At 46.0% G+C, this 60,948-nt stretch overlaps 3 protein-coding genes, 2 long non-coding RNA genes and 1 pseudogene across 7 annotated transcripts in view; 3 read left to right on the forward strand and 3 right to left on the reverse strand.

Annotated features, from left to right (window-relative positions):
- Positions 1-17,132, forward strand: part of LOC118373948 (complement C1r subcomponent) — a 20,105-nt gene extending 2,973 nt beyond the window's left edge. Inside the window, exons 4-13 of the mRNA XM_052494857.1 lie at positions 2,119-2,259; positions 2,344-2,549; positions 13,161-13,308; positions 13,553-13,671; positions 13,862-13,940; positions 14,087-14,221; positions 14,448-14,522; positions 14,620-14,825; positions 15,074-15,291; positions 16,656-17,132. Coding sequence (XP_052350817.1) covers positions 2,119-2,259; positions 2,344-2,549; positions 13,161-13,308; positions 13,553-13,671; positions 13,862-13,940; positions 14,087-14,221; positions 14,448-14,522; positions 14,620-14,825; positions 15,074-15,291; positions 16,656-17,028 — 1,700 coding nt within the window. The 3' untranslated portion in view covers positions 17,029-17,132. The remainder of the gene's footprint in view (positions 1-2,118; positions 2,260-2,343; positions 2,550-13,160; positions 13,309-13,552; positions 13,672-13,861; positions 13,941-14,086; positions 14,222-14,447; positions 14,523-14,619; positions 14,826-15,073; positions 15,292-16,655) is intronic.
- Positions 256-1,835, reverse strand: LOC127915239 (uncharacterized). The gene is made up of 3 exons (XR_008090661.1): positions 1,670-1,835; positions 1,499-1,573; positions 256-321 (listed from the first exon to the last, which is right to left on the reverse strand). It is a non-coding gene; the product is annotated as an uncharacterized LOC127915239 (long non-coding RNA).
- LOC127915237 (uncharacterized) lies at positions 2,750-5,262 on the forward strand. The gene is made up of 4 exons (XR_008090659.1): positions 2,750-2,829; positions 3,180-3,564; positions 3,600-3,879; positions 5,140-5,262. It is a non-coding gene; the product is annotated as an uncharacterized LOC127915237 (long non-coding RNA).
- A 14,462-nt stretch (positions 17,133-31,594) lies between the features above and the next one.
- LOC118373958 (tapasin-related protein-like) lies at positions 31,595-34,473 on the forward strand (annotated as a pseudogene).
- Positions 34,474-36,105: 1,632 nt separating this feature from the next.
- On the reverse strand, positions 36,106-53,165 carry LOC118373954 (vesicle-associated membrane protein 1-like). Its single transcript, XM_052494860.1, has 5 exons — positions 52,405-53,165; positions 49,649-49,799; positions 41,677-41,835; positions 40,551-40,602; positions 36,106-37,333 (listed from the first exon to the last, which is right to left on the reverse strand). Coding segments are annotated over exons 1-5 (381 nt in total). The 5' UTR covers positions 52,407-53,165; the 3' UTR covers positions 36,106-37,316.
- A 610-nt stretch (positions 53,166-53,775) lies between these two features.
- On the reverse strand, positions 53,776-60,127 carry mrpl51 (mitochondrial ribosomal protein L51). Of its 3 annotated transcripts, none has more exons than XM_052494863.1 (4): positions 59,918-60,113; positions 55,334-55,422; positions 54,936-55,043; positions 53,776-54,360 (listed from the first exon to the last, which is right to left on the reverse strand). In XM_052494863.1, the coding sequence occupies exons 2-4, from the start codon at positions 55,413-55,415 to the stop codon at positions 54,164-54,166; spliced, it is 387 nt and encodes a 128-aa protein (XP_052350823.1). In that variant the 5' UTR covers positions 55,416-55,422; positions 59,918-60,113; the 3' UTR covers positions 53,776-54,163. The 3 variants fall into 3 exon arrangements, with proteins under 3 accessions (XP_052350823.1, XP_035616170.1, XP_052350822.1); XM_035760277.2 differs by lacking the exon at positions 59,918-60,113 and adding an exon at positions 55,613-55,672; XM_052494862.1 differs by lacking the exon at positions 55,334-55,422 and having other exon boundaries at positions 59,918-60,127.
- Between the last annotated feature and the right edge of the window lie 821 nt (positions 60,128-60,948).

Here is a 60,948-nt window from a genome sequence, read left to right on the forward strand (position 1 = left end):
TCCCTCCACCTGTCTTTTCCATCCCTCTCTCCTTCCCTCCACCTCTCTTCTCCATCTCTCTCTCATCCCATCCACCTCTCTTCTCCATCCCTCCACCTGTCTTTTCCATCCCTCTCTCCTTCCCTCCACCTCTCTTCTCCATCTCTCTCTCCATCCCTCCACCTCTCTCCATCCCTCCACCTCTCTTCTCCATCCCTCCACCTGTCTTTTCCATCCCTCTCTCCTTCCCTCCACCTCTCTTCTCCACCCCTCCATCTCTCTTCTCCATCCCTCTCTCCTTCCCTCCACCTCTCTTCTCCATCTCTCTCTCCATCCCTCCATCTCTCTCTCCATCCCTCCACCTCTCTTCTCCATCCCTCCACCTGTCTTCTCCATCCCTCTCTCCTTCCCTCCACCTCTCTTCTCCACCCCTCCATCTCTCTTCTCCATCCCTCTCTCCTTCCCTCCACCTCTCTTCTCCACCCCTCCATCTCTTCTCCATCCCCTCTCCATCCCTCCACCTGTCTTCTCCATCCCTCTCTCCTTCCCTCCACCTCTCTTCTCCACCCCTCCATCTCTCTTCTCCATCCCTCTCTCCTTCCCTCCATCTCTCTTCTCCATCTCTCTCTCCATCCCTCCACCCTCTTCTCCACCCCTCCATCTCTCTTCTCCATCCCTCTCTCCTTCCCTCCACCCTCTTCTCCATCCTCCATCCCTCCCTCTCTCTCCATCCCTCCACCTCTCTTCTCCATCCCTCCACCTGTCTTCTCCATCCCCTCTCCTTCCCTCCACCTCTCTTCTCCACCCCTCCATCTCTCTTCTCCATCCCTCTCTCCTTCCCTCCACCTCTCTTCTCCACCCCTCCATCTCTCTTCTCCATCCCTCTCTCCATCCCTCCACCTGTCTTCTCCATCCCTCTCTCCTTCCCTCCACCCTCTTCTCCACCCCTCCATCTCTCTTCTCCATCCCTCTCTCCTTCCCTCCATCTCTCTTCTCCATCTCTCTCTCCATCCCTCCACCTCTCTTCTCCATCCCTCCACCTCTCTTCTCCATCTCTCTCCATCCCTCCACCTCTCTTCTCCATCTCTCTCTCCATCCCTCCACCTCTCTCTCCATCCCTCCACCTCTCTTCTCCATCTCTCTCTCCATCCCTCCATCTCTCTCTCCATCCCTCCATCTCTCTTCTCCATCCTCTCTCCATCCCTCCATCTCTCTCTCCATCCCTCCATCTCTCTTCTCCATCCCTCTCCTTCCCTCCATCTCTCTTCTCCATCTCTCCATCCCTCCACCTCTCTTCTCCATCCCTCCACCTCTCTTCTCCATCTCTCTCTCCATCCCTCCACCTCTCTTCTCCATCTCTCTCCATCCCTCCACCTCTCTCTCCATCCCTCCACCTCTCTTCTCCATCTCTCTCTCCATCCCTCCACCTCTCTTCTCCATCCTCCATCCCTCCATCTCTCTTCTCCATCCCCCTCTCCTTCCCTCCATCTCTCTTCTCCATCTCTCTCCATCCCTCCACCTCTCTTCTCCATCCCTCCACCTCTCTTCTCCATCCCTCCACCTCTCTTCTCCATCTCTCTCTCCATCCCTCCACCTCTCTTCTCCATCTCTCCATCCCTCCACCTCTCTTCTCCATCTCTCTCTCCATCCCTCCACCCTCTCTCCATCCCTCTCCTCTCCATCCCTCCACCTCTCTCTCCATCCCTCCACCTCTCTTCTCCATCCCTCCACCTCTCTTCTCCTTCCCTCCACCTCTCTTCTCCATCTCTCTCTCCATCCCTCCACCTCTCTCTCCATCCCTCCACCTCTCTTCTCCATCCCTCCACCTCTCTTCTCCACCCCTCCACCTCTCTTCTCCATCCTCTCTCCTTCCCTCCTCCTCTCTTCTCCATCTCTCTCTCCATCCCTCCACCTCTCTTCTCCATCCCTCCACCTCTCTTCTCCATCCCTCTCTCCTTCCCTCCACCTCTCTTCTCCATCTCTCTCTCCTTCCCTCCACCTCTCTTCTCCATCTCTCTCCTTCCCTCCACCTCTCTTCTCCATCTCTCTCTCCATCCCTCCACCTCTCTCTCCATCCCTCTCTCCTTCCCTCCACCTCTCTTCTCCATCTCTCTCTCCTTCCCTCCATCCCTCTCTCAGACATAGATGAGTGTTCAGCTCCAGACCCTGAGGATGATTCTGGTCCACTCTGCTCCCAGATCTGCCACAACACCCTGGGCTCTTACATGTGCTCCTGTCGCCATGGCTACGAGCTCCGCCCTGACCAGCGCACCTGTGTCTGTGAGTACATCTACTCTCTATCTGTGTGCGTGTGTGTGTGTATTGTAGTCCTAAACATATTGTGGACATCTCTCTCTCCCCCAGTGTCCTGTGGTGGGGGTATATTTGATGAACCAGAGGGGACTCTGTCCAGCCCAGGCTACCCTGACCCATCACCCCACGGCCTGGCCTGTCAGTATGTCATCTCTGTGGAGCCTGGGTTCATCGTCACCCTCAACTTCACTGACAGCTTCCACATAGAGCATATAGGCACCCAGAATGGACCCAGCTGCCTCTACCACTGGCTACAGGTAACACTGTACAATGCCCTGACCACTGGTTACAGGTAATAATATACAATGCCCTGACCACTGGTTACAGGTAACACTGTACAATGCCCTGACCACTGGTTACAGGTAACACTGTACAATGCCCTGACCACTGGTTACAGGTAACACTATACAATGCCCTGACCACTGGTTACAGGTAAAACTATACAATGGCCTGCCCACTGGTTACAGGTAACACTATACAATGCCCTGAACACTGGTTACAGGTAACACTGTACACTGCCCTGACCACTGGTTACAGGTAACACTATACAATGCCCTGACCACTGGTTACAGGTAACACTATACAATGCCCTGACCACTGGTTACAGGTAACACTATACACTGCCCTGACCACTGGTTACAGGTAACACTATACACTGCCCTGACCACTAGTTACAAGTAACACTATACAATGCCCTGACCACTGGTTACAGGTAACACTATACAATGCCCTGACCACTGGTTACAGGTAACACTATACAATGCCCTTATCACTGGTTACAGGTAACACTATACAATGCCCTGACCACTGGTTACAGGTAACACCATACAATGCCCTGACTACTGGTTACAGGTAACACTGTACACTGCCCTGACCACTGGTTAAAGGTAACACTATACAATGCCCTTATCACTGGTTACAGGTAACACTATACAATGCCCTGCCCACTGGTTACAGGTAACACTATACAATGCCCTGCCCACTGGTTACAGGTAACACCATACAATGCCCTGACTACTGGTTACAGGTAACACTGTACACTGCCCTGACCACTGGTTACAGGTAACACTATACAATGCCCTGATCACTGGTTACAGGTAACACTATACAATGCCCTGCCCACTGGTTACAGGTAACACTATACAATGCCCTGCCCACTGGTTACAGGTAACACTATACAATGCCCTGCCCACTGGTTACAGGTAACACTATACAATGCCCTGACCACTGGTTACAGGTAACACTATACAATGCCCTGCCCACTGGTTACAGGTAACACTATACACTGCCCTGACCACTGGTTACAGGTAACACTATACAATGCCCTGATCACTGGTTACAGGTAACACTATACAATGCCCTGCCCACTGGTTACAGGTAACACTATACAATGCCCTGCCCACTGGTTACAGGTAACACTGTACACTGCCCTGACCACTGGTTACAGGTAACACTATACAATGCCCTGATCACTGGTTACAGGTAACACTATACAATGCCCTGCCCACTGGTTACAGGTAACACTATACAATGCCCTGCCCACTGGTTACAGGTAACACTATACAATGCCCTGACCACTGGTTACAGGTAACACTGTACACTGCCCTGACCACTGGTTACAGGTAACACTATACAATGCCCTGATCACTGGTTACAGGTAACACTATACAATGCCCTGACCACTGGTTACAGGTAACACTATACAATGCCCTGCCCACTGGTTACAGGTAACACTATACAATGCCCTGCCCACTGGTTACAGGTAACACTATACAATGCCCTGCCCACTGGTTACAGGTAACACTATACAATGCCCTGCCCACTGGTTACAGGTAACACTATACAATGCCCTGATCACTGGTTACAGGTAACACTATACAATGCCCTGCCCACTGGTTACAGGTAACACTATACAATGCCCTGCCCACTGGTTACAGGTAACACTATACAATGCCCTGACCACTGGTTACAGGTAACACTATGCAATGCCCTGACCACTGGTTACAGGCAACAGTGTGCACTGCCCTGACCACTGGTTACAGGTAACACTATACAATGCCCTGCCCACTGGTTACAGGTAACACTATACAATGCCCTGCCCACTGGTTACAGGTAACACTATACAATGCCCTGCCCACTGGTTACAGGTAACACTATACAATGCCCTGCCCACTGGTTACAGGTAACACTGTACAATGCCCTGCCCACTGGTTACAGGTAACACTGTACAATGCCCTGACCACTGGTTACAGGTAACACTGTACAATGCCCTAACCACTGGTTACAGGTAACACTGTACAATGGCCTGCCCACTGGTTACAGGTAACACTATACAATGCCCTGACCACTGGTTACAGGTAACACTGTACAATGCCCTGACCACTGGTTACAGGTAACACTATACAATGCCCTGATCACTGGTTACAGGTAACACTATACAATGCCCTGCCCACTGGTTACAGGTAACACTATACAATGCCCTGCCCACTGGTTACAGGTAACACTATACAATGCCCTGACCACTGGTTACAGGTAACACTATACAATGCCCTGCCCACTGGTTACAGGTAACACTATACAATGCCCTGACCACTGGTTACAGGTAACACTATACAATGCCCTGCCCACTGGTTACAGGTAACACTATACAATGCCCTGCCCACTGGTTACAGGTAACACTATACAATGCCCTGCCCACTGGTTACAGGTAACACTATACAATGCCCTGCCCACTGGTTACAGGTAACACTATACAATGCCCTGCCCACTGGTTACAGGTAACACTATACAATGCCCTGACCACTGGTTACAGGTAACACTATGCAATGCCCTGACCACTGGTTACAGGCAACAGTGTGCACTGCCCTGACCACTGGTTACAGGTAACACTATACAATGCCCTGCCCACTGGTTACAGGTAACACTATACAATGCCCTGCCCACTGGTTACAGGTAACACTATACAATGCCCTGCCCACTGGTTACAGGTAACACTATACAATGCCCTGCCCACTGGTTACAGGTAACACTATACAATGCCCTGACCACTGGTTACAGGTAACACTATACAATGCCCTGCCCACTGGTTACAGGTAACACTATACAATGCCCTGCCCACTGGTTACAGGTAACACTATACAATGCCCTGCCCACTGGTTACAGGTAACATTGTACAATGCCCAGACCACTGGTTACAGGTAACACTGTACAATGCCCTGACCACTGGTTACAGGTAACACTGTACAATGCCCTGACCACTGGTTACAGGTAACACTTTACAATGCCCTGACCACTGGTTACAGGTAACACTATACAATGCCCTGCCCACTGGTTACAGGTAACATTGTACAATGCCCAGACCACTGGTTACAGGTAACACTGTGCAATGCCCTGACCACTGGTTACAGTTAACACTGTACAATGCCCTGACCACTGGTTACAGGAAACACTGTACAATGCCCTGACCACTGGTTACAGGTAACACTGTACAATGCCCTAACCACTGGTTACAGGTAACACTGTACAATGGCCTGCCCACTGGTTACAGGTAACACTGTACAATGCCCTGAGCACTGGTTACAGGTAACACTGTACAATGCCCTAACCACTGGTTACAGGTAACACTGTACAATGGCCTGCCCACTGGTTACAGGTAACACTATACAATGCCCAGACCACTGGTTACAGGTAACACTGTACACTGCCCTGACCACTGGTTACAGGCAACAGTGTACAATGCCCTTACCACTGGTTACAGGTGACACTGCACACTGCCCTGACCAGTGGTTACAGGTAACACTGTACACTGCCCTGACCACTGGTTACAGGCAACAGTGTGCACTGCCCTGACCACTGGTTACAGGTAACACTGTACACTGCCCTGACCACTGGTTACAGGTAACACTGTACAATGCCCTAACCACTGGTTACAGGTAACACTGTACAATGCCCTTACCACTGGTTACAGGTAACACTGTACAATGCCCTGACCACTGGTTACAGGCAACAGTGTGCACTGCCCTGACCACTGGTTACAGGTAACACTGTACACTGCCCTGACCACTGGTTACAGGTAACACTATACAATGCCCTAACCACTGGTTACAGGTAACACTGTACAATGCCCTGTGCACTGGTTACAGGCAACAGTGTACAATGCCCTTACCACTGGTTACAGGTAACACTGTACAATGCCCTGCCCACTGGTTACAGGTAACACTGTACACTGCCCTGACCACTGGTTACAGGTAACACTGTACACTGCCCTGACCACTGGTTACAGGCAACAGTGTGCACTGCCCTGACCACTGGTTACAGGTAACACTATACAATGCCCTGAGCACTGGTTACAGGTAACACTATACAATGCCCTGACCACTGGTTACAGGTAACACTGTACAATGCCCTGACCACTGGTTACAGGCAACAGTGTACAATGCCCTTACCACTGGTTACAGGTAACACTGTACACTGCCCTGACCACTGGTTACAGGTAACACTGTACACTGCTCTGACCACTGGTTACAGGCAACAGTGTGCACTGCCCTGACCACTGGTTACAGGTAACACTATACAATGCCCTGACCACTGGTTACAGGTAACACTATACAATGCCCTGCCCACTGGTTACAGGTAACACTATACAATGCCCTGCCCACTGGTTACAGGTAACACTATACAATGCCCTGACCACTGGTTACAGGTAACACTGTACACTGCCCTGACCACTGGTTACAGGTAACACTGTACAATGCCCTGATCACTGGTTACAGGTAACACTATACAATGCCCTGACCACTGGTTACAGGTAACACTATACAATGCCCTGCCCACTGGTTACAGGTAACACTATACAATGCCCTGCCCACTGGTTACAGGTAACACTGTACAATGCCCTGACCACTGGTTACAGGTAACACTGTACAATGCCCTGACCACTGGTTACAGGTAACACTATACAATGCCCTGCCCACTGGTTACAGGTAACACTATACAATGCCCTGCCCACTGGTTACAGGTAACACTATACAATGCCCTGCCCACTGGTTACAGGTAACACTATACAATGCCCTGCCCACTGGTTACAGGTAACACTATACAATGCCCTGCCCACTGGTTACAGGTAACACTATACAATGCCCTGCCCACTGGTTACAGGTAACACTATACAATGCCCTGCCCACTGGTTACAGGTAACACTATACAATGCCTTGCCCACTGGTTACAGGTAACACTATGCAATGCCCTGACCACTGGTTACAGGTAACAGTGTGCACTGCCCTGCCCACTGGTTACAGGTACCACTATACAATGCCCTGCCCACTGGTTACAGGTAACATTGTACAATGCCCAGACCACTGGTTACAGGTAACACTGTGCAATGCCCTGACCACTGGTTACAGGTAACACTGTACAATGCCCTGACCACTGGTTACAGGTAACACTGTACAATGCCCTGACCACTGGTTACAGGTAACACTGTACAAAGGCCTGCCCACTGGTTACAGGTAACACTGTACAATGCCCTGACCACTGGTTACAGGTAACACTGTACAATGCCCTGACCACTGGTTACAGGTAACACTATACAATGCCCTGCCCACTGGTTACAGGTAACATTGTACAATGCCCAGACCACTGGTTACAGGTAACACTGTGCAATGCCCTGACCACTGGTTACAGGTAACACTGTACAATGCCCTGACCACTGGTTACAGGTAACACTGTACACTGCCCTGACCACTGGTTACAGGCAACAGTGTGCACTGCCCTGACCACTGGTTACAGGTAACACTGTACACTGCCCTGACCACTGGTTACAGGTAACACTGTACAATGCCCTAACCACTGGTTACAGGTAACACTGTACAATGCCCTGACCACTGGTTACAGGTAACACTGTACAATGCCCTGACCACTGGTTACAGGTAACACTATACAATGCCCTGATCACTGGTTACAGGTAACACTATACAATGCCCTGATCACTGGTTACAGGTAACACTATACAATGCCCTGACCACTGGTTACAGGTAACACTGTACACTGCCCTGACCACTGGTTACAGGCAACAGTGTACACTGCCCTGACCACTGGTTACAGGTAACACTGTACACTGCTCTGACCACTGGTTACAGGTAACACTGTACAATGCCCTTACCACTGGTTACAGGTAACACTGTACACTGCCCTGACCACTGGTTACAGGCAACAGTGTGCACTGCCCTGACCACTGGTTACAGGTAACACTGTACACTGCCCTGACCACTGGTTACAGGTAACACTGTACAATGCCCTAACCACTGGTTACAGGTAACACTGTACAATGCCCTGACCACTGGTTACAGGTAACACTGTACACTGCCCTGACCACTGGTTACAGGTAACACTGTACAATGCCCTGACCACTGGTTACAGGCAACAGTGTACAATGCCCTTACCACTGGTTACAGGTAACACTGTACACTGCCCTGACCACTGGTTACAGGCAACAGTGTGCACTGCCCTGACCACTGGTTACAGGTAACACTATACAATGCCCTGACCACTGGTTACAGGTAACACTATACAATGCCCTGACCACTGGTTACAGTAACACTATACAATGCCCTGACCACTGGTTACAGGTAACACTATACAATGCCCTGACCACTGGTTACAGTAACACTATACAATGCCCTGACCACTGGTTACAGGTAACACTGTGCAATGCCCTGACCACTGGTTACAGGCAACAGTGTACAATGCCCTACCACTGGTTACAGGTAACACTGTACACTGCCCTGACCACTGGTTACAGGTACACTGTACACTGCCCTGACCACTGGTTACAGGCAACAGTGTGCACTGCCCTGACCACTGGTTACAGGTAACACTATACAATGCCCTGACCACTGGTTACAGGTAACACTATACAATGCCCTGCCCACTGGTTACAGGTAACACTATACAATGCCCTGCCCACTGGTTACAGGTAACACTATACAATGCCCTGACCACTGGTTACAGGTAACACTGTACACTGCCCTGACCACTGGTTACAGGTAACACTGTACAATGCCCTGACCACTGGTTACAGGTAACACTATACAATGCCCTGACCACTGGTTACAGGTAACACTATACAATGCCCTGCCCACTGGTTACAGGTAACACTATACAATGCCCTGCCCACTGGTTACAGGTAACACTGTACAATGCCCTGACCACTGGTTACAGGTAACACTGTACAATGCCCTGACCACTGGTTACAGGTAACACTATACAATGCCCTGACCACTGGTTACAGGTAACACTATACAATGCCCTGCCCACTGGTTACAGGTAACACTATACAATGCCCTGCCCACTGGTTACAGGTAACACTATACAATGCCCTGCCCACTGGTTACAGGTAACACTATACAATGCCCTGCCCACTGGTTACAGGTAACACTATACAATGCCCTGCCCACTGGTTACAGGTAACACTATACAATGCCCTGCCCACTGGTTACAGGTAACACTATACAATGCCCTGCCCACTGGTTACAGGTAACACTATACAATGCCCTGACCACTGGTTACAGGCAACAGTGTGCACTGCCCTGACCACTGGTTACAGGTAACACTATACAATGCCCTGCCCACTGGTTACAGGTAACACTATACAATGCCCTGCCCACTGGTTACAGGTAACACTATACAATGCCCTGCCCACTGGTTACAGGTAACACTATACAATGCCCTGCCCACTGGTTACAGGTAACATTGTACAATGCCCAGACCACTGGTTACAGGTAACACTGTGCAATGCCCTGACCACTGGTTACAGGTAACACTGTACAATGCCCTGACCACTGGTTACAGGTAACACTGTACAATGCCCTGACCACTGGTTACAGGTAACACTGTACAATGCCCAGACCACTGGTTACAGGTAACACTGTGCAATGCTCTGACCACTGGTTACAGGTAACACTGTACAATGCCCTGACCACTGGTTACAGGTAACACTGTACAATGCCCTGACCACTGGTTACAGGTAACACTGTACAATGCCCTAACCACTGGTTACAGGTAACACTGTACAAAGGCCTGCCCACTGGTTACAGGTAACACTGTACAATGCCCTGAGCACTGGTTACAGGTAACACTGTACAATGCCCTAACCACTGGTTACAGGTAACACTATACAATGCCCTGCCCACTGGTTACAGGTAACATTGTACAATGCCCAGACCACTGGTTACAGGTAACACTGTGCAATGCCCTGACCACTGGTTACAGGTAACACTGTACAATGCCCTGACCACTGGTTACAGGTAACACTATACAATGCCCTGCCCACTGGTTACAGGTAACATTGTACAATGCCCAGACCACTGGTTACAGGTAACACTGTGCAATGCCCTGACCACTGGTTACAGGTAACACTGTACAATGCCCTGACCACTGGTTACAGGTAACACTGTACAATGCCCTAACCACTGGTTACAGGTAACACTGTACAATGGCCTGCCCACTGGTTACAGGTAACACTGTACAATGCCCTGCCCACTGGTTACAGGTAACACTGTACAATGCCCTGACCACTGGTTACAGGTAACACTATACAATGCCCTGCCCACTGGTTACAGGTAACATTGTACAATGCCCTGACCACTGGTTACAGGTAACACTGTGCAATGCCCTGACCACTGGTTACAGGTAACACTGTACAATGCCCTGACCACTGGTTACAGGTAACACTGTACAATGCCCTGACCACTGGTTACAGGTAACACTGTACAATGCCCTGACCACTGGTTACAGGTAACACTGTACAATGCCCTGACCACTGGTTACAGGTAACACTGTACAATGCCCTGACCACTGGTTACAGGTAACACTGTACAATGGCCTGCCCACTGGTTACAGGTAACACTGTACAATGCCCTGAGCACTGGTTACAGGTAACACTGTACAATGCCCTAACCACTGGTTACAGGTAACAATATACAATGCCCTGACCACTGGTTACAGGTAACACTATACAATGCCCTGAGCACTGGTTACAGGTAACACTATACAATGCCCTGACCACTGGTTACAGGTAACACTGTACACTGCCCTGACCACTGGTTACAGGCAACAGTGTGCACTGCCCTGACCACTGGTTACAGGTAACACTGTACACTGCCCTGACCACTGGTTACAGGTAACACTGTACAATGCCCTACCACTGGTTACAGGTAACACTGTACACTGCCCTGACCACTGGTTACAGGTAACAGTGTGCACTGCCCTGACCACTGGTTACAGGTAACACTGTACACTGCCCTGACCACTGGTTACAGGTAACACTGTACAATGCCCTTACCACTGGTTACAGGTAACACTGTACACTGCCCTGACCACTGGTTACAGGCAACAGTGTGCACTGCCCTGACCACTGGTTACAGGTAACACTGTACACAATGCCCTGACCACTGGTTACAGGTAACACTGTACAATGCCCTAACCACTGGTTACAGGTAACACTGTACAATGCCCTTACCACTGGTTACAGGTAACACTGTACACTGCCCTGACCACTGGTTACAGGCAACAGTGTGCAATGCCCTGACCACTGGTTACAGGTAACACTGTACAATGCCCTGACCACTGGTTACAGGTAACACTGTACAATGCCCTGACCACTGGTTACAGGTAACACTGTACAATGCCCTGACCACTGGTTACAGGTAACACTGTACACTGCCCTGACCACTGGTTACAGGCAACAGTGTGCACTGCCCTGACCACTGGTTACAGGTAACACTGTACACTGCCCTGACCACTGGTTACAGGTAACACTGTACAATGCCCTGACCACTGGTTACAGGTAACACTGTACAATGCCCTGACCACTGGTTACAGGTAACACTGTACACTGCCCTGACCACTGGTTACAGGTAACACTGTACAATGCCCTGACCACTGGTTACAGGCAACACTGTACAATGCCCTTACCACTGGTTACAGGTAACACTGTACAATGCCCTGACCACTGGTTACAGGTAACAGTGTACAATGCCCTGACCACTGGTTACAGGTAACACTATACACTGCCCTGACCACTGGTTACAGGTAACACTGTACAATGCCCTAACCACTGGTTACAGGTAACACTGTACAATGCCCTTACCACTGGTTACAGGTAACACTGTACACTGCCCTGACCACTGGTTACAGGCAACAGTGTGCACTGCCCTGACCACTGGTTACAGGTAACACTATACAATGCCCTGACCACTGGTTACAGGTAACACTATACAATGCCCTGACCACTGGTTACAGGTAACACTATACAATGCCCTGACCACTGGTTACAGGTAACACTATACAATGCCCTGACCACTGGTTACAGGTAACACTGTGCAATGCCCTGACCACTGGTTACAGGTAACACTATACAATGCCCTGACCACTGGTTACAGGTAACACTATACAATGCCCTGACCACTGGTTACAGGTAACACTATACAATGCCCTGACCACTGGTTACAGGTAACACTATACAATGCCCTGACCACTGGTTACAGGTAACACTATACAATGCCCTGACCACTGGTTACAGGTAACACTGTGCAATGCCCTGACCACTGGTTACAGGTAACACTATACAATGCCCTGCCCACTGGTGACAGGTAACACTATACAATGCCCTGACCACTTGTCACATATTTTTAATGTCCTCAGCACTGCATAGAGTACATTAATGTTAAGTATTGAGTATTGCATGTGTACATTAATTAAGTATTGCATGTGTGTGTTTGTTCATGTGTGTGTTCATGCATGTGTGTGTGTTCAGGACAGCATGCTTTGTGTTTGTTTACAGTGTTTGATCTCTCCTCTGCCTCGCCCAGGTGTCCATCCCCGACAAGGAACCCCAGAAGCTGTGTGGAGGGAAGAGTCCTGGACTAATGCCCACTAACTCTTACACTGTCCAGCTAGACTACCACACTGACTGGGCTGGTCTGAGCCAGGGCTGGAGCCTGCACTACACTACTCAGAGTGAGAGAGGGAGGAGGAAATGCATAGAGAGGGAGAACAGAGGTAGAGGGAAATAATGAAAGAGGAGAGGGAGAAAGACAGAGCAAGGGAGAGTATGAAGGAAGAGCAGATGCAAACTGGTGAAGGGCAAAACAGGTGAGAAGGTAAAACCTCCTGGAAGTAAAGCAGAGAATGCAGGTCAAAGTTGAAGCCTAACTAAAAAGGCCCTGGTCTGAAATCCTGATATGTGTGTTGTTGTTCATAGGGGTGCAGTGTGCTTCACCCAGTTCTATCACCAATGGAAGAGTCACCCCAAACTTTCCCCAGTACTATTACAGAGACTACATCCAAGTCCGCTGTGACCCTGGCTACAAACTAATGATGGTGAGATTAAACAATCCCTTTTTACCCTGCCTCTTATCTCTTACATCATACTTCCTTCACCCTCTTTCTCTTGTTTATACTCTCTCTCTCTCTCTCTCTCTCTCTCTCTCTCTCTCTCTCTCTCTCTCTCTCTCTCTCTCTCTCTCTCTCTCTCTCTCTCTCTCTCTCTCTCTCTCTCTCTCTCTCTCAGGATGGCAGGGAAATCAAAAGCTATGCCTCCATGTGTCAAAAGAATGGACAGTGGCACCTCTCCCTCCCTGAGTGCCACAGTGAGTTACAACCATAGAAATTGATTATATTTCTATGATTACAACCTAATACATTCCCATGAGTCAAGTTCCATATTAAGCACAGATGTATTTTGGTTTCTCTGTCTCTCTGTCTCTCTCTTTCTCTCTCCCATTCTCCTGTGCAGTAATTGACTGTGGGGAACCTGAAGAATTGTTGAATGGAGGCGTAAGGTTCATATCTGGCTCTCAGAACCAGCACCTCTCCGTCATTCAGTACCACTGCAATGAACCATTCTACTCACTCCTTGGAGGAGCAACTGGTGAGATGTTTTAACTGTCCTTCATCAGTCACACACATTTGCTCACTAAACAATAATGTGTTTTTATTTCATTTGTGTTGACAACCACTGTCTGTCTGTCTGTCTGTCTGTCTGTCTGTCTGTCTGTCTGTCTGTCTGTCTGTCTGTCTGTCTGTCTGTCTGTCTGTCTGTCTGTCTGTCTGTCTGTCTGTCTGTCTGTCTGTCTGTCTGTCTGTCTGTCCTTCAGTGAGCTACACTTGTGCAGCAGATAGAACATGGAGAGACAACCTTGACACCCCTGTCATTCCCTCATGTATCCCAGGTAACTCCTTATGTATCATTTTCTTTACCATATCCATCAAATACCATCCTGTATCTATTTGTGTGACCCTCGACACTACTTTACCCCCCACCCCCAGTCTGTGGTCAGCCCACAATGTCCATCTCAGGCTTTCAGAGGATCATGGGGGGAGACAATGCCCCAGACAAAACCATCCCCTGGCAGGTGCTGCTCAGTGTGGACGGAGGCAGAGGAGGGGCCATGGTGATCGGGGACCGCTGGATCATGACTGCAGCTCATAACCTGGTGCATCAGGGCAAACTTGTGCTAAAGGAGAAAGTTCGGGTAGGTAGATTGTGACACACCCATCAATCAATTCATTGGACACTGTAGAACAAATTTCCTGCTTATGTTTTTAAAGGTATAGTCAACTTAAATATCTGGGTTAACAACAGGCAAAGAGAAGTCTTCAGTACTTTGGTAAAGCTACCACAAGCTAATGTTCAAATTACGTGTGTAGAAGTCCTTCAGTGATGTCAGATTTGAAGAAGTTGAAGATCTATACTGAAGTTGAATTATGTTTTCGTTTCAAGGTTTTTGTGGGAGACAATGATGCAGAAAAACTAGCAAAGCTCACCCCTCTTGGAGTCGCCTCCCTCCACCCCCACCCTGAATACAAAAACACAGAGGGTGCAAACTACAATCATGACATCGCCCTGATAAAACTCCAACAACCACTCACATTCCACGCTGCCATCATGCCATTGTGTCTGCCACCAGAGAACGCTACTTACAACATTGGCCAGATGGGGTGAGAGCCAGACTTGTCCTGTTCTTTATTGAAAATGAGAAAGCTGAACATCAATTGTTTATATTATTAAAGACATCAATAAGAACACAAAGAGGAAGGGATCGATAGAAGGGATAGATAGAAGGGGTAGATAGAAGGGGTAGATAGAAGGGATAGATAGAAGGGATAGATAGAAGGGATCGATAGAAGGGATAGATAGAAGGGATAGATAGAAGGGATAGATAGAAGGGATAGATAGAAGGGATAGATAGAAGGGATAGATAGAAGGGATAGATAGAAGGGATCGATAGAAGGGATAGATAGAAGGGATAGATAGAAGGGATAGATAGAAGGGATAGATAGAAGGGATAGATAGAAGGGATCGATAGAAGGGATAGATAGAAGGGATAGATAGAAGGGATAGATAGAAGGGATCGATAGAAGGGATAGATAGAAGGGATAGATAGAAGGGATAGATAGAAGGGATCGATAGAAGGGATAGATAGAAGGGATAGATAGAAGGGATAGGGATATAGAAGGGATCGATAGAAGGGATCGATAGAAGGGTTAGATAGAAGGGATAGATAGAAGGGATCGATAGAAGGGATAGATAGAAGGGATAGAAGGGATAGATAGAAGGGATAGATAGAAGGGATAGATAGAAGGGATAGATAGATAGATAGAAGGGATAGATAGAAGGGATCGATAGAAGGGATAGATAGAAGGGATCGATAGAAGGGATAGATAGAAGGGATCGATAGTGATAAGAAGGGATAGATAGAAGGGATAGATAGAAGGGATAGATAGAAGGGATCGATAGAAGGGATAGGATAGATAGAAGGGGATAGATAGAAGGGATAGATAGAAGGGATCGATAGAAGGGATAGATAGAAGGGATAGATAGAAGGGATAGATAGAAGGGATCGATAGAAGGGATAGATAGAAGGGATAGATAGAAGGGATAGATAGAAGGGATCGATAGAAGGGATAGATAGAAGGGATAGATAGAAGGGATCGATAGAAGGGATCGATAGAAGGGATAGATAGAAGGGATAAATAGAAGGGATCGATAGAAGGGATAGATAGAAGGGATAGATAGAAGGGATAGATAGAAGGGATCGATAGAAGGGATAGATAGACCCACATTTCATAATGTGTTCATTCTTATCATGGAAGTAGTCAATGCGCCAAGGGTGCAACCTACAAATTTCATGACTTCTTTTTCACATCCTTAAATTCAATTGTAAAATCTAAAGTATCGTAACTGCACAACTAGTCCTTAGCAGTCCTCAGTACATCAATGTTCTTTGGTAAGCTAACGAATGTAAGGCAATAGTTTTCTGAGTAACTCCTTGACCTCTTCCCTGACCTCTATCCCTTATCAGTATGGTGTCAGGCTTTGGCATGAAAGAAGAGGAAATCATTGCCAACGATCTCAGGTACATACTCCTACCAGTAGTGAAAGAGGATGAGTGCCAAGACTCTGTCAACAGAGCAAAAGCAGCAACGCCAACAGAGACAATCCCTGTTCTGACAGACAACATGTTCTGTGCCGGAGTACCTGAGGGGGGCAAGGACTCCTGTACGGGGGACAGTGGAGGGGCGTATGTCTTGAAGGATAGTATTACTAAACGGTTTTGGGCTGCAGGTATTGTCAGTTGGGGTGTGGGTTGTGGGCAGACTGGTAGATATGGAGTGTACACCCGTGTGGCTAAATACCTTAGCTGGATCAACAAAACCATGGAGGACAATAAGTAAAATATATAGGCAAAGACAACGAGGGAAAAAGAACAGAAATACAAAAGTATTTTCAATTCAAGTCATGATTTATGAATCCAAATAAAGCCCAAACGTTTAATCTCTGCATTTCTCATGTGCATTTGTGTGAGTGTGTGTGTGTGTGTGCGTGCGTGCCTGTATGTGTGTGAGATGAAAGGTAGAACGAAAGAAAAAGAGCTTCGACTTGGGTTGACTATTTTGTGCTTATGTACCAGAGTATGTGAGTGAAGCAGAGCTGGAGCTGAGGGTGCCCAATTTGACTGAGGCATGGAGCGAGATTCCCAAAAGCTGAAGCGTTGGTAGCACTCACTTCACCAGCTCAGGGCATGTCCGGCCCAGCATGCATTTGTAGTCTACTTTTGTGCTGCTATCTATAGCCCCTTGCTTCAGCTATTGTCTAAATATTTTCATAAAGATACTGATAAAACACACGTGCTCAATCAGGGTGACTTAGAAAGATGTAGACCAAGAGCAAGAGAGGGAGTGTGGTGATGTAATGATCACATCAAAGAAGAGAGGGAGTGTGGTGATGTAATGATCACATCAAAGAAGAGAGGGAGTGTGGTGATGTAATGATCACATCAAAGAAGAGAGGGAGTGTGGTGATGTAATGATCACATCAAAGAAGAGAGGGAGTGTGGTGATGTAATGATCACATCAAAGAAGAGAGGGAGTGTGGTGATGTAATGATCACATCAAAGAAGAGAGGGAGTGTGGTGATGTAATGATCACATCAAAGAAGAGAGGGAGTGTGGTGATGTAATGATCACATCAAAGAAGAGAGGGAGTGTGGAGATGTAATGACCACAACTAAAGAATCATTGTGGAATCTGAAAAGATACATATCCCAAAAGCATGATGCTATACTTACTATGAACACTATCCATCCCTTTCTATCCACCACTTTCTATCCATCCCTTTCTATCCACCCCTTTCTATCCACCACTTTCTATCCACCACTTTCTATCCCCCACATTCTATCCATCCCTTTCTATCCACCCCTTTCTATCCACCAATCTCGGATGGCAAGACATCAGGGCTAGACTGGAAAGAACCTTTACGAGGCCTGCACCCGATATGGTTGATTTTGGAAAGCGTTGTTGTCTGCTTTTCCACTAATGGCATAATTAGGGTTGGTATCGCTGCTGAGGTCAGAGATCAATCCATCTGCGGGTGGAGGTTCACTAATTATCGGGCGAGTGGGAACTACCCACCCTGGGAGCTTGCACATTATTAGAACATTTTGAAAGGAAAAAATGTTTTTCCTAATTTTCCAGTTTGGTTTTGGAATATATTGGGAGCTGCAAAGACGATTTTAATCTATTTATAGACATTAATGAACCATCAGTACTGGACAGTACTGTGGACATTGGACGTGAATGAATTTGCAAAAGCAAATTGAATTAATCAATGATAATGATTAATCATACCTGGATAGGCTATCTGGGTATTAAACTTTAAATTAACCTGGGAAGTTGGTTCATCTAGGTTACTATTGCAAAGTTTAAGGTGTCTCGTTTAATTGGAAGAACCTAGAAAGGTATGTTTGACAATTTAAATAAATATATTGAATGAGACGATAATACCCAAGCAATTGAGATTGCTGGATTGTCATAAAGGTAATGTTAGGTACATTTACCACTATGGTACACTTTAACGTGATCCACGTTTGGATTTCCAACCGTTCTTTTAAAAGATGGACTTGCGATTCTTCACCACCAGTGATGCAGAATGCTGAAATCAAACGGTACAAAGGGCGGGACTTCCGTCGCGCAAGGCAGAAGATTTTAAACGGAACACAGGAAGTGAAAAATGTTCTCCCCCTCTGTTAGTTTAGCATCTCGTAATCCTACATTGTTCAGAAATATCACGTTCTAAGCACAAAATAGGGTCCTCTCACCATGGCAAAGGTGGGTTTGCTAGTGACGTTTCACAGGAACCCATTTGGCATACTTTGCTAGCGTTATGTTGACCAGAGCGACACGGCACATAATACGGATATGCCTCTAGTCAGTCCACACAGGTTTAGTGCGGTAGGCGGACAAAAATACTTCGGCCCGGTCACCTAACGAATATCTTCTAATTTTTAACCTTTCTGGCTCTAGAAGTTAATATTGACCAACAGAAAAATAGTACCGTTTGGCCTAACGGACTAAATCTGGAATTTATCACTCGTTGCTCTAACATTAAAAACACCTACCGGAGGCGCTCTGTAGCCTCTTCAAATGGGAACACACATACAACCAATTTGAATGTATACAAAGCATTCTGTTTGCACAATTGATATATAGAATTCCACAGCAAAGTCTAATTCTATATTAGATTCCTCACAGGGTGCACCACAAATGTAAATTGTCTTTACTATCATTAAACTGAAGACACAGTTTTTGATCAAAGATTCTCTGTAATTAGTATTACGCAATTAGACTGATTAATCATGTAAATGTGATTAACTAGGAAGTCGGGGCACCAAGGAAAAATATTCAGATTCCAAAGTTATAATTTCCTAAAATAACCTTTCAGATATTTTATCTGATCAATTAGTCTTCGAATTAATTAATTATTTACATTATCTCACATTAGTTGTCACGTTCTGACCATAGTTCTTGTGTGTTTTCCTTGTTTTAGTGTTGGTCAGGACGTGAGCTGGGTGGGCATTCTATGTTGTGTGTCTAGTTTGTCTGTTTCTGTGTTTGGCCTGATATGGTTCTCAATCAGAGGCAGGTGTTAGGTATTGTCTCTGAATGGGAACCATATTTAGGTAGCCTGTTTTGTGTTGGGTTTTCTGGGTGGTTTTCTCCTGTGTCAGTGTTTGTACCACACGGGACTGTTTTCGGGTTTTCATTTTCATTTTTATTGTTTTGTAGTTTATTCATGTATAGTTTCGTTATTAAAGAACCATGAGATATAACCATGCTGCGTTTTGGTCCGTCTCTCTTTCACCAGAATAAAACCGTTACAGAACCACCCACCACAACAGGACCAAGCGGCGTGGTGACAAGCAGCAACAGCAGGAGAAGCAGCCAGCATCACAAGACTCATGGACTTGGGAGGACGAGTTGGACGGAAAAGGACCCTGCGCAGAGCCAGGGGAATATCGCCGCCCCAAAGCAGAGGAGCTGGAGGCAGCGAAAGCAGAGAGGCAGCATTACGAGGAGCAGGAGAGGCAGCGATGTCAGGATTTCGGGACATGGGAGCAGAATCTGGACTACAAAACTTGGGAAGAGATAGACAGGTGGGCGGTCGACCCAGGGAGAGTGCCGGAGCCCGCCTGGGATTCGATGGAGCAGTGTGAGGAAGGTTACAGGAGAATGAGGTTGGCGAAGTGAGCACGGCGGTGTGGTAGGATGCCCGAGAGTCAGCCCCAAAAATGTATTGGGGGGAGGCACACAGGGAGTATGGCGACGCCAGGTAGGAGACCTGCGCCAACTTCCTGTGCTTACCGGAGAGCGAGAGAGACCGGGCAGGCACCGTGTTACGCTGTGGAGCGCACAGTGTCTCCAGTGCGGGTGCATAGCCCGGTGCGGTACATACCAGCTCCTCTTATCGGCCGGGCTAGAGCGGGCATCGAGCCAGGTAAGGTTGGGCAGGCTCGGTGCTCAAGAGCTCCAGTGCACCTGCACGGTCCGGTCTATCCAGTGCCACCTACACGCACCAGCCCTCGGGTGGCAGCCCCCCGCACCAGGCTTCCTATGCGTGTCCAGAGCCCAGTTCTCCCTGTTTCTCCTCCCCGCACTCGCCCTGAGGTGCGTGTCCTCGTCCCAGTACCACCAGTGCCAGCACCACGCATCAGGCCTATAGTGCGTCTTGCCTGTCCAGCGCTGCTAGAGCCTTCCTCCTCTCCAGCGCAGCTGGAGTCTCCCGCCTGTCCGGCGCTGCTAGAGCTCCCGCCCCTCAGTCCAGAGGCGCCAGAGCCCCTCAGTCCAGAGGCGCCAGAGCCCCTCAGTCCAGAGGCGCCAGAGCCCCTCAGTCCAGAGGCGCCAGAGCCCCTCATTCCAGAGGCGCCAGAGCTCCTCAGTCCAGCGCTGCCAGAGCCTTTCAAACTCTACAGCGCTGCCGGAGTCTCCCGCCTGTTCAGCGCCGCCAGAGCTGTCAGTCTGCAAGGAGCTGCCAGAGCTGCCAGTCTACAAGAAGCTGCCAGTCTGCAAAGAGCCGCCAGCCTGCATGGAGCCGCCAGAGCCGCCAGCCTGCATGGAGCCGCCAGAGCCGCCAGCCTGCATGGAGCCGCCAGAGTCGCCAGCCTGCATGGAGCCGCCAGAGTCGCCAGCCTGCATGGAGCCGCCAGAGTCGCCAGCCTGCATGGAGCCGCCAGAGTCGCCAGCCTGCATGGAGCCGCCAGAGTCGCCAGCCTGCATGGAGCCGCCAGAGTCGCCAGCCTGCATGGAGCCGCCAGAGTCGCCAGCCTGCATGGAGCCGCCAGAGTCGCCAGCCTGCATGGAGCCGCCAGAGTCGCCAGCCTGCATGGAGCCGCCAGAGTCGCCAGCCTGCATGGAGCCGCCAGAGTCGCCAGCCTGCATGGAGCCGCCAGAGTCGCCAGCCTGCATGGAGCCGCCAGAGTCGCCAGCCTGCATGGAGCCGCCAGAGTCGCCAGCCTGCATGGAGCCGCCAGAGTCGCCAGCCTGCATGGAGCCGCCAGAGTCGCCAGCCTGCATGGAGCCGCCAGAGTCGCCAGCCTGCATGGAGCCGCCAGAGTCGCCAGCCTGCATGGAGCCGCCAGAGTCGCCAGCCTGCATGGAGCCGCCAGAGTCGCCAGCCTGCATGGAGCCGCCAGAGTCGCCAGCCTGCATGGAGCAGCCAGAGTCGCCAGCCTGCATGGAGCAGCCAGAGTCGCCAGCCTGCATGCAGCCAGAGCCGCCAGATGGTGCAGCCAGCCTGCATGGTGCAGCCAGAGTCGCCAGCCTGCATGGTGCAGCCAGAGTCGCCAGCCTGCATGGTGCCGCCAGAGTCGCCAGCCTGCATGGAGCCGCCAGAGTCGCCAGCCTGCATGGTGCAGCCAGAGTCGCCAGCCTGCATGGTGCAGCCAGAGTCGCCAGCCTGCATGGAGCAGCCAGAGTCGCCAGCCTGCATGGTGCAGCCAGAGCCGCCAGCCTGCATGGTGCAGCCAGAGCCGCCAGCCTGCATGGAGCAGCCAGAGCCGCCAGCCTGCATGGAGCAGCCAGCCGCCAGCCTGCATGGAGCAGCCAGAGCCGCCAGCCTGCATGGAGCAGCCAGAGCCGCCAGCCTGCATGGAGCAGCCAGAGCCGCCAGCCTGCATGGAGCAGCCAGAGCCGCCAGCCTGCATGGAGCAGCCAGAGCCGCCAGCCTGCATGGAGCAGCCAGAGCCGCCAGCCTGCATGGAGCAGCCAGAGCCGCCAGCCTGCATGGAGCAGCCAGAGCCGCCAGCCTGCATGGAGCAGCCAGAGCCGCCAGCCTGCATGGAGCAGCCAGAGCCGCCAGCCTGCATGGAGCAGCCAGAGCCGCCAGCCTGCATGGAGCAGCCAGAGCCGCCAGCCTGCATGGAGCAGCCAGAGCCGCCAGCCTTCATGGAGCAGCCAGAGCCGCCAGTCTGATTGAGGTAAGCTCGGTCTCCTGATAGAAAACCCGAGTGGGGGTTTTATTCAGAAGGGCCGAAAAGGGCTGTCCCAGGATGTCTGACCCTAACTGGGCTCAGGGGCGGTCCTCTGATTTACTTCAAATCATTAAACAGTCAAATCATATTACACCATATACAAACAGTATCATACTCACTCATTCATCTTATACAACAATTAGATGTGAACCTCATATCTGAGGCTATTATATAAACAGCGTTATGGTAATGTTGCCACACCGTCTCCCATGAGCTTCCCCAAGTTGTGACAAACGGACCAGTTCGTAGCTGGATTCTTCACCGATCGTTTATACTTTCTCCGGAACATGAAATTTGTTCGTACCTCAAGTTCTGTGAGGTGGAAGGAATTCCTTTGTTCTCCATGAAAATCGATGAGGAGATCCTCAGGAATTTACGACGTCTCTCTGACCACAGCAGCCTAGATGAAGGAGGCAAAGGGGGAGGCAGGGAGAGGCAGGGAGAGGGGGATGGGGCTTGCTATACCCAAAGAGGCCAACGTCATGACACCTTTCTATCCACCACTTTCTAGCCACCACTTTCTATCCCTTCCTATCCACCCCTTTCTATTAGCAGTTTCTATCCACCCCTTTCTATCCATCCCTTTCCATCTACCACTTTCTATCCACCACTTTCTATCCACCACTTTCTATCCACCACTTTCTATCCACCCCTTTCTATCCACCCCTTTCTATCCACCCCTTTCTTATCAGCACTTTCTATCCATCCCTGTCTATCCACCCCTTTCTTTCTATCCACCCATTTCTATCCATCCCTTTCTATCCACCCCTTTCTATCCACCCCTTTCTATCCACCCCTTTCTATCCACCCCTTTCTATCCACCCCTTTCTATCCACCCCTTTCTTATCAGCACTTTCTATCCAGCACTTTCTATCAGCACTTTCTATCCATCCCTGTCTATCCACCCCTTTCTTTCTATCCACCCCTTTCTTTCTATCCACCCCTTTCTATCCATCCCTTTCTATCCACCCCTTTCTATCCACCCCTTTCTATCCACCCCTTTCTATCCAGCACTTTCTATCAGCACTTTCTATCCATCCCTGTCTATCCACCCCTTTCTATCTATCCAACACTTTCTATCCACCACTTTATATCCATCCCTTTCTATCCAACACTTTCTATCTACCACTTTCTATCCATCCCTTTCTATCCACCCCTTTCTATCCACCACTTTCTATCCACCCCTTTCTATCCACCCCTTTCTATCCACCCCTTTCTATCCACCCCTTTCTATCCATCCCTTTCTATCCACCACTTTCTATCCATCCCTTTCTATCCATCCCTTTCTATCCATCCCTTTCTATCCATCCCTTTCTATCCAACACTTTCTATCCACCACTTTCTATCCATCCCTTTCTATCCATCCACTTTCTATCCACCACTTTCTATCCATCCCTTTCTATCCATCCCTTTCTATCCACACTTTCTATCCATCCACTTTCTATCCATCCCTTTCTATCCACCACTTTCTATCCATCCCTTTCTATCCATCCCTTTCTATCCATCCCTTTCTATCCATCCCTTTCTATCCACCACTTTCTATCCATCCCTTTCTATCCACCACTTTCTATCCATCCCTTTCTATCCATCCCTTTCTATCCACCACTTTCTATCCACCACTTTCTATCCATCCCTTTCTATCCATCCTTTCTATCCATCCCTTTCTATCCATCCCTTTCTATCCACCACTTTCTATCCACCACTTTCTATCCACCACTTTCTATCCATCCCTTTCTATCCATCCCTTTCTATCCATCACTTTCTATCCATCCCTTTCTATCCATCCCTTTCTATCCATCCCTTTCCATCCACACTTTCTATCCATCACTTTCTATCCATCCCTTTCTATCCATCCCTTTCTATCCACCCCTTTCTATCCACCCCTATCCATACCATTCTATCCACCACTTTCTATCCATCCCTTTCTATCCACCACTTTCTATCCTTCCCTGTCTATCCACCCCTTTCTATCCATACCATTCTATCCATACCATTCTATCCATACCATTCTATCCATACCTTTCTATCCACCACTTTCTATCTATCCCTTTCTATCTATCCCTTTCTATCTATCCCTTTCTATCCACCACTTTCTATTCACCACTTTCTATCCACCCCTTTCCATCCATCCCTTTCTGTCCATCCACCACTTTCTATCCATCCACCACTTTCTATCCACCCCTTTCCATCCATCCCTTTCTATCCATCCAGCACTTTCTATCCACCACTTTCTATCCATCCAGCACTTTCCATCCATCCCTTTCCATCCATCCCTTTCTATCCATCCAGCACTTTCTATCCACCACTTTCTATCCACCCCTTTCCATCCATCCCTTTCTATCCATCCAGCACTTTCTATCCACCACTTTCTATCCATACCATTCCATCCACCACTTTCTATCCATACCATTCTATCCACCACTTTCTTTCTATCCACCACTTTCTATCTATCCCTTTCTATCCACCCCTTTCTATCCACCCCTTTCTATTTATTTATTTAACCTTTATTTAACCAATTTACAATTGACCTAGCCAAGATAAAGCAAAGCAGTTCGACACATACAATGACACAGAGTTACACATGGAGTAAAACAAACATACAGTCAATAATACAGTAGAAACAAGTCTATATACGATGTGAGCAAATGAGGTGAGATAAGGGAGGTAAAGGCAAAAAAGGCCATGGTGGCAAAGTAAATACAATATAGCAAGTAAAACACTGGAATGGTGGATTTGCAGTGGAAGAATGTGCAAAGTAGAAATAAAAATAATGGGGTGCAAAGGAGCAAAATAAATAAAATAAATACAGTAGGGAAAGAGGTAGTTGTTTGGGCTAAATTATAGGTGGGCTATGTACAGGTGTAGTAATCTGTGAGCTTCTCTGACAGCTGGTGCTTAAAGCTAGTGAGGGAGATAAGTGTTTCCAGTTTCAAATAATTTTCTAGTTTGTTCCAGTCATTGGCAGCAGAGAACTGGAAGGAGAGACGGCCAAAGAAATAATTGGTTTTGGGGGTGACCAGAGAGATATACCTGCTGGAGCGCGTGCTACAGGTGGGTGATGCTATGGTGACCAGCGAGCTGAGATAAGGGGGGACTTTACCTAACAGGGTCTTGTAGATGTCATGGAGCTCGTTTGGCGACGAGTATGAAGCGGGGGCCAGTCAATAAGAGCGTACAGGTCGCAATGGTGGGTAGTATATGGGGCTTTGGTGACAAAACGGATGGCACTGTGATAGACTGCATCCAATTTGTTGAGTAAGGTATTGGAGGCTATTTTGTAAATGACATCGCCGAAGTCGAGGATTGGTAGGATGGTCAGTTTTACAAGGGTATGTTTGGCAGCATGAGTGAAGGATGCTTTGTTGCGAAATAGGAAGCAAATTCTAGATTTAACTTTGGATTGGAGATGTTTGATGTGGGTCTGGAAGGAGAGTTTACAGTCTAACCAGACACCTAGGTATTTGTAGTTGTCCACATATTCTAAGTCAGAGCTGTCCAGAGTAGTGATGTTGGACAGGCGGGCAGGTGCAGGCAGCGATCGATTGAAGAGCATGCATTTAGTTTTACTTGTATTTAAGAGCTATTGGAGGCCACGGAAGGAGAGTTGTATGGCATTGAAGCTTGTCTGGAGGGTTGTTAACACAATGTCCAAAGAAGGGCCGGAAGTATACAGAATGGTGTCGTCTGCGTAGAGGTGGATCAGAGACTCACCAGCAGCAAGAGCGACATCATTGATGTATACAGAGAAGAGAGTCGGTCCAAGAATTGAACCCTGTGGCACCCCCTTAGAGACTGCCAGAGGTCCGGACAGCAGACCCTCCGATTTGACACACTGAACTCTATCAGAGAAGTAGTTGGTGAACCAGGTGAGGCAATCATTTGAGAACTCAAGGCTGTCGAGTCTGCCGATGAGGATGTGGTGATTGACAGAGTCGAAAGCCTTGGCCAGATCAATGAATACGGCTGCACAGTAATGTTTCTTATCGATGGCGGTTAAGATATCGTTTAAGACCTTGAGCGTGGCTGAGGTGCACCCATGACCAGCTCTGAAACCAGATTGCATAGCAGAGAGGTGGATAGAAAGTGGTGGATAGAAAGTGGTGGATAGAAAGTGGTGGATAGAAAGGCATGGATAGAAAGTGTTGGATAGAAAGGGATGGATAGAAAGGGATGGATAGAAAGTGTTGGATAGAAAGGGATGGATAGAAAGTGGTGGATAGAAAGGGGTGGATAGAAAGGGGTGGATAGAAAGGGGTGGATAGAAAGGGGTGGATAGAAAGGGGTGGATAGAAAGTGGTGGATAGAAAGGGGTGGATAGAAAGGGGTGGATAGAAAGGCATGGATAGAAAGGGTTGGATAGAAAGGGGTGGATAGAAAGGGGTGGATAGAAAGGGGTGGAAAGGGTGGATAGAAAGGGGTGGATAGAAAGGGGTGGATAGAAAGTAGAAAGGGGTGGATAGAAAGTGGTGGATAGAAAGGCATGGATAGAAAGGGGTGGATAGAAAGGGGTGGATAGAAAGGGGTGGATAGAAAAGATAGGAAACACTGTCACCACTGATACATCCACTGTAATTGAGCATTTCAATTAGCATTTTTCTACGGCTGGCTGTGCTTTCCACCTGGCAACCCCTACTCCGGTCAACAGCACTGCACCCCCCATAGCAACTCGCCCAAGTCTTCCCCATGTCTCCTTCTCCCAAATCCAGTCAGCTGATGTTCTGAAAGAGCTGCAAAATCTGGACCCCTACAAATCAGCCGGGCTAGACAATCTGGTCCCTTTCTTTCTAAAATTATCTGCTGAAATTGTTGCCACCCCTATTACTAGCCTGTTCAACCTCTCTTCCGTGTTGTCTGAGATTCCCAAAGATTGGAAAGCAGCTGCGGTCATCCCCCTCTTTAAAGTGGGGGGACACTCTTGACCCAAACTGCTACAGACCTATATCTATCCTACCCTGCCTTTCTAAGGTCTTCGAAAGCCAAGTTAACAAACCCCTTTCTATCCACCACTTTCTGTCCATACCATTCTATCCACCCCTATGTATCCATCCCTTTCTATTTACCACTTTCTTTCCAGCACTTTCTATCCAGCTGTCACGTTCTGACCTTAGTTCCTTTTTTATGTCTTTGTGTTAGGTTGGTCAGGGCGTGAGTTGGGGTGGGTAGTCTATGTTCTTTTTTCTATGTTATATTTCTATGTGTTTGGCCTAGTATGGTTCTCAATCAGAGGCAGGTGTCATTCGTTGTCTCTAATTGAGAATAATACCTAGGTAGCCTGTTTTCCCCATTTTGGTTGTGGGTGTTTGCTTTCTGTTTTTGTGTCTGCAGCAGACAGAACTGATTTGGTTGTTCTCTGTGTTTTGTTAATCAGTGTTAATCAGTGTTCAGTTCCATTATTAAACAGCAACCACCCGGGAGGCCCTATCTACCACTTTCTATCTACCACTTGTCCGGGTTAGGGTTAGGGAGGGTTTGGCCGGTAGGGATATCCTTGTCTCATCGCGCACCAGCGACTCCTGTGGCGGGCCGGGTGCAGTGCACGCTAACCAGGTCGCCAGATGCACGGTGTATCCTCCGACACATTGGTGCAGCTGGCTTCCGGATTGGATGCGCCCTGTACGGCTGGTTGGGTTGTGTATCGGAGGACGCATTACTTTCAACCTTCGTCTCTCCCGAGCCCGTATGGGAGTTGTAGCAATGAGACAAGATAGTAGCTACTAACAATTGGATACCACGAAATTGGGGAGAAGAAGGGGTTAAAATTCAACACACAAAAAAAATACACAAAAAAAACAAGCTTCCTCTTGATGGGATAGCTTGATGAAAACCAGTCAATATTCAGGGCCCCAAGAAAGTAGACATCTCTGTTTACATCACATACACTATTTAGATACTGACTGTTAGCACTTGGTGGCCTATATACAACACCCCAGAAGAAAAGGCTTTAGATGTGCCAAGTGAACCTGCAACCACAACACTTCAATAACACTTGACATAAGATCTTCTCTAAGCATTACAGGGATATGGCCCTGAATATATATATATATATATACAGCAACTCCTCCCCCATAAGCATTTCTGTCTCTTCTATAAATGTTATATCCTTGTTTTTTTCAAGAATCAAGGTAAGTGTCACGTTCTGACCTTTATTTTCCTTTGTTTTGTATTTATTTAGTATGGTCAGGGCGTGAGTTGGGTGGGCAGTCTATGTTTGTTTTTCTAGGTTTTGGGTATTTCTATGTTTGGGCCTAGTATGGTTCTCAATCAGAGGCAGGTGTCATTAGTTGTCTCTGATTGAGAATCATACTTAGGTAGCCTGGGTTTCACTGTGTGTTTGTGGGTGATTGTTCCTGTCTCTGTTTTACACCAGATAGGACTGTTTGGGTTTTCGCACATTTATTGTTTTGTTAGTTATTCCATGTCGAGTTCCTTTATTAAAGAACATGAATAACCACCACGCTGCATTTTGGTCCGCTTCTCCTTCACCACAGGAAAACCCTTACAGTAAGACCCAGATGCAGACTGTCGAAGTAACCCTGTTTATTGTAGCAAACAGGGGCAGGCAAAGACAGGTCAAGGCAGGCAGGGGTCGAAAATCCAGGGTAAGGCAAAGGTACAGGATGGTAGGCAGGCTCAGGGTCAGGGTCAGGCAGAGAGGTCAGGTGGGAGGGTGCAGGGTCAGAACAGGCAAAGGTCAAAACCGGAAGGACGAGCAAAAAGAGTCTGGGAAACGATAGGAGCTGACAGGAAAACTGCTTGTAAGCTTGAACGAACAAGACAAACTGGCAAAAACAGACAGAGAACACAGGTATAAATACACAGGGGATAATAAGGGAGATGGGCACACCTGTAGGGGGCGGAGACAAGCACAAGGACCGGTGAAAAAGGTCAGGGCGTGACAGTTTTGCTACTGATGTATCATCAAATGAATTATCTAAGTGAGTCTCAGAAATGTCTAATATATGAATGTTATCTGATGTTAGCAAATTATTGATTTCATGAACCTTATTTCTAAGGCTACATATATTCATATGGGCTATTTTCAGCCCTTTCCTGGGAAGCTTATCAGAGACAGACATAATATTGAAAATATGAATACATTCAGCAGTCCGTTAATCCATTGGTGTGTGTGCTGCGAGGTTTAGGCTACGTACCCATAGGCTTGGCTCTCTCATCCCTTCCAGGCTTCTGGGAGGGAGGATGGACAATGTGCCTGTCATAGCGGACACACGCAATGTCCGCACACGTCCTTGCAGCTTTTATGGCTGGGATCAGTTCTTTCCTCTTCTGGTGCACAGCTTCAGGATAGTCCTCGTTGAGGAAGATATACGTTCCTCTCAAGTTCTTGGCTCTTTCCAGAACAGCTACCTTGTCCTTGAACCTCAGGAGCTTGACCACTATCTATCCCAACTGTTCTCCCCTCCTTAACCTCCCCTTCCCTCTCTCTCTCTCTCTATCTATCTATCTATCTATCTATCTATCTATCTATCTATCTATCTATCTATCTATCTATCTATCTATCTATCTATCTATCTATCTATCTATCTATCTATCTATCTATCTATCTGCCCACATTAGAGAGAGAGAGAGAGGGAGATGGCTGTCGTAAATAATGTGTAACCTCCGTAATTCTGGCCATCTGTCTACAGCAACCATCATGTCTCATCGCTCCTTGGAGCTAATGTAGACTACTTAACACACTGACTGATGCTAGGAGACTGTGTGTGTCAGACCTGGGTTCAAATAGTATTTTATATATTTGATCTGAGGTCTGGTGTGAGTATGGAATAGATAGCTTTGTTAACTTATGCAGACCAGGACACATAATTACCCATACACTTTTAGAAAAAATAGTTCCCAAAGGGTTCTTCAGCTGTCCCCATAGGAGAACCCTTTTTGGTTATAGGTAAAAAAAAAAAAAACTTTTTGTTCTAGGTAAAACGCTTTGGGGTTCCATGTAGAACCTTCTGCACAAATAATTTAAATAATATAGCCTAAATAATTCATTTTCGATACTTCTTAAACTCCATGTCTGGCTCCTGACCTGTTTAGAGTGTTTATATGCCATTTCATTTGACATGTAGCATATTTGAAATGATGTGTGCTTCTTACATTCACCTTTTCATGTTTATTCAAATCCATATGTTTTGGTTTCAATACTTCAAAACCAAATGGGAGGTCCAGGTAGTCACAAAAAATAGATGGGTGTTGAGCCGCAGTTTTTTTTTTTTACCTGAGCGCGGAAAAGTTTTTAGCAGAGCGTTGGAATAGACAACGTGTTTTGTACGTTGTTTGTTCTATACAAATGCAAGGTTATGTTGATTACTTCAGCATCATTGTTTAGCATCCATACAACTCCATTTAGTGCATAGTAAGTCATGCCTTACTTGGCTCACTCGTACTATATAGTATAACACTCAGATACACATAACAGCAGCGCCATCTATTGGTTTGGCTAACTATGATCACATGTTATAGACACATTTATTTTAGCAACTAATGAGGGATAAGGTTATTGCTCTGGAGGATATGCTGAAAAATGGACAACTCTCTTTCACTTTAATTCAGCAAAGTTTCTCTAAATTCAACAATGACGCACTAGCTTCGAACGCTGAAAACAAACTATAGCGCAATGAAAAACACTGGAAACATGGCATCTATTAATCGTTTTTTGATAAATCAATGGGTCTCATCATTCTTATTTTGTCAAATCCTAGACGTTCAACGCGAACTTTTAATCGACCATTTATTTTACTTGATTTATTTGGTTTACCTTCAAACAAAAGTAACTTCACGGTATAACAGCCAAACATTTTCACTGTATTCAAAATAGTTTTCTTATATCTTCGACTGTGATTTCGAGCGTGGTCATTAATTCAATTATGCAATTAGGGGTCTATTCTGTATATTTCTGAAAAGTCAGTAATTACTGATGACAAAAAAACTACTGGAAAGATGCTTGAAATGCTGCTTTTTGGATATTTGATTTCCCGACATTTTCTAAACATGAAATAGTGGTATATTCTGGACTCTTAGGCCAGGGACTAGCAGACGTTGTGCTGTCCTGTTCTCTGGTGGAGGAGGGTTGTGGGGTGGGGGAAATGGGAGGTGGGGCTCTCTTCAGCCAAGCTTGTCCTCAGAGACCTGGCCGTGACCCCTGATCTTTCACCTGATACTCTGACCCCCTTCAAACCCCCTGCTGTCCCCGATCCCGACAACATCATCTTGGAGGCTAAAGGTTGATTCATTATCAGGTTCTCTTTTGTACAGCAGAGTTACCTGATGAAATTACCTTCCCCTTCTCTCTCCCTCACGCCATCCCTCTCCTGCACTCTCCCTCCACCCCTCTCTGCTTTCTGACAGTTGAGTCTCATGAGATCCCAGAGGCAGACCCTACTGCTCCACGCTGACTGTAACGAACAGGAAGTGACATGTGAGATCAGCCGCTACTTCCTTCATAAAGCAAAGGAGGTCTCCACAGAACCAGCCTATTTCATTGGCTCCTTGCAGATGGAGGGGGGCGTGCTCAGCCTCAAATTGGTCCTGCAGACACTGCCACTGGACCGATCAGATAGTCCAGCTCTCATACAAAGCAAACTGGAACTCCCCCTCAGCCAATCAGGAACTTTGCTGACTGAGGGTGAGACAAGGAGGTTATTATAATGCTTTTGGTAGTATGCCTGTGGTAGAGTAGACGGGTCATATTGTAATGATTCATTCTCTCACCCCAGCCTCTTCTCTCATCACCCCTCTTTCTTTATCTAGTACTTTGCACTTTCTCTACTTTTCACTTGCTTCTTTCTCCATAATCCCTCCTTTCTCTCTCCCTTGTCTTCCCCAGTGGTGTTCCTGGTGTTCTCTCGCTCAGAGTCTCACTCTGCTCCTCTAGGGGGCGTGGCCTTCCTGGACTGGCTTCGGGCAGCAGGCCCCACCCCCAGGGCAGGAGCTGGGGCTTGAGTGGCAGCACAGAGGAAGTGGGAGGAAAATGCTGGAGATTAGGGCAGGGCAGACGGAGGCGGAGGAGGGGCCAGCAGGTGAGAGAATAAAGGCATTATTTAAGTAGTTATGATGGCGCTATTAGTGTTGGATGAGTTAGGTCTACTTACCATCACAACATAAAGTGCATTAGGACCTCCATGGTCAACATTCCAACTTTATTATCCACCCAGAGACGGAAAATATTACTGTCATAGCTAGGAACCCAGAGGTTTACTGAATGATTACTATGAGAATTTTCCCTATTTTTCACCTCATCGTACTCTGTTTCGCATCGTTTTTTTCTCCTCCAGTACACGTGGAGAGGGAGGGTTCGAGCGTGGATCCCCCCCTGCTGGTGGGGCAGGGTAATGCTTCTCTGACTCTGGCCAGACTGAAGGTATCTGACGAGGGGACCTAAATCTGCACCGTCAGCACTGGACTGTACCAGGCCCAGCAGGTCATACAGCTACACGTCACACGTGAGTCCCTCTAAGAACACTTGTGATTGATTGTCTCTTTACATTGGGAGCAGGTAGCCTAGTGGTTAAGAGCGTTGGTACAATAACCCAAAGGTTGCTGGTTTGAATGTCAGCGACAAAAATGTGGAAAATCTCTTAAGCAAGGCACTTAACCCACATTGCTCCTGTGTACATTATTTATCTACACATATGAACATGCGTTTATTACATTAGGTGTCTATGTCATGTGTGACATAATGTGCACACGATTCACATCTAAATACGAAGTCTCTCTGTCTTCAGAACCTCTTCATGTTTCTCTCTCTGAGGAGAAGCTGGTATTTCGGGATGAGTTGCCCCAGAAACTGAGCTGCCACTGCAAGAACTACTACCCTCTGGATGTCCAGGTGTGTCTGGTGCGGTCGACCAATGAAATATCCAGTCATTCATATTCACAGATACCACTGTTTCAAAGTGGTTGGCACACAGCTGATGTACGAAGGACTATATAAATAAAATTTGATTGATTGATTAATGAAATCAGAAGATCATTGGTAGGTCATCGTACAGCACTTATAATATGGATATCCTAAATATTACAGACATTATACTGAGACTCTCTTCTCTCTCAGATGGAGTGGTTCTCCGTCTCCTCTACAGACTCAGAGCCTAGCGTCCTATCAGACCAGGTGTCTCTCTCCAGCCATCGGCAGCACAGCGACAGGACCATGTCCATCTCCTCCCACCTCACCCTTCACCCCTCCACCTTCCCCCCTGGAACCACGGTCACCTGCAGAGTGACCCACCCGGCCCTGGACACACCCCTCTCCCTCAGCCTGACAGTAGAGACACCTGAGCCAGGTAGGCTGCTACAGACACAGGCGTGAGAGGACAATAGGAAATTAGGTGAACATCAGCATTGCTGATGGGTCACATTCATTATTATATAATGAGTGTTCTTATCAGGCAGGTTCAGATACTGCTCTTTTGCTAAATGTTTTCTCCTGTTGGGTGCCTGCTGACTGTGAGTCATTGGGAGAACCTGAGCAGAAACAAAATGGTGTCCATTCATATTAGTCCAAACGGTTCCCTGTTGTTACAGATTCCTACTGGATGGTCCTGGGTTTTCTGGTTATCACCGTTCTGTTCTTCTACCAAGTGATGAAATAAGTTCCCCATGCTCCCTATGGACCTCCTTGTATTTTTAACTATTTGTAGTACGACAACAGTAACCTATAAATGCAAAGCAAATTTCTGTCCAAACAGACAAATAATACATTTTTCTTTTTTTCTTGCATGTCTTAAGAGTTGCTGTAATGTGAATTACTGTTGTACTATAAACAGTTGTACATTTTCTTCAAATAAATGTTTTCTTTAATAGTATCATTGGTGTTGTTCTCTGAATCTGGAGAGACGGTGTGGGATTATACCTGTTCATTTTCACTTCAATGATGAAAACATTCATGTTGATGATTTTGTTTATTAGCATCAAGTGGTAAGCATGCGGTTAAAGAGTTCTCACGATCCAGTTGTATCTCTCCCAGTATTATCATGTTGTATCATTTATTTACCTAATAATATTATTGCACAATATTATTAGATCATTGTTTTGAGTAATCACCACTATTTTCATTCAGAAATGCAATTTACACAGCTATTTTTCATATTTCTTTTTGTACAATGTGACAAACAGTCCCTCTATCAACCATTGAGAGAAATTATATTTTCTGGAATATCCAACACCAAAAGTAAAATATAAACTAACTAAAAAACACATTTTCAGGAGCAATAGTCTGGCAAAGATGAAGTACTTTATAGTACTACTTGTACGCTACTATGGTTTTCGTTTTTGTTTTTTCCCTGACAGAATACTACTGTATCAAACATTGTTCTCTGGTTGTGTATTAGTTATTTTGAAAGCATGTGAGCAACAAAAATTTGGCAAACTCTTGAGCTTCATTACATTGCATACGCATGAGTTACTAATTGGGCAGATACAGTAGCCTATACACAGGTCCTGAAAACCACTAAACCAAACAAAATTAATGTACAATCGGCAGTTAAGTTTAAGAAATGGCAGATACATAGGTCACACAAATAGGCAAAACTATGGACATCGTCTGCCATGCAAGTCAAGTAAGACACAAACACTACTTCCATTGGGCCTATTGGATACTGTAGGTAACAGCCTATTGGCTACTGTAGGTAACAGCCTATTGGCTACTGTAGGTAACAGCCTATTGGCTACTGTAGGTAACAGCCTATTGGCTACTGTAGGTAACAGCCTATTGGATACTGTAGGTAACAGCCTATTGGCTACTGTAGGTAACAGCCTATTGGCTACTGTAGGTAACAGCCTATTGGATACTGTAGGTAACAGCCTATTGGATACTGTAGGTAAAAGCCTATTGGCTACTGTAGGTAAAAGCCTATTGGCTACTTTAGGTAACAGCCTATTGGCTACTGTAGGTAACAGCCTATTGGATACTGTAGGTAACAGCCTATTGGATACTGTAGGTAACAGCCTATTGGATACTGTAGGTAACAGCCTATTGGATACTGTAGGTAACAGCCTATTGGATACTGTAGGTAACAGCCTATTGGCTACTGTAGGTAACAGCCTATTGGATACTGTAGGTAATAGCCTATTGGCTACTGTAGGTAACAGCCTATTGGCTACTGTAGGTAACAGCCTATTGGATACTGTAGGTAACAGCCTATTGGATACTGTAGGTAACAGCCTATTGGATACTGTAGGTAACAGCCTATTGGATACTGTAGGTAACAGCCTATTGGCTACTGTAGGTAACAGCCTATTGGCTACTGTAGGTAACAGTGTGTGTTTTGTTGGTTTGATGTGCAGGAAGTGGGTTATTTGGGGGTTTATTTGGTTATGTCCTCTCCAGATAGGGGACAGTCTATTGAACCATTCCTCCCTAACCCTGTACCCTCTCTACTAGAACGTACAAGAGTGTCTGAACACAACGACAACACAGTAAAGCTGCTCACTAATCAATCAAAAATGTACTATGCAGTGTTATTACACAGACCTGCCTTTAGGTGTGTCCAGAGTTAATACTCTATAGACTTTTGTCTGCACTCCTGAAAGAATAGTCTTTGTAGGTACAGACTGTTTCTGTCTGTCAATGTCAATCTAGCTAACTGTCCGTCTGTCTGTCTGTGGTACAAGAATATAGATATACTAAAAGTCAGTGTCCCAAAAGTGGTTTCTGCCTTTTCCAGTATCCTTCCTGGCTTTTCTTATTCTCTCTCTCTCTCTCTCTCTCTCTTAAATACCACAGTCAGCGAGTGAGAGGAAGAGGGAGGTAAAGGAAAAGGCAGGAATGCCCGTCAAGGCCTACATCAACTAACCCTGGAAAAAGCTACTGGCTACACTGATTTGGATCACAAGTACACACACATGACAAAATGATCATACTCTTAAACATGACCTTGTATTAGTAAGTAGTGTTTATAATGGTAGTGGTATGAGGTAGGGGATCAGGAGGGGTTGTTAGGTACTGTATGTCAGTATCAATTTACAAATGTGGTACGCTCTCCAAAAGGTAACACGAACAAGCTTTGGCGTATCTGGATAGAAAGAACTGCTTCTCTGCTGCTCTCTCTTTGCACTCCCTCTCTCTCTCCATGCTCTCTCTCTTTCACTTCTTCCTGCTTTCTCTCTCTCTCTCTCTCTCTCTCTCTCTCTCTCTCTCTCTCTCTCTCTCTCTCTCTCTCTCTCTCTCTCTCTCTCTCTCTCTCTCTCTCTCTCTCTCTCTCTCTCCTTCCTGCTTTCTTTCTCTCTCTCTCTCTCTTTCACTTCTTCCTGCTTTTTCTCTCTCTCTCTCTCTCTTTCCCTACAGTATGCTCCTGTCCTCTCTGTCCCTGTGTCACAGGGGGTTTCTTATCTCGTCCCTCCTTCATTCCCTTCCTGCTCTCTCTTTCCCTACTGCACACTTCAATAATGTATGAGACGCAGAGGCAGGAGAGAGTGAGTGAGACAGCACGCCAAAACAGAGGAAGAAAGATGGATCAAAAAGAAGGGCAGGAGGACGAAGAGAAAAGAGAGCAACAACATCTACACACTAGCGTCATGTTTAAGTGCTAGATGGAAGACCTGGTGTGGAGGATAAAGGGGACGGGACTGGAGTTTGGATCTGGGTCGATTTACTTTTCTTCTTCTCTTCTATTCCGCTCTCATGTCTGTCCTGCCACGCTGGGATTACTCAATAGAAGAAGTACACTATGAGAAAGATGGAGAGGGAGAGAGAGGGATATATAAAGGGTAGAGGGGGGTTAAGGAGAAAGAGAGAGAGGGATATATAAAGGGTAGAGGGGGGAGAAAGAGAGAGAGGGATATATAAAGGGTAGAGGGGGGTAGGGAGAAAGAGAGAGAGGGATATATAAAGGGTAGAGGGGGGGTAGGGAGAAAGAGAGAGAGGGATATATAAAGGGTAGAGGGGGGTAGGGAGAAAGAGGGGGGAGAGGTGGATATATAAAGGGTAGAGGGGGGGTAGGGAGAAAGAGAGAGAGGGATATATAAAGGGTAGAGGGGGGTAGGGAGAAAGAGGGGAGAGAGGGATATATAAAGGGTAGAGGGGGGGTAGGGAGAAAGAGGGGGAGAGGGATATATAAAGGGTAGAGGGGGGTAGGGAGAAAGAGAGAGAGGGATATATAAGGGTAGAGGGGGGTAGGGAGAAAGAGAGAGAGGGATATATAAAGGGTAGAGGGGGTAGGGAGAAAGAGAGAGAGGGATATATAAAGGGTAGGGAGAAAGAGAGAGAGGGGGTAGGGGGTAAAGAGAGAGAGGGATATATAAAGGGTAGAGGGGGGTAGGGAGAAAGAGAGAGAGGGATATATAAAGGGTAGAGGGGGTAGGGAGAAAAGAGAGAGAGGGATATATAAAGGGGTAGGGAGAAAGAGAGAGGGGGTAGGGGGAGGGAGAAAGAGAGAGAGGGATATATAAAGGGTAGAGGGGGGTAGGGAGAAAGAGAGAGAGGGATATATAAAGGGTAGAGGGGGTAGGGAGAAAGAGGTGGATATATAAAGGGAGAGGGGGTGGATATATAAAGGGTAGAGGGGGTAGGGAGAAAGAGAGAGAGGGACATATAAAGGGTAGAGGGGGGTAGGGAGAAAGAGAGAGAGGGATATATAAAGGGTAGAGGGGGAGAGAGAGAGGGATATATAAAGGGTAGAGGGGGTAGGGAGAAAGAGAAAGAGGGGGATATATAAAGGGTAGAGGGGGGTAGGGAGAAAGAGAAAGGAAAGAGGGGGAGAGAGTGGATATATAAAGGGTAGAGGGGGTAGGGAGAAATAGGGAGAGAGAGGGAGATAGAGAGGGATATATAAAGGGTAGAGGGGGTAGGGGGAGAAAGAGAGAGAGAGGGATATATAAAGGGTAGAGGGGGTAGGGAGAAAGAGAAAGAGGGGGAGAGAGAGGGATATATAAAGGGTAGAGGGGGTAGGGAGGAGAAAGAGGGGGAGAGAGAGGGATATATAAAGGGTAGGGAGAAAGAGAAAGAGATAGAGGGGGTAGGGAGAAAGAGAAAGAGGGGGAGAGAGAGGGATATATAAAGGGTAGGGGGGTAGGGAGAAAGAGAAAGAGGGGGAGAGAGAGGGATATATAAAGGGTAGAGGGGGTAGGGGGAGAAAGAGAAGAGAGAGGGATATATAAAGGGTAGAGGGGGTAGGGAGAAAGAGAAAGAGGGAGAGAGAGAGGATATATAAAGGGTAGAGGGGGTAGGGAGAAACAGAAAGAGGGGAGAGAGAGAGGGATATATAAAGGGTAGAGGGGGTAGGGAGAAAGAGAAAAAAGAGGGGAGATAGAGAGGGATATATAAAGGGTAGAGGGGGTAGGGAGAAAGGAAAGAGGGGGAGAGAGAGAGGGATATATAAAGGGTAGAGGGGGTAGGGAGAAAGAGAAAGAGGGGGAGAGAGAGAGGGATATATAAAGGGTAGAGGGGGGGTAGGGAGAAAGAGAAAGAGGGGAGAGAGAGAGGGATATATAAAGGGTAGAGGGGGTAGGGAGAAAGAGAAAGAGGGGGAGAGAGAGAGGGATATATAAAAGAGGGGGTAGGGAGAAAGAGAAAGAGGGGGAGAGAGGGGGATATATAAAGGGAGAAGGGAGAAAGAGAAAGAGGGGGAGAGAGAGAGGGATATATAAAGGGTAGAGGGGGGGTAGGGAGAAAGAGAAAGAGGGGGAGAGAGAGAGGGATATATAAAGGGTAGAGGGGGGTAGGGAGAAAGAGAAAGAGGGGAGAGAGAGAGGGATATATAAAGGGTAGAGGGGGGGTAGGGAGAAAGAGAAAGAGGGGGAGAGAGAGAGGGATATATAAAGGGTAGAGGGGGGGTAGGGAGAAAGAGAAAGAGGGGGAGAGAGAGAGGGATATATAAAGGGTAGAGGGGGGGTAGGGAGAAAGAGAAAGAGGGGGAGAGAGAGAGGGATATATAAAGGGTAGAGGGGGGGTAGGGAGAAAGAGAAAGAGGGGGAGAGAGAGAGGGATATATAAAGGGTAGAGGGGGTAGGGAGAAAGAGAAAGAGGGGGAGATAGAGAGGGGGGTAGAGGGGGTAGGGAGAAAGAGAAAGAGGGGGAGAGAGAGAGGGATATATAAAGGGTAGAGGGGGGGTAGGGAGAAAGAGAAAGAGGGGAGAGAGAGAGGGATATATAAAGGGGGGTAGAGGGGGGTAGGGGGTAGGGAGAAAGAGAAAGAGGGGAGAGAGAGAGGGATATATAAAGGGTAGAGGGGGGGGTAGGGAGAAAGAGAAAGAGGGGGAGAGAGAGAGGGATATATAAAGGGTAGAGGGGGGGTAGGGAGAAAGAGAAAGAGGGGGAGAGAGATCATTCAATAATTGTGTCAGCAGATTTATGGGTTCCTAAATCACAAACTGAAGATACATCTAACAATGTGTTTACAGCTAAATAATGATCTTTGCATTCAGTGGGCTACATCTACACATGTGTTGTTTCTACTGAATGACTGGGAACAGAGGCCTTATCATTTACTGTAATAAGTTGTCATAAATTATTGACATAAGAGTAGGCATTAGGAGACCGTCAGAGCAGGGCAGACCTGGGCCTGTTATAAGTGCACACTGATTATAGCTGTGGCCTTCGCCTTAATATCTACTGCACTTGACTAGTATGGATTCAGAATTGCATTAGTGGAAACCAAGACTGTTCTCAGGACAGGCCTGGCTGCAGCTAGATATTGTTAGCATTTTAGCTAACCCTAACCATTTTCCTAACTTTAACCTAATTCTCCTAACCTGCCACGTTAATTCTCCTAACCAGCTACGAAAAGTCACTTCTGCTAATCAAACCGGCAGACCTGCCCTGGGAGCAGTGTGAGTATCCGCTAATGCGATACAGAAGTATGGACATTCATTTAATCTGCACAATAATTCATATGCCTTCTAACTGGCTACATGCGAGTGGGTATCAATGAATAATGGTACTTACAGAAAAGGACTCCGACCACAAGAACTCCAATGATACCCATAATGATCATCATCTGGAAAGAAAAGCAAATAGAGAGTTAAAGGCTTTCTTTATTCTTCTATTCTTCTAGTTAATAAACCTGATCGATTTTCCTCAGGATGATTAAACATGTGTTTTTTATTATTCAGGGATGAAGTCTCTGCGGATTAACGTTAGTCCTGCTGACCAAAAACACACACACACACACACACACACACACCAACCCAGCACGATGACAAACACAAAAAGCAGAGCGTAACATTTCATCACACTCCCTTGTGTCCAGTCAGTGTATTTTTGGTGCTATTGCTATGCAATTAATAAGAATAACTGCGTGTAGAGAAAACTCTGCAGTGAGAGCCTCCCTATTTCCCCATTCCCCGGAGCGCCACTCCTCTCGCCCACAGACGCTAATTAGGGGATTAGTGCGCGGGAAAGGGGGGTGACAGCGTTCCAGGGACAGACGCTGTGTGTTCGCCTCAGCGCCCTGCACCACCATGGCTCAGTTGGTTGGTGGAGCGTGGTACTGGTTGGTGGAGCGTGGTACTGGTTGGTGGAGCATGGTACTGGTTGGTGGAGCGTGGTACTGGTTGGTAGAGCATGGTACTGGTTGGTGGAGCGTGGTACTGGTTGGTGGAGCATGTTACTGGCGTTGCAACACCACCACAGGCTCTGAATGATTCCCTCATGGGCCACATACTGGATATATATGTTAACTTGAATATATGACAGTACACTGTCACTTTCTTATTTATTTTATTTTTTATTTTACCTTTATTTAACTAGGCAAGTCAGTTAAGAACAAATTCTTATTTTCAATGACGGCCTAGGAACATTCAGGGGCAGAACGACAGATTTGTACCTTGTCAGCTCGGGGATTTGAACTTGCAACCTTCCGGTTACAAGACCAACGCTCTAACCACTAGGCTACCCTGTCATAGACAGACATGTTGTATGGATAGAAAGAGTTGGCTAAATAACCCTATTACATTCATTATCAATATTACCATTACCTTGCAATTCTCCTGAATATGATCATTTTAAGTCCTTTTGGATGAAAGTGTCTGCTAATGTGAATAACAATATAATCCTTGATCACTGTCATTACCTTTGCGTTTTTCCACCAGTATTTGCTCTTGAGTTTGGCTGCACAGCTCTCGAACTGGGAGGCCCCGGCCTGGAGAGCATCCGCTCTGTCATCCAGCTCCGACAGCTTCTGGTCCCTCTCCAGAACCTTGTCCACATTCACCCGCATAATATCCACCACCTGGAGAGGAGAGGAGAGGTGAGGTGAGGTGAGGTGAGGTGAGGAGAGGTGAGGTGAGGTGAGGTGAGGGAGGAGAGGAGAGGAGAGGAGAGGAGAGGAGAGGAGAGGAGAGGAGAGGAGAGGAGAGGAGAGGAGAGGAGAGGAGAGGAATTTACTGACATCCCGAGCCATAGAAGCCCACATCACACAATTTAATACAGCATGAAACCATTCCCAAGCTGCAGTGCAGTCCATTACTAACATAAAGAAAATAACATGGTTGATTAATTTATGTTAATAGATAACATAACGTTGGCCATAAAAATAGAATATATAAAACATCATCATAGACAGCCATGTTGTATCGTATGCTAGCCATGTTGTATTGTATGCTAGCCATGTTGTATCGTATGCTAGCCATGTTGTATCGTATGCTAGCCATGTTGTATTGTATGCTAGCCATGTTGTATCGTATGCTAGCCATGTTGTATTATATGCTAGCCATGTTGTATCGTATGCTAGCCATGTTGTATTGTATGCTAGCCATGTTGTATTGTATGCTAGCCATGTTGTATCGTATGCTAGCCATGGTGCTTGCCTACGGAGCTGTGAGGGGAACGGCACCTCAGTACCTCCAGGCTCTGATCAGGCCCTACACCCAAACAAGGGCACTGCGTTCATCCACCTCTGGCCTGCTCGCCTCCCTACCACTGAGGAAGTACAGTTCCCGCTCAGCCCAGTCAAAACTGTTCGCTGCTCTGGCTCCCCAATGGTGGAACACACTCCCTCACGACGCCAGGACAGCGGAGTCAATCACCACCTTCCGGAGACACCTGAAACCCCACCTCTTTAAGGAATACCTAGGATAGGATAAAGTAATCCTTCTCACCCCCCTTAAAAGATTTAGATGCACTATTGTAAAGTGGCTGTTCCACTGGATGTCATAAGGTGAATGCACCAATTTGTAAGTCGCTCTGGATAAGAGCGTCTGCTAAATGACTTAAATGTAATGTAAAAATGTAATGTTGTATCGTATGCTAGCCATGTTGTAAGATAGAATTTGTAGATAATTGGCCCTCTTTCTGGGACTCACCCACAAACAGGACCAAGCCTGACCTGCTGAGGAGTGACGGACTCCATCCTAGCTGGAGGGGTGCTCTCATCTTATCTGCCAACATAGACAGGGCTCTAACTCCTCTAGCTCCACAATGAAATAGGGTGCAGGCCAGGCAGCAGGCTATTAGCCAGCCTGCCAGCATAGTGGAGTCTGCCACTAGCATAGTCAGTGTAGTCAGCTCAGCTATCACCATTGAGACCGTGTCTGTGCCTCGACCTAGGTTGGGCAAAACTAAACATGGCGGTGTTCGCCTTAGCAATCTCACTAGGATAAAGACCACCTCCATTCCTGTCATTACTGAAAGAGATCATGATACCTCACATCTCAAAATAGGGCTACTTAATGTTAGATCCCTTACTTCAAAGGCAATTATAGTCAATGAACTAATCACTGATCATAATCTTGATGTGATTGGCCTGACTGAAACATGGCTTAAGCCTGATGAATTTACTGTGTTAAATGAGGCCTCACCTCCTGGCTACACTAGTGACCATATCCCCGTGCATCCCGCAAAGGCGGAGGTGTTGCTAACATTTACGATAGCAAATTTCAATTTACAAAAAAAAAAAATGACGTTTTCGTCTTTTGAGCTTCTAGTCATGAAATCTATGCAGCCTACTCAATCACTTTTTATAGCTACTGTTTACAGGCCTCCTGGGCCATATACAGCGTTTCTCACTGAGTTCCCTGAATTCCTATCAGACCTTGTAGTCATTGCAGATAATATTCTAATCTTTGGTGACTTTAATATTCACATGGAAAAGTCCACAGACCCACTCCAAAAGGCTTTTGGAGCCATCATCGACTCAGTGGGTTTTGTCCAACATGTCTCTGGACCCACTCACTATCACAGTCATACGCTGGACCTAGTTTTGTCCCATGGAATAAATGTTGTGGATCTTAATGTTTTTCCTCATAATCCTGGACTATCGGACCACCATTTTATTACGTTTGCAATTGCAACAAATAATCTGCTCAGACCCCAACCAAGGAACATCAAAAGTCGTGCTATAAATTCACAGACAACACAAAGATTCCTTGATGCCCTTCCAGACTCCCTCTGCCTACCCAAGGACGCCAGAGGACAAAAATCCGTTAACCACCTAACTGAGGATCTCAATTTAACCTTGCGCAATACCCTAGATGCAGTTGCACCCCTAAAAACTAAAAAAATGTCTCATAAGAAACTAGCTCCCTGGTACACAGAAAATACCCGAGCTCTGAAGCAAGCTTCCAGAAAATTGGAACGGAAATGGCGCCACACCAAACTGGAAGTCTTCCGACTAGCTTGGAAGGACGGTACCGTGCAGTACCGAAGAGCCCTTACTGCTGCTCGATCGTCCTATTTTTCTAACTTAATTGAGGAAAATAAGAACAATCCGAAATTCCTTTTTGATACTGTGGCAAAGCTAACTAAAAAGCAGCATTCCCCAAGAGAGGATGACTTTCACTTTAGCAGTGATAAATTCATGAACTTCTTTGAGGAAAAGATTATGATTATTAGAAAGCAAATTACGGACTCCTCTTTAAACCTGCGTATTCCTCCAAACCTCAGTTGTCCTGAGTCTGCACAACTCTGCCAGGACCTAGGATCAAGAGAGACGCTCAAGTGTTTTAGTACTATATCTCTTGACACAATGATGAAAATAATCATGGCCTCTAAACCTTCAAGCTGTATACTGGACCCTATTCCAACTAAACTACTGAAAGAGCTGCTTCCTGTGCTTGGCCCTCCTATGTTGAACATAATAAACGGCTCTCTATCCACTGGATGTGTACCAAACTCACTAAAAGTGGCAGTAATAAAGCCTCTCTTGAAAAAGCCAAACCTTGACCCAGAAAATATAAAAAACTATCGGCCTATATCGAATCTTCCATTCCTCTCAAAGATTTTAGAGAAGGCTGTTGCGCAGCAACTCACTGCCTTCCTGAAGACAAACAATGTATACGAAATGCTTCAGTCTGGTTTTAGACCCCATCATAGCACTGAGACGGCACTTGTGAAGGTGGTAAATGACATTTTAATGGCATCGGACCGAGGCTCTGCATCTGTCCTCGTGCTCCTAGACCTTAGTGCTGCTTTTGATACCATCGATCACCACATTCTTTTGGAGAGATTGGAAACCCAAATTGGTCTACACGGACATGTTCTGGCCTGGTTTAGGTCTTATCTGTCGGAAAGATATCAGTTTGTCTCTGTGAATGGTTTGTCCTCTGACAAATCAACTGTACATTTCGGTGTTCCTCAAGGTTCTGTTTTAGGACCACTATTGTTTTCACTATATATTTTACCTCTTGGGGATGTTATTCGAAAACATAATGTAAACTTTCACTGCTATGCGGATGACACACAGCTGTACATTTCAATGAAACATGGTGAAGCCCCAAAATTGCCCTCGCTAGAAGCATGTGTTTCAGACATAAGGAAGTGGATGGCTGCAAACTTTCTACTATTAAACTCGGACAAAACAGAGATGCTTGTTCTAGGTCCCAAGAAACAAAGAGATCTTCTGTTGAATCTGACAATTAATCTTAATGGTTGTACAGTCGTCTCAAATAAAACTGTGAAGGACCTCGGCGTTACTCTGGACCCTGATCTCTCTTTTGAAGAACATATCAAGACCATTTCGAGGACAGCTTTTTTCCATCTACGTAACATTGCAAAAATCAGAAACTTTCTGTCCAAAAATGATGCAGAAAAATTAATCCATGCTTTTGTCACTTCTAGGTTAGACTACTGCAATGCTCTATTTTCCGGCTAGCCGGATAAAGCACTAAATAAACTTCAGTTAGTGCTAAATACGGCTGCTAGAATCCTGACTAGAACCAAAAAATTTGATCATATTACTCCAGTGCTAGCCTCTCTACACTGGCTTCCTGTCAAAGCAAGGGCTGATTTCAAGGTTTTACTGCTAACCTACAAAGCATTACATGGGCTTGCTCCTACCTACCTCTCTGATTTGGTCCTGCCGTACATACCTACATGTACGCTACGGTCACAAGACGCAGGCCTCCTAATTGTCCCTAGAATTTCTAAGCAAACAGCTGGAGGCAGGGCTTTCGCCTATAGAGCTCCATTTTTATGGAACGGTCTGCCTACCCATGTCAGAGACGCAAACTCGGTCTCAACCTTTAAGTCTTTACTGAAGACTCATCTCTTCAGTGGGTCATATGATTGAGTGTAGTCTGGCCCAGGAGTGGGAAGGTGAACGGAAAGGCTCTGGAGCAACGAACCGCCCTTGCAGTCTCTGCCTGGCCGGTTCCCTCTTTCCACTGGGATTCTCTGCCTCTAACCCTGTTACGGGGCTGAGTCACTGGCTTGCTGGGGCTCTCTCGTGCCGTCCCTGGGGGTGCGTCACCTGGGTGGGTTGATTCACTGTTGTGGTCGGCCTGTCTGGGTTGCCCCCTTGGGTTGTACCGTGGCGGAGATCTTTGTGGGCTATACTCGGCCTTGTCTCAGGATGGTAAGTTGGTGGTTGAAGATATCCCTCTAGTGGTGTGGGGGCTGTGCTTTGGCAAAGTGGGTGGGGTTATATCCTTCCTGTTTGGCCCTGTCCGGGGTGTCCTCGGATGGGGCCACAGTGTCTCCTGACCCCTCCTGTCTCAGCCTCCAGTATTTATGCTGCAGTAGTTTATGTGTCGGGGGCTAGGGTCAGTTTGTTATATCTGGAGTACTTCTCCTGTCCTATTCGGTGTCCTGTGTGAATCTAAGTGTGCGTTCTCTAATTCTCTCCTTCTCTCTTTCTTTCTCTCTCTCGGAGGACCTGAGCCCTAGGACCATGCCCCAGGACTACCTGACATGATGACTCCTTGCTGTCCCCAGTCCACCTGGCCATGCTGCTGCTCCAGTTTCAACTGGCCTGGGCCCTAGGACCATGTCCCAGGACTACCTGACATGAGGACTCCTTGCTGTCCCCAGTCCACCTGGCCATGCTCCTGCTCCAGTTTCAACTGTTCTGCCTTACTATTATTCAACCATGCTGGTCATTTATGAACATTTGAACATCTTGGCCACGTTCTGTTATAATCTCCACCCGGCACAGCCAGAAGAGGACTGGCCACCCCACATATGCTCTCTCTAATTCTCTCTTTCTTTCTCTCTCTCGGAGGACCTGAGCCCTAGGACCGTGCCCCAGGACTACCTGACACAATGCCCCAGTCCACCTGACTGTGCTGCTGCTCCAGTTTCAACTGTTCTGCCTTATTATTATTCGACCATGCTGGTCATTTATGAACATTTGAACATCTTGGTCATGTTCTGTTATAATCTCTACCCGGCACAGCCAGAAGAGGACTGGCCACCCCACATAGCCCGGTTCCTCTCTAGGTTTCTTCCTAGGTTTTGGCCTTTCTAGGGAGTTTTTCCTAGCCACCGTGCTTTTACACCTGCATTGTTTGCTGTTTGGGGTTTTAGGCTGGGTTTCTGTACAGCACTTTGAGATATCAGCTGATGTACGAAGGGCTATATAAATAAATTTGATTTGATTTGATTTGTATCGTATGCTAGCCATGTTGTATCGTATGCTAGCCATGTTGTATTGTATGCTAGCCATGTTGTATTGTATGCTAGCCATGTTGTATTGTATGCTAGCCATGTTGTATTGTATGCTAGCCAAATTGATATCTTGGGTATTGTATTTTGGAATAGTTGTTACAACATTTCCCATATTCTTATCGGCAGACTCAGTAGCCTCGGTTTTTCGGATGACTGCCTTGCCTGGTTCACCAATTACTTTGCAGACAGAGTTCAGTGTGTCAAATCGGAGGGCATGCTGTCCGGTCCTCTGGCAGTCTCCATGGGGGTGCCACAGGGTTCAATTCTCGGGCCGACTCTTTTCTCTGTATATATCAATGATGTTGCTCTTGCTGCGGGCGATTCCCTGATCCACCTCTACGCAGACGACACCATTCTATATACTTTCGGCCCGTCATTGAACACTGTGCTATCTAACCTCCAAACGAGCTTCAATGCCATACAACACTCCTTCTGTGGCCTCCAACTGCTCTTAAACGCTAGTAAAACCAAATGCATGCTTTTCAACCGATCGCTGCCTGCACCCGCATGCCCGACTAGCATCACCACCCTGGATGGGAATATGTGGACATCTATAAGTACCTAGGTGTCTGGCTAGACTGCAAACTCTCCTTCCAGACTCATATCAAACATCTCCAATCGAAAATCAAATCAAGAGTCGGCTTTCTATTCCGCAACAAAGCCTCCTTCACTCACGCCGCCAAGCTTACCCTAGTAAAACTGACTATCCTACCAATCCTCGACTTTGGCGATGTCATCTACAAAATGGCTTCCAACACTCTACTCAGCAAACTGGATGCAGTTTATCACAGTGCCATCCGTTTTGTCACTAAAGCACCTTATACCACCTACCACTGCGACTTGTATGCTCTAGTCGGCTGGCCCTCGCTACATATTCGTCGCCAGACCCACTGGCTCCAGGTCATCTACAAGTCCATGCTAGGTAAAGCTCCGCCTTATCTCAGTTCACTGGTCACGATGGCAACACCCATCCGTAGCACGCGCTTCAGCAGGTGTATCTCACTGATCATCCCTAAAGCCAACACCTCATTTGGCCGCCTTTTCGTTCCAGTACTCTGCTGCCTGTGACTGGAACGAATTGCAAAAATCGCTGAAGTTGGAGACTTTTATCTCCCTCACCAACTTCAAACATCAGCTATCTGAGCAGCTAACCGATCGCTGCAGCTGTACATAGTCTATTGGTAAATAGCCCACCCATTTTCACCTACCTCATCCCCATACTGTTTTTATGTATTTACTTTTCTGCTCTTTTGCACACCAATATCTCTACCTGTACATGACCATCTGATCATTTATCACTCCAGTGTTAATCTGCAAAATTGTAATTATTCGCCTACCTCCTCATGCCTTTTGCACACAATGTATATAGACTCCCCTTTTTTTCTACTGTGTTATTGACTTGTTAATTGTTTACTCCATGTGTAACTCTGTGTTGTCTGTTCACACTGCTATGCTTTATCTTGGCCAGGTCGCAGTTGCAAATGAGAACTTGTTCTCAACTAGCCAACCTGGTTAAATAAAGGTGAGAAAATAAATAAATAAATAAATAAATAAAATTATGCACACACCACAAACACACAGCAATAAAATGACAAATTCATGTTGTCAGGTCGATGGAATATCATGTTGATCCTAGAGAGCCACACCCCCACACCCTGACGGAGACTGGATAGCCAAAGCATTACTGAAATAAATCGTAAAACAAATCAAATTGCATTGTAGAGTAGACTATGCTCCTCTATTTTTAGATTTCCCAACAATCAAAGAATGTCAGCTCTGTTTCTACAGCTTGACTTGGGACTGCATTTCAGTCCAGAAGGTTCTTCCTTTACTTCTGCCCTCATTCCTTCCCTTCCCCTATTTCATTGAACTGAATAAATGAAAGCAAAAAGGGGGAAACTAGGTGGCGCTGTTGCTTACACCAAGGAGAGTGAATGAGTGCAGAGAGGAGGGAGCAACTGGAAATGCAGCCCAGATCTGGCCTAATTGCTGCTAGTTGTCTCACGCTGTGACGTCAATCCCAGATTGACAAGCTAGCTACTTGCTGTAGTTTAAAATGTTGTACTATATGGTTTGGCACGAGTGGGAGTACTGTTAGGAGCATGGTATCAAAACCCGGAGCAGGTTGGTTGGTACTGTATGTGCGTGTCACATTAGCTCACCTCCTCCACTTGGGCCTGTGTCTGTTGTAGCCTGCGGTTGCTGGAGGTGTTGGGAGGAGGGGGTGGGGGCCCTCCACCTGGGGCTCCATCTGCTCCTGGGGCCCCTGGGGCTCCGGGAGGTCCAGCTGGGGGAGCAGCGTCTGGGGCAGACCTGGGAAGGGGAGAGAGGTAGGAAGGGACAGAGAGGAGAAGAGATGGGAAAGCGAGGGATAGGCGGGGGGGAAGGAGGGAGACGGGAAGAGAGATGAGGAAGGGGAAGAAAAATAAATGGGGAGATGAGAAAGGGGAGAGGAAGAGAAGGGACAGATGTGAGGGAGATGGGGAAGGGGAGGAGGAGAACATTTTACATTTAGCAGTCAAGCTGAAACAACTACATTTTAGAGGTGTTGTAACTATCTTTTAAAAAAAATAAGCCTTGATAACAGTACTCAGTGATAAAAGACATTCAGATTAAAAGTTTAAAACACAGAAGGGCAGGTATAATGAGGAGAGTGGAAAGAGGAGGAGGAGGAAATAAGGGATATGAGCTAAAGGAAGGAATTGGAAGCAAGAGAGGGGAAGAGGGAGAGGAAGTGTATTGGGGAGGCTATATCGCATTAGTGGAAACCAAGACTGTTCTCGGGGCAGGTCTGTCAGTTTTGACTAACAGAAGTGACTTTTCATAGAATAGTGGGAGAATGCCCTGAGAACAGTCTTGGTTTTCACTAATGCGATGCATTAGAAAGATGAATGATGAGGTACAGAAAGGAGCAAAGCTGTTGGTGAGGAGAATAAAGGGGATAAAGTCAGAGTTGTACATGGGATAGATGCCTCCCTGAGACAGAGAGAGAGGGAGAGAGGGGGGGGGACAGAACGAGAGAGAGAGGGGGGCAGAACGAGAGAGGGAGGGGGAGACAGAACGAGAGAGAGAGAGAGAGAGAGAGAGAGAGAGAGAGAGAGAGAGAGAGAGAGAGAGAGAGAGAGAGAGAGAGAGAGAGAGACAGAACGAGAGAGAGAGAGATAGAGAGAGAAAGAAAGAGAGTGGAGAGGGGGACAGAGAGATGGAGAGAGAGAGTCAGATTAAGCAAGATGGAGATAAGAAGAGGAGGATGAGAGGAAAGGCCAAAAGAAAAGTAAGGGGGGCTGTAGAGATGGTGAACAGGAGATATTGGAGAGAAGCGGGAGATTAAGAGAGAGGGATAAGGAGAAAGGGAATAAAAGGAGAGAATAGAGAGAAAACTAAGAAGGGTTAAAAGATGGGGCAAACATCTAATTTGGTTCAGAGAAGGCGAAAGAGAGGGGGAGGAGGGGTGATGAGGGAAAGGGGATGGGTGAGAGGGGGAGGAGGGGTGATGAGGGAAAGGGGATGGGTGAGAGGGGAGGAGGGGTGATGAGGGAAAGGGGATGGGTGAGAGGGGGAGCGTTCTAACACAGACAGCCTCCATGGACTCCTATGTGGGTGTTGGTCCTGACTCAGACTATTGAAAATAGCCAAATATACAGTACAGGCAAATATTGCATGAAGAATATAGCCATAATTTGAAAGGCATGAACTTGTTCTATACTGCAGGTGCAGGACAGTCTCATCCCAGATGTCATGCGTAGCACCCTGTTGTATTTCCTCCTGTAACTGGAGAAGAAGACAAACATCCCAGATGTCATGAGTAGCACCCTACTGTATTTCCTCCTGTAACAGGAGAAGAAGACAAACATCCCAGATGTCATGCGTAGCACCCTACTGTATTTCCTCCTGTAACAGGAGAAGACAAACATCCCATATGTCATGCGTAGCACCCTACTGTATTTCCTCCTGTAACTGGAGAAGAAGACAAACATCCCAGATGTCATGAGTAGCACCCTACTGTATTTCCTCCTGTAACAGGAGAAGAAGACAAACATCCCAGATGTCATGCGTAGCACCCTACTGTATTTCCTCCTGTAACAGGAGAAGACAAACATCCCATATGTCATGCGTAGCACCCTACTGTATTTCCTCCTGTAACAGGAGAAGAAGACAAACATCCCAGATGTCATGCGTAGCACCCTACTGTATTTCCTCCTGTAACAGCAGAAGAAGACAAACATCCCAGATGTCATGCGTAGCACCCTACTGTATTTCCTCCTGTAACAGCAGAAGAAGACAAACATCCCAGATGTCATGCGTAGCACCCTACTGTATTTCCTCCTGTAACAGGGGAAGAAGACAAACATCCCAGATGTCATGCGTAGCACCCTACTGTATTTCCTCCTGTAACAGGAGAAGAAGACAAACATCCCAGATGTCATGCGTAGCACCCTACTGTATTTCCTCCTGGAACAGGAGAAGAAGACAAACATCCTGCACAGTCTTAGCCTCAGCTCAGACCAATCCATTCACATCGATATTGATTTTCTAATACTTCACAGACATTTGATAACCTGGAAGTCCCTAGAACCATATGGTTCAAACCCCATAGTATAAAGAAAGAAAACAGAATTTCAGCTGAAATAAGCCAATTATTAATTAAAATAATCATTCAAAAAATGAATTTCTTTTGAAGCCCAGAAGAGGACTGAGGGTAATCAACTACAGTGGACGATATCTATCATTCAGAGCTGCTGTTTCGGAAAAATACTTGCGTCAGCAAAATACATTTAAGCTAGAACAAATCAATAGAGCATAGAAAGAGCCTGACAACATGATATAAATACTCAACATATTAGAATAAAACATGTTTAGTGAATAGAACAAATCAATAGAATAAGTAAAAAAGAGGAAGCCCTGCATTGATACTCACATCTTCTATGCAGCTGCTTGGAACTGACTCACTGTCAGTGAGCGGTGGGGGTAGGGGAGTCAAAAATGTAAAAAGCGAAATCACAAAAACGCAACGGTGAAAAATCTCTGCTGTCGTCCAAAGATGTCCAGAACCTCAGAGACTCGACTGATTAAATTGATGCGTTAATAACAAACGGATGCAGAAGCTGATGCAGTAACCTCAAAGCAATGCTTTAGCACCGCAAGTCATCCACAAAGTACTGCAATACCCAGGCAAGTGTCGGGTAATAATTCGCTCGAAGAAAGGCAGCGGAACAAGAGGTTGAAAGTGAATACGGCTGATGCACAGATTCTCAATTTCAGTTCGTAAAATCCATAAGAGATAAATCCAAGGATGCTTGGCGAATTTCTTTAGATAATAAATCTATGCAAGAGAAGTCGTGATATTCCAAGAATGCTGAGTCGAGATGCTCAAAATCACACCAATGGTTTAGGTTGCACGTTCCCCTTCAAAACTAAACACAACTGATTTCATGTTCCTTTAGATTACCCAATTATATAATTTCACTATTTTCCGGTGGTCTAATTTCAGAATTATCTAACACCACCGTTGTTCCCCCTCTCCCGGCGAGTGTGTGGAAGCGTATCTGTGTGTGTCGGTTTGTGGGTTAGTGCGCTAATTTCGTTAGTGTGTTTGTGTGATGGCACTATACTGCAATAATGCGTCGCTCCCCTTCCCCTCACTCTCTCCAGTTGGACTCATAACGATGGTGCGGTACCTCTTTCCCAGCCCCCTCCCTCCTCTTTCTTGCGCTCCCCTTTCTCTCTCTCCACACTTTGCAGTACTGCAGTTTTCTCTGTGTCGGATAGGGCGGCAGGACGACACTGCGGTACATTGCTTGGTACAGAATGTTGACTCCGCAACACCCCCCCCACGCGCTCTGGCTTGTAAATGCTCCCTTCTCCACCGGGACGACTAGGGCTCTCACGAACACCCAGTTGTAGACTACTCACTATCTGTCCCTATGTTTGAGTTACTCGTTTCATCATGACCACAACTCGGTTATTCCTCTTTAGTACATTAATACAAAATGAGAGAGGACGCAGTGCAAACGTTATTGCACAGCAGTGAGCTGTGGTATGGATCAATATAACCCGGTCGTCGGTTGCATTGAAAACGTGCTAGCCACGCCGTGGGGCAATTTAATATGTGGAATGCTTAGTCAAATATAATATTTGGTTAACTGATTGATTATTGAATATATATATATATCAATTACTGCTATAGGCACATTCACATGGATCAATAATTTAGGTAAAAATAACTAACTACCTTAAGGTCAAATACTATAATACTAATAATGTAGGCTTACAATAAAAATCACTCAAATGTAACGAGCTTCTGTTTATTATCATCTTACACAACACATGGTATACCCACAACATGACTTACATCAGTCCCCAATGTAATAATATTAACCGACCATAGAGCATCACATTTTTGTGTGGTTCAAAACATGTATTTTACAGATGTGCGTATTGATTTAGTGCTAACAATACTAAATGAATCCAACATTTTCCAGCTGTCAACTTAACAGAAAATGTACAATCAGCTTCCTCTTACCAAATGGTGAAAATAAGGGGCTGATTTAAATCTAAGTGGCATAACTGAGTAGCTCACATTTCTCTCTTTAGAGTCTGAATGTGGTCCAGTGGGCAGGTTGTTAGTACAGTAGTCGTTTAGCATTGTTAGCCAGACCGCTCAGTCCCAGATCAGATCAGCGATGTTTCCCAAAGCGGTTGAAGTGTCGATAGAGGAAGCGGATCCTCTTCTCCATATCATGTTTGTCCTGCGTCATCATCCTGTCTCCTACCATCCTCTTCTTCCTCGTCAGACGCTGCAGCTCATTGCCACGGAAACCCTTCACCCAGACCGGCCCGACGATCAGATCCTTAGGGTGGGCTTTGAAGTCACCTACAGACAACGCATTAGAGATGTAAGGCCTGTTATAGGAGAGAGTGTGTGTGTGTGTGTGTGTGTGTGTGTGTGTAGTTCGACACGTGCCTATGTGTTTCTGAACAGTGCAATGGTGCTGAAATGGGTCAAACCCCATAGAAACTGGACAGCACTTGTGGACAGCAGCATGTTGCTGAAACTGAAATGGTTTTAGCCTCATAGATTGGGCAGTACTTGTGGACAGTGCCATGGTGCTGAAATGGTTTGAGCCCCCCTAGAGACTGGGCAGCACTTGTGGACAGTGCCATGGTGCTGGAATTGGTTTAACCCCAAAAAGACAGCTCTGTACCATTTTGTATCAACTGGCAATATGGCAAAAGTGACATTTTCATCATGTGTCCATTTTCATATCTACCTGGTAACCAAGCGTATATTTTAAGTTAGTCCAGAGGACAGTGTCATGTTGCTGAAATGGTTCGAGTCCCAAGAGACTGGGCAGCACTTTCATAAAGATATGAAAGTTATGCATCAACTCAATGTCTTGACATCAGGTCAAATGAGCTATGATTTGATGCTGATAACTTCTCAATTACCTAAAATTCCTATGTTGTCATAAACCCCAAACATGCTCCTCTTCTCAGTCCACCTGTCCACCTTCTTCAGCTCAGGAATGGCATTCATACGGACTGGACAGCACACACCTGTAACACACATTTTGATCTCATTAGCTGGGCTACTTCCAGTACCAATAGAATGTTAAATTGACAAGAATAACTAATGACTAATGCTACAGTATAAACAACGATTGTATGACGCCTAATGTTTCAGTGTACTGTTTGGAGTACATACATTAAACCAGATAGCCTTGGTATGACGTATCAAATTCACAGGGCCCTGGTTGGAAAATTGTGAGCTCACAAAATAGGCCTATTATGACATTTACAGCAGCTACAAAACATTGCATCTGCATTTCAATGTATTATAAACATACCAGTGCCTATCTGTCTGGTTGTTTGTAGTGTGGAGTGGCAAAGAGACACCCCAGCCTTCAGCCACCCTCTCAACAGAGACATGGCTCACCTGAAATACACACAGAGGTCGTCCGTCATTGTTGAAAGGTAAAATAGCTAGCTAAAACGTACAATGTTTGCAAAAACAAGAGAGGTAGCTACTGTAGCTAAAATAAAAATATGTTCCTCTTTGCCTACAAGTTGACCTAGCTAAGCTAGCTCAGCCAGCTAGCGTAGCAAACGGGCAATACCATGTTTACCTGAAGCGTTGCACGTCTTTATGACCTTGTAGTCGTCAAGCTAATATGATAATAAAAATCTAATACAAAACAAAGGGATGCATTAATAGCTGTTCATTAACTATAGACAAATCGAAATTCACGTTTTAAAGCGTCGACATGTATAAAGTCATGCATGCCATACGGGCACCTCCATTTTACTATTATTCCCATGATGCAACGCGTATTTACCGTAAAACTCCTAAACATCCGCATCACAATTATCTGTTCATAGGGCTTCCATTTTTTTGAAGGTCTACAAACTGAACTACTGTAGACTACATTTTATCCACTAGGTGGACACATTCAGGTCATACATTTCCCCACACCACATACGCATAAACACTATGAAGACACACACACCTTGTGTTGGTTTCAGTCTTACTATAACAAAAACAGCTGACTGGAATAAGGCGTCTGTTTCAAAGAAGCAAGCACAGCAGAAATTAATTCGGTCTAATTTTCAGTTCTGCTTTGACGTCAGTGTCCTTCAGCGGAAAATAAAAATGAAAAACACATTACTAAAAATATAACAACATTCCACTGATGGCCCGACACCTATATTGACTTCTGATACTCATGCATGCCCAGATGTTGTGATAATATTGCAGGGGGCTGCATGTTTTGGTAAATCTACTGGCCGGGTTTACAAAGCATTTGCACAAGTGCAATGTACAGGAAAGGCCATTTTGGAATCTTTATATGAAGAATGTCTCATGTTATATGGCAGAGGAGATATTCTATCAATAATAACTTGTGATATGAATGATTATTGTGGATAGGTAAGAAATGGGATTTATTTTAAAATGCTTTTTTTAAAAACAAACCCAAGTATTTAAAAACCCAAACATTCAAACTAAACAGTTTGAGAGAATAATAGCTGCATTTATTGAGACTTTACAGCCTGGTGTATCATTGTTCTACATAGCTGTTTTATTTATTTATTCTGTGTACACACAGTACTCAGTGGTGTAAATTACTTCAGTAAAAATATTTGAAAGTAATATTTAAATAGTTTTTGAGGGTATCTGTACTTTACTATTTGTATTATTCTGTGTACACACAGTGTACTCAGTGGTGTAAAGTACTTAAGTAAAAATATTTGAAAGTAATATTTAAATAGTTTTTGAGGGTATCTGTACTTTACTATTTTTATTTTGGACAACTTTTACTTACTCCACTACATTCTTAAAGACAATACTGTACTTTTTACGCCATACATTTCCCTGACAACCAAAAGTACATTTTGAATGCTTAGCAGGACAGGAATATGGTCAAATGCTTGCACTTATCAAGAGAACACGTGGTCGTCCCTACTGCCTCCTTGGACTCACTTAACACAAATGCATCTTTCGTAAATTATGTCTGAGTGTTAGAGTGTGCACTTGGCTGTCCATACACTTTAAAACAAGGAAATCGTGCTGTCGGCTTTGCACCTTTACTCCTACGTTCATGTACATATTACCTCAAATACCTCGAGTAACCTGTTCCCCAGAACATTGACTAGGTACCTGTACCCCGTATATATACTGTTGCCTCGTTATTGTTATTTTATTATGTTACTTTAGTTTATTTAGTAAATATTTTCCTAACTCTATTTTTCTTAAATGCATCGTTGGTTAAGGGTTTGTAAGTAAGCATTTCACAGCAAGGTCTGCACCTGTTTTATTCGGTACATGTGACAAATACATTTTGTTTTGATTAATATAAGGAATTTTAAATGATTTATACTTTTACTTTTGATACTTAAGTATATTTAAAACCAAATACTTGTATACTTTTACTCAATAAGTATTTTACTGGCTGACTTTCACTTTTACTTGAGTATCTTCTATTAAGGAATCTATGCTTTTATTCAAGTATGACAACTGGGTACTTTGTCCACCACTGAGTGTACTGTAGATAACTGTAGACCTTCGGGTTCAACATCTGGATTAAAAATCAGCTGAACAGAACATAAAAATGTAATATACAGTGCCTTCAGAAAGTATTCACACCCCTACATTTCTTCCACAATTTATTGTGTTACAGCCTGAATTTAAAAAAGAAGAAGCAGACATTGAAGAATATCCCTTTGAACATGGTGAAGTTATTAATTACACTTTGAATGGTGTATAAATAGACCCAGTCAATAAAAAGATACAAGCGTCCTTCCTACTCAGTTGACGGAGAGGAAGGAAACAGCTCAGGGATTTCACCATGAAGCCAATGGTGACTTTAAAACAGTTACAGAGTTTAATGGCTGTGATGGGAGAAAACTGAGGATGGATTAACAACATTGTAGTTACTCTGCAATACTAACCTACAGTAACTGACAGAGTAATAAAAAAAAGGAAACCTGTACAGAATAAAAATATTCCAAAACATGCATCCTGTTTGCAACAAGGCACCAAAGTAATACTGCAAAAGAATGTGGCAAAGCAATTAACTTCTTATCCTGAATACAAAGTGTTATGTTTGGAGCAAATCCAACACAACACACTACTGAGTACCACTCTCCATATTTTCAAGCATAGTGGTGGCTGCATCATGTTATGGGTATTTAATCGTTTGTAATTGTTAAGTACTGGGGAGTTTTTCAGGATAAAAAAAATAACGGAATGGAGCTATGCACAGGCAAAATTCTAGAGGAAAATCTGGTTTAGTCTGCTTTCCACCAGACTCTGGGAGATGAAATATTTACCTTTCATCAGGACAATAACCTAAAACACAAGACCAAATCTACACTGGAGTTACTTACCAAGAAGACAGTGAATGTTCCTGAGTGACCAGGTTACAGTTTTGACTTAAATCTGCTTGAAAATCTATGGCAAGACCTGAAATTGGCTGTCTATCAGTGTGTACAGTTGCATGCACAGTCAGATTAATATAATAGTTTGTTTAAAACGTTTAAAACATTTGAAAAAAGTCAAGGGGTCTGAATACTTTCCTAATGCACTGTAAACCGTGTCCCCTGACCCCCTCCCTGCCTCGGCCTCCAGTATCTATGCTGCAATAGTCTATGTGCCGGGGCCTATGGTCAGTCTTTTATATCTGGTGTAATTATCCTGTCTTATCTGGTGTCCTGTGTGAATTTAAGTGTGCTCCCTCTAATAGTCTCACTCTCCCTCTCTTCCTCCCCTCCCAGAGGATCTGAGCCCTAGGACCATGCCTCAGGACTACCTGGTCTCATGACTCCTAGCTGTCCCCAGTCCACCTGGTCATGCTGCTGCTCCAGTTTCAACTGTTCTGCCTGCGACTATGGAACCCTGACCTGTTCACCGGACATTCTACCTCTCTCTACCGCACCTGCTGTCTCAACCTCTGAATGACGATGCTGGTCATCTGGCCTTAATGGACATGTACTATCTCCACCTGGCACAGCCAGAAGAGGACTGGCCACCTCTCAGAGCCTGGGTTTTCTCTAGGTTTCTTCCTAGGTTCCTGCCTTTCTAGGGAGTGTTTCCTAGCCACCGTGCTTCTACTGTACATCTGCATTGCTTGCTGTTAGGGTTTTTAGGCTGGGTTTCTGTATAACACGTTGTGACATCTGCTGATGTAAAAAGGGCATTATAAACATGTTTGATTGATTGGTTAAAGTGTTTACATGACTATTGCCATACTCGGCCTACTGCCATAATCAGTTTAATATTGAATTATTGGTGTGCATGTAAACGTATTCAATGATCAACAAACAATTTGACAGAACTTGAAGAATTTTGAAAAGAATAATGGGCCATCTTTACACAATCCAGTTGTGGAAAGCTGTTAGAGATTTACCCAGGAAGACTCACAGCTGTAATCTCTGCCAAAGGTGATCTTTCACCTTTTTATCTTTCATATTTGTTTTTTCAAATGTTAGAATTCTCCTTTCACTTTGACGTTAGAGTATTTTTGGTAGTTGACAAAAGAATTACAATTAAATATATTTTAATCCCACTTTGTAACATAACAAAATGTGGAAAAATCAAAGGGTGTTATACTTTCTGAAGGCTCTGCACATTCTTTCAGCAGACAATCTAGCTTATCTCATCACTCATCCGCCTCCTCTCAGCTGCCAGTAAAAGGCTGGCCATGGGAGCCTACTGATATGGCCAGACTGGGTTCAAATGCCTTCGGTTTCATTTTTCTGAATTGATATGTTTGTATATCTATGTATGTATGTATGTATGTATGTATGTATGTATGTATGTATGTATGTATGTATTGTGGCAAACCTCTTCAAGGTTAGGAGCGTTTGTCACAAACTAAGTGGTAAACTGTCACCAAATCACCCAAGAATGAGAGTTCTTTCGAACAGGACAGTACCTGTGTGTTTGTTTCTCCTTCCTGGTCCACCCAGGCCGTAGGCGAGGTCAAGGATAGCAGGGTTCGGTACACGAATCGGGTTCTCGGTAGGTCCAGGTCCAAACGCCAACAGGTAAGTCCAAACAATCCAGCTCATACACGGTAAATCCAGCCAATCTCTATAGTCTCTTTCTCTATTGTTCATAGCTCCTTCCAGCACTCTCTCTTTCTCTTCCTGGTTTTTCTTGACCCTTTATCTGTGAGTCGGCTCCACCTTCTGAGGGTTCCCCTTGCTTCTGGGACTTGTAGTTTTGGCGGTCGGCCATTTTGTGATCTGTATTTCTGACAGGGGTGGCCATTTCAGTGATCGGGCAGAGCCCGTTTATTAGCTCTGCTCTCACATATCTGCCACTTATCACTCGACCCCCTTCTTTGCCACATATCTCTCCCCCTAGATCCGACCCCTAGGTCGGGCTACCGCAGCAAAATATGCATGCATGCGGGATAACCCATCCGCGTTTCCCATTTCCTTCCCTGCTCTGTGTTTCAAGTCAAAATGAAACGGTTGGAGACTCAAAAACCACCGCATCACCCGAGCGTTCTTCTCTTTAGCCCTATGCATCCAGGTGAGTGGGGCATGGTCACTGATGAGGGTGAAGTGGCGCCCCAGCAGGTAGTACTTCAGGCTTTCTAGAGCCCACTTTACTGCCAGCGCCTCTTTCTCAACGACTGAGTAGTTGGTTTCCGTGGTTCCAGCTTCCTGCTTAAAAACAGGATGGGGTGTTCCACCCTTCTACCTCTTGGGATAGCACTGCTCCCAAGCCGACCTCTGAGGCATCCGTCTGAACCACAAACTCTCTCTCAAAGTCTGGTACCACCAGCACTGGGTTACAACAGAGAGCCTACTGTAATGTCCTAAATGCTTTGGTGGCCCTTTCATCCCATTTGACCATGTTTGGCCCTCTGGCTCTAGTCATGTCGGTAAGTGGGACGGCCACTGTGGCATAACTTGGGATGAACTTCCGGTAGTAACCGGTCAGCCCTAGGAAGGC

The sequence above is a fragment of the Oncorhynchus keta genome, chromosome 34 (genome assembly GCF_023373465.1).
Source record: "Oncorhynchus keta strain PuntledgeMale-10-30-2019 chromosome 34, Oket_V2, whole genome shotgun sequence".
In the NCBI taxonomy this organism is placed as follows: Eukaryota; Metazoa; Chordata; class Actinopteri; order Salmoniformes; family Salmonidae; genus Oncorhynchus; species Oncorhynchus keta.

Excerpts from the sequence above, each read along its gene's own strand:
- LOC118373954 (XM_052494860.1), bottom strand. Across the intron at positions 41,836-49,648 it reads CACAGGCCCAAGTGGAGGAG|GTGGTGGATATTATGCGGGT; the intron begins GTGAGCTAATGT and ends TCTCCTCTCCAG. Across the intron at positions 40,603-41,676 it reads ACTGGTGGAAAAACGCAAAG|ATGATGATCATTATGGGTAT; the intron begins GTAATGACAGTG and ends TTTTCTTTCCAG.
- mrpl51 (XM_052494862.1), bottom strand. The coding sequence starts at position 60,101 with ATGAACAATAGAGAAAGAGACTATAGAGATTGGCTGGATTTACCGTGT. Across the intron at positions 55,044-59,917 it reads AAGGAGAAACAAACACACAG|GTGTGTGCTGTCCAGTCCGT; the intron begins GTACTGTCCTGT and ends TGTGTGTTACAG. Across the intron at positions 54,361-54,935 it reads TGACAACATAGGAATTTTAG|GTGACTTCAAAGCCCACCCT; the intron begins GTAATTGAGAAG and ends CGTTGTCTGTAG.